This window comes from Carex rostrata, chromosome 9 (genome assembly GCF_964058835.1).
Source record: "Carex rostrata chromosome 9, lpCarRost1.2, whole genome shotgun sequence".
Classification (NCBI taxonomy): Eukaryota; Viridiplantae; Streptophyta; class Magnoliopsida; order Poales; family Cyperaceae; genus Carex; species Carex rostrata.
In genome coordinates, this window is record NC_135926.1 from 9,649,507 (window position 1) to 9,721,595 (window position 72,089).

Genomic DNA, 72,089 nt, shown 5'->3' on the forward strand with positions numbered 1-72,089 from the left:
TGAAAGTAAAGGCACGCGGTGCACAACTTTTCTCCAACTGTAAGATCATGCGGGACCCCCTCCTCGGAGTGAAAAATGTACACCCTGTTCACTACTTCATTGTGACTGCATGGTCACCACTGCGTAGCGCAGTTGGTAAAGACACCCCACTCTCCTTTGAGAGATGTGGATTCGATCTCAGCCAAAGGCTGGAAGATGTGTGAGTGTGTGGGGCCTACGGGCATATCTCAAAAAAAAAAACTTTTGCTGCATGAGGGCTGGACCTAGAAAATTTACTGGAGCTTATTTTTTTGATTCAATATCCCAGAGATGCTATAATTTTTTTTATTCAATATTCCAGAAAATCTACTGTGTACTCTCAAATCCAAGATAGACTATCCCAGAGATGTTATATTTTATTTTATTCAATATCTTTTTTTGTAAGGCTTTTTTATATTCTACGGGAGGAGCAAGCTAACAACTGGGTTATTTGATTTTTAAAAACTCAGTTGCGGGTTCAATTATGAATGTAACCCCACCCGTTCCGGTTTATTTCAGAGATATTATATGTAGTGTCTCAAAAATGACGCCTACGGGCTTCCAATATAAATAAAAAAAAAGTGTCTAAAAAATGGGGTTCACTTATTTACGCAGTAAAATACCTTTAAAAAAATCATTTCATATCAGTGACAAATGTTAGTTTTTCAAAAGTTTCATTTGAGAATGTATATAAAAGTAAAGTTCTTCCTCTATCATCAAATAAATTTAAGATCGGACTATATTTTAGTGCATTTTATTTTTAACTGTTTTTTTCTTAAATAAAATCAATTTAATTTGTAAGTTTTAAAGTTTTTAATAATAAAAAGAATGAACTGTTAACAAGTTGGCTTAGATCGATTCATGATTGACTTGGCTCGTCTTGACTCGTTATCAGGGACGGATCCAGAATTTCTGTCAAGATAGGGCACTAATCGGATTCAAATAGTTAATCAGGTTCAAACTCATTAACTTATCGGGTACACAATTACAACTCAATCTCTATAACTATATTTATTATAAAATATGTTACTATCATAAAATTGATTGACACAACATTGAAATATTTTTAGTAAGCTAATTAAAAATTTATTTGGCACAATTTACAGTGGGACTATTCTTAGCCAATTAACAAATTGAAGTCAAAGTTTAGATAAAAATTTAACCGAAATATAAGTGTTGAATAATAAAAAGCACAAAAAGTTTGGCCAACCCATTTCTTAAAATTGTAATAATAGATTCCACTGTCAGATCTTTCTTATTCTATTATTCTCTTTCATTATATTTACGAAATAGAGTATTGCATATCAAAAAAAATGAAATGCACAGAATCAACTAAAATTCAGAAGAAATTGATTCAAGAATCAAACTAACTCGAACCAGGGATAGGCACTATATCGAATCATGAATAGACACATTGAACAATTAGTACTGGATCAAAATAAAATATTCAAATCCAGGGGTAGGCACTTGCCTACCCTAATTTGTGCATGGATTCTTCCATGCTCGTTATAACATGAGATGTATTTAGCCTTAGCTAAACACGACTCGATTTGGCTCGTTTACGTTTAAGAAGAAATGTGTTATAAAGGAATCAACTAAGAGTAGGGGTGTTCATTGAGTCCGGTTTAGTCGGTTTTGAACCGAATTGAATTAGTTTGGACTAATGGTTCGGTTCGGTTTCCTTTTTAAATCGAATTATAACTTCAGTCTTGTTTGGTTTGAAAATTTTTAAAACCGAAATAACTGAACCGACCAAACTTTTATATATTATGAATTTGGTCCAGACTACCCCAATTTATTTATTAATCAATTGCTTTAAATACTTTGATTTATTTCTTAATATCCTGGTTTATTTCTTAATATATTTCGGTTTATTATAAATCAATTACTTTTAATAAAAAAATTAATATATTTCGGATTGAACCGAACAAACTGAAATAAAACTTTAGTTCGGTTCTATTTTTAAAATCGAACTGAATCGAACCGATGAACGCCCCAAATAAGAGGAATTCACATCTCTCCAATACCTGATAAGGGAATCTTTTACAATTACTAAATCTAGATCGTTCTTTTTAACTTGGCACAAATCTCAAAGCCCAAAAATACTATCCTCTATGATGACCCGAATCTCAAACCGGTTGAGATTTAATCTCAAACAGTAAAGTGAAGGTGATCCTTTGCAATACCTGAGAGGATAAGGATACGGATTCAAATAAGGAACCGAATCTGCTGAAATTCCCTTTAGAATTTCAGGGTCCTGCAATTCCAAACTCTCCCTATCTCTCTCCTCTCTCTCATCAAAGAGTTAATGAGATCACCTAAAATTCAATATATTGATTGAGCTTTTGAACATGATCCATGAAATCAGGAAGAGAGGGAAACTAATTTAATATGGGCTGGATTCAATGTATTGCGAGTTGCCATGTATTTATGGAGAGAAATTCGACATTGCAGGTGCAATAACTTATTAAGAGATTGTTATATTTATCCAAACAAATCAATTTTGGAAAATGTTGATAACAGCAATGTTAAAATTATCATAGTTTCTTAAAAATATATTCTAATGAAATTTTTTTTCTATTATTGCAGCTAAATTTATATTTAATTATCAGTGTCCAAACTTATTCCATATGCCTCGTGCATCCTTCCCTGCATAAATTCGTATCATCTACATTAACTCAAATTTTGAGTTAAAATATGAACCGTCTAATTGAGATCCGCATTGATATTAAGGCTGTGCTCCAGAACGCGGAGGGTAACTCTCATTAAAGGGAAGGGAGGGGAGACGCGCTCAGACCGCTGCTGCCCGCCTCGTTTACTCGCTCCAGAAACAAGGAGATCCGAGAGGAGAGGAGAGGAGAGGAGGGGAGACGGCACTGTGGCAGGGAGAAATCAAGTGTACAAAGCTGCGAAATTCGTACCCCCCGATTTGGGGTGTAGACGGAGTAACACGAGCGCGTTCCCCTTCCTCTCCCGTCCCCTTCCTCTGTGCGACAGGCTTCTGGAGCACAGCCTGAAGGACTTCGTATGTTATAAGTGTGGGCCAGATTAATTCGAATTCTGATCGTGCGGTTCATAAATTAATTCAAACGGTACACTAGATATAATTACCCATTAGATAGAATATCTTTTTAATAAAATAGAATTCAAATCTGGCCCATATTCTCCCTGCATAGGAATATAAATATTCATCCTTCTTCTTTTTTTCCCTTTTTTTCTTTCCCTGCTTGCCGCTTCCACATACAAATTTGCCCCATCATTTGCGTATATTTAATCTGAGAGAACCTGTAAATACAAGTGAATTACGTACAATTTGAAATTTTATTTCACAAGTTTTTTTTGTATTATATTTAGTTCTTACCGCAAGTAGGCCTATATCATTTTACCTTCTCAAATAAAAATAATTCGAAATGAAATAGCATGTGCACACCCCAGTTTTACGAGCTTGGACCAATAAAAGTACCCCAAAAAAAAAAATACACGAAATCCTACATTGGTTCAGTTCAGTGGGAAAACCATAATTAAGTGCATTCACCCGTTGAATGTCATTGAAGAAGCTATTCAATGCTTCAGGGTAAATGCATTGCCAGAAAAGCTACCAAATGCCTGTCTATTTGAAATTTTCAATGCTGCATTTGAGCAGGGTCATTGACTCATTGGTGGCTAGGAAATAACTTGCACTAATTGTTAGTTTGATCTTTGAATCATGGATGAACGATGCCTTTTTCCCTTTTAGATTGGCATTATGGCATAAGATGCTAGTTGCTACAACCAAGTAACCTACTCAGCAAACCTTTGGGAACACAGTGACAAATAAATAGTTCGGGTTCGGTTCAGCGGGATCAAAAATTTGTGATTCGGAAATAATTCGGTACCACAAGGAAGAAGAAAAAAAAACCAAAAAAACCCTCAAAAAATGAATCATGTTTTATTCGCACATAAAACATATTATACGTTTTTTATTTGCGTTTTATTCGGTATTCGGCTCGGAAAAGTCAAAAAAAGAAAAAAGAAAAACGTAAATTTTTCGTGAATTTATCGCGAGTTGTGTCACTATATTAGAGAGTAGGGGGAGCAATTCTCTCAAGCGGTCATCTTAGATTTCTATCCTTGGTAATTATCCTGGACACTAAATACATTTCAATGCTGGTAGTAGTAATTAAGGGAGTCAGTTAAAAATTAGATTTACTTCTTTTGATCAACAATATATTAAATCAGACTGTTTTAGTTTTGTTGCACATAAGCTAATCAATAGAATAGAGGGCTTTTGTAATCAGCCTAAAGGTTACCTATTTATGGACCTGACTGTTGGCCCCATTAAAACGGCCTATTTATTTTTAGATCTATCATTACATCAGGCCTTGACAGTTTTTTTTTTCTTTTGTGTGCACTCCAACAAATTCTTAAAGTCACTAAAATATTAATAAAAAGATAGGGCTTTTACTTGCTTCCGTGATTTTAATCCCATTTTTATTATTTTCTTTACAAGAAAATTTCTTGCTACAATAAAAAAGTATAACCCCTAGACATCGTCATTCTTAAATTTTAACTAGTTATATTAATAATATCTAGCTAAATATTAAGACCGAATATATTTGTCAATAATACAACGTACAAAAGTTTTACAAATTTACGACTAAAAAAATGATCGTTGCATATTGAACAAACCTCACATGAATACTTGGTCATTGTTGCTCATAGGTAATTATGATAAAAAGATAAGTCAAATCTACTACTTGTTAGATCTCTTGGAATTAATTTTATTATGATATTAACAAGTATATATTTTTTTACTAATATATAATTATGTTTGACTAACAAATATATATTACTTTTTACTTTGTTAGCCAAACATAATTATAAGTTAGTAAAAACAAATATTTGTTAATACCATAATTGTGTAATTGTGTATTAGTTGTGTACGATCAGATGTTGTAAACACATTTTTTAATATAACCTGGCAGCCCCTACCAAGTTTTATAAAAAAAGAAACAAATATATATTACTTAAAAAATTATGTTTTATAATAAAATATATAAATAATAAATACATGTCTATTTTCTATATATCTATATTGTGTTAACTACAAAATTTTCTTATTTAATATAATTTTAATGTAAAATTTAAGCTGCTAAACTATTGCTCATGTTTCAGAGGTTTCTCTCTAAAATATTTTAACCTGACATTCACTAAATATCCCCAAATTGAGTATTTATAGCCGCCAACAAGATATTGACAATTGTTTAGAAGTCATTGAAACCGTCCTTATCTCTCTATGTGCCTTTAAGTAATTATAACCGACATACTCCAAAAGTGAATAAAAAATTATATTGCTAGAGATGCATCATTTAACTAAGTTGTGGCTATACATATGGACAGCACTAAAACTCCATGATGACTTGCATGTTTCCATGATTTTATCGGCTTGATTTGGTGGTTAGAGATCCTGTGGTGATAATTATATATATTTTTTTGAAAAATATATTGAGTTTATTTTTCCAGTATTTACTTTAATATTCATTCTTAAATGTCTTCAATGCTTAAGTTTCATTTTAAAATATATGTTTTACATGTAAATACTTAAATTAATTGTCTTAATTTAACAGTACGCTAATTGTTTTAACGTATAATAATAACGAAAAGACCAGATGACTGTGTGTTTTTAACATTAAATTATTTACTTCTAATATTAATATTGTTCTTGTACACAATTAGATACTACATTTCTTGGTTTCATTTAAAATTAATATATTTACAATTCTCAAGCCTTGTTTGATGATGGCACAAAAGTGCAATGATAATTAGGGGTGATTAATGAGCGAGCATGAGCGAGTTAGGGTATGCTCATGCTCGCTCATTAAGTAAATGAGCGAGTTGTTAATGAGCGAGTTGTAAATGAGCGAGCTTTTAATGAGCGAGTTATGAGCGGCTCACGAGTTACGACTTATGACTCATAACAAAATTATATACTATGCCCACGCATAACAAAATTTGTTAAAAGTCATCATAACAAAATCCAACAAATTGTCATAATTCATTTAAATGAGCGAGTTGTTATGACTATTACTTGTTTTGGGCTTTAGGCAGAGGTTTTGTTTCTGCCGATTTACAAAAAAAAATGAATATGAAACTATAAATATTAGTATATTATACATGATTAAATGTTACATTGTGCTCACTATATTACACAGGATTAAATATGAAACTATGCTCACTATCTATCAATCTTAATAAGGCAAGGTTGATATTACACATAATTACATATGATTAGATGTGGCAGAGATTAGATGTGGCAAATTCTTAATGAGCGAGTTATGAGCGAGTTGGGTCATGCTCATGCTCGCTCATTAAGTAAATGAGCGAGTTGTTAATGAGCGAGTTTAAATGAGCGGATAAATGAACGAGTTTAGGCGATCTTTTAATGAGCGAGTTATGAGCGGCTCACGAGTTATGAGCGATTTACTCACCCCTAATGATAATCATCCATGTGCCTTTTGGACAATCAATAATTAAAGGTGCTTTGAGAATTATAACTACAAATTATATGTATGGAAATAGAAAATGTTAAATAACTAACAAAATGTTTACCAAAATAATAGTTTAGTTAAAAGTAATCACTCAATATTAAATATATATATATAGTCACACAGAGGTTGGCTACTCTACTTACATAAGCATATGAGAGTATATGCTTATAAGTCATTTTTTGTTTTCAAAATTCAAAAAGTCGATCTGAACCATTAGATGTGATCTCTATATTGAAATGTGCTTGGAGACCAAATTTTACATTTTTCTGAATTTTTTTACTATTTATTAAGTCACTTTGAAAATCGCTGATCCAACAGTGGCTTAACAAAACAGTAAAATCAGAAGCCACCGTTGGATCAACGATTTTTAAAGTGGCTTAATAAATAGTAAAAAAAATTCAGAAAAATGTAAAATTTGGTCTCCAAGCACATTTCAATATAGAGATCACATTTAACGGTTCAGATCGACTTTTTGGATTTTGAAAATAAAAAAATAACTTATAAACATATACCATCATATGCTTATGTAAGTAGAGTAGCCTGGCCAACTTCTAGTCACACAATCATATTTTTCTTGATTATATATTACAAATAACTAGCTTTGTGTTAAACTAATTACTTAAGTTTTTAAATATACAATATGTTTTTATTTTATATAGAAAGATGGAGAGCTAGTTAGTAAGCCAATTTCTATTTAATGTCCATAAAGGATTTTATCTGAGTTTAAATTCACAACCTCTTATACAGCTGGTGTTGTCTTTTAAATTCACAACCTCTTATACAGCTGGTGTTGTCTTTTAAATTCACAACCTCTTATACAGCTGGTGTTGATTCTTATATGCAACATACTTGTTAAAAAAATTTGAACTAATTAAATACGTTCATAAATAGACATAAGGTACACATTTAAGGTGGATTTCTGACTCATTTTTTTCTATGAAATTCACGGGAGATTTGGAATGGAGATTTTTAGTAGCGAAACATAACAAAATGGCCACATACTTGTTCAATGTCAAACATAACATTTTTTTTTTATTGCACAAGTTCCAATAGACGGAAGATTAATATACTAGAAGTGTATTTTATCTTTTTCTTCTTTTCTTCTTCTACTTCTTTGTAATTTTCTTTTTCTGTGGAAGCATTCTATCGATCAAAATTGAGGCGAAAAAATTAAACAGCCAACATCTAGAGGCGTAATTTGCCATTAATTTATGGGCCTTCATGGTTGATTGAAGCATCTAGTTTGCTTACCTTGAAAGGTATCTTAGTTGGTAGTTGAATTGTGCTTGCTTTCTATTAGTCCTTTTAAGCATGTTTTGATTTTGAAGCCCCTTTCTTTATTCTGGTGCTCTGTTTATGGTCTACCACTCTCTTGCAACATTTTTGAATGATCATTAAAATATATAGTAGTAGCGTTTGTGCATATACTTTTTGATCAGCAAAACTTTAATAATCTACCTCTTTTTGGATATTGAGCCTGAGCTCACAGAAATCTGAGATTAAAAGTGAATGCTCTAGCATGGCGGTGCAACCTCAAGGCGAATCATATTGCATGGAAATTAATTTCCAACCTCAACATTCGAAATGGCTTCAGGGATGTATTTCAGGTAACCTTCTTCCTTGTTTTATTTATTTATTACTAAAAAATATAATATTTCAGTTAATTATTGTAAGGATTCTGCAGAAATGATAAGGCAACTTCAATTCTAGTTAAAATACCAATATATGTGTAATCTTTTTGAACCTTTATCTTATTTGAAACAAAGCCTCATAAAAAAATATTATGAACTTTATATTTTTAGAGAAAAATTGAAAAAAAAATTTATAGTCTTTGTACTTCTGAGATACTGATTATGCTAGTTTTGTGAAAATTCTGGACACAGATGTGAATCTGAAGCTAAAGGCCATATCCAGACTTGTTGAGGAGGATGCAGATTCTTTTGCAAGCCGTGCCGAAATGTATTTTAAAAACCGTCCCCAGCTTATGGAACTGGTAAAGGAGTTGTACCGAGCATACCACACCCTGGCTGAGCGGTACAACCATGCAGCTAGGGCCTTGCATCAGACTCACCGCAGAGTTTCTGAGGCATTTCCAAGCAAAATAGCTACAGCACAGATCCCTGATATGACGGTACCTGACACATCTGACGAATTGCAAAAAGATGCAACCATAATGTTCATTTCAGGTGAATCCTCCTATCAATTTGCATGATTTAGCATCTATCATCTGTGTTGCCTTCAATTTTTCCAGCAAATATATGAATTAAACAAATAATCTGCTGAAATTTGACATGGGCTCTCAAATAAGCTGGAGTAAAATGAACCACACCATGCAATTGGTAGCTGGAGAATGTTGTGATCTTACTAGTATTTTTTTTTTTTTGAAGAAATTGTTATGCTCCATTCCTCAAATTTCCTCATATAAGAACCAAATTTGTTTCTTCTGTTAATCAGATGATATCTTCTGAAAGATAAAGACAAAAAGTACTAAAGGCTTATACTGAACATTTACGGTGATTTTCTAATAGCAGATATGGATGCAAAGCTGAAAGCAACTATCAAACTCCTTGAAGAGGTAGCCGACTCTTTTGCAAAGCGTGCTGAAATGTACTATAAGCATCGACCTAAGCTTATGAAGCTGGTAGAAGAGTTCTACCGAGCTTTCTGTACAGTGGCTCAGCAGTATGACATGGTGGTTGATGTCTTACGTCATGCGCTTCATACAATTTCAGATGCATTTCTGAGAGAAACCCAATCCCCTTTAAGTGAGCTGGATGCACCTGATTCGCCGACCACTTCCGGGTCATATTTTGAACATGAATTGCAAAGTGATGGGAACCACAATTCCCCAAATAAGCACACTGTTAAGCGGAGTGCAACCTTTCCTGAAGAAAAATGGTTGAGAACGCTAGTTGAGTCCTCACATATGGCTAAGGAAATTGACAGCCGGAAGGACCAACTTTCATCAGAGACCAAGCGAGCAAATAAAGCTGAAAGTGAGGTTGCAACACTCAGTGCTTCGATCAGGCGTTTAAGTGTAGCAAGAGATACTGCTGAGGCTGAATGTCGGGCCTATAGTGAGAAACTCGAAAATGTAGAATCTGAGCTTCTTATGGCACAGAATGATATGAAGGAGTTAGCTGATGGGTGGGCAAGGGAAGTGGGGAACCTACAGAGCACAGAGAAGATAAAGCAATCTCAAAAGCAAGAACTCCAAGATTTGAAGGAGAGGTTGAGGGAACTAGAAGCGCGCCAGTTCGAACCAGAGAGAAACAGAAGCAAACAGAAAGAAGAAGAAGATGCGCAAAAGATATCAGAGCTAATGGATGAGGTCGAGCAAACCAAACTAGAGACAGAGACCACAGTTTGGGAATTCAAGAAAGAGATTGAGCGATTGAATGAACAAAACCTTTCTTCAGAGATACTGATAAGTGAACTCGAGAACAAAATAAACATGTTGAGAGATACAAATGAGAGGCTTGAAAGTGAGATTGAAATTCTAAGGGAGAGGTTGTGGATCTATTTTGGAAAACAGGAAAAAATGTTATTTACCACAGCATTGCGCGCAGGTGCTGACATGTGCACCCCCTCTGAGTCTTTTAACTGGCTCAATGTGTTATGTAGCAGACTACTAGACCGTGTGCTACGTCCCCTCAAATCTCATATTGGAGCCTTCTTATTCTCACTGGTTAAAGCGGTTCTGTACATTTACACTAAATTTTTTACAACTCAGAATTCTTCTGAGAAAATTATTAAAGAAGATGATGGATGCAAAAGTCGGCTACTGCTGAAAGTTGAGAAGCCGAAAAATAATGAGATGCAGGAGCAAGAATTGTACGAAATGAGAGGCGAGCTATATGAAGATCAAATGATGTCCGAAGAAGAAGATTGCGAGAACTCCAAACCAATCCTTGAAAGCTACAAGGAAGAAACTTGATCCTGTGACAAATTATTATTTTATAAATTTCCAGTCTAATTATCTGGTTCCTTTAAATTTGTAAATATTTTTTTCTATTTTTTTGTTCTCGTTTCCTTTTGTTTTTACTTGCTAGATAGATAAATGCAAGTGCACATATTTATCAAGAAAAGTAGTTTCAGAACATCTGGGACTAGATGATCTTATAGAGCTGAATTCAGCCTCAAATGGTTTTGAGCCTAGTCATGCTTCATTGTTTTGTTGCCATGTTGTTTAACCTTGACTGAAGAATGTTAGCAGTTGCTCTTGTAAATACCTCCTTGAAATCAAGAAAGATGACAGGTAGCATAGCTAATAATATCTCCTTGTGTTGCTATGCGTCAGATATTTCCTTAGAACATATTAAAATTGATTTGAAGTGATCCAAGTATGACGGCATATTTTGGAAGAATTAATAGAACGAGCCTAAATTGCTTTTGGTAAGCATAAAGCAAGGTTAATTACATAGTATTAGACAATTTAGGTCAGATCTGTACTAGTCTTCACCAAACTTTGATAAACCGATAGAGCCAGCTCGGGCCATAGTATTATAATTTTTGTTATAACACAATTACATCTAACAAATTTTTTTAGCATATGAGTTTTAGAATTCTTGTTATTAGAAAATTCTAAAAACAAAGCCATGATGGAAGCAGAAGAAATAGAGGCATTTCAACAGTCGTCATTAACTTTAATAAAAAAATACAAATGGTATTTTATCAGTCAAAATAAAATAAATCATGCCATTGTCCAATATTTCCTATTTTATCAATATTCCACTTCTTATCGACTTTTCCAAGCCTTCCATCTTATAAGGAAAGAGTTCACAGAAATGGAACTACGGACCAGTGGAAAAAACAATAACAAAATTAAAAAAAGATGGGAAATAAATGAAATAATAAATTTGACAGCTAGAAAAGTCAGAATCTTCGCATAACCTAAAGAATATTAATCTGTTTCAGTAATGAAATGGGCTTTCAGCCTCTTTTAAAAAATAATAATAATAACCTAAAGAACAATACAAAGAGATAATTATCAAAGCCTCTGAAATCAGATAAAATCAGAAAACCTTAATGCAATTCCAGCATATCCTGTCTAAATCAAGTCAATTCAGTTCAAAATTCATCATAATAGTCTGCAGCCTCGCCAATTGCTTCTGCAATCAGTGATAGAAGGAAAATTTGACTCAAATGCAGTATAAAAGATCATATAATACAAACAAAAGAAAATAAGAAAATGAAAACTAGTCAGGTGGCCACTAAGACAAAACAAGACATCATATACTGGTACAGCCGTACAGGTCCTCACTGAAATAGTACTACTTTGATTCATTTTACATGTGTGTGGCAAATTAATATCTTACTTGCCAGGCATCAATTACAATCTTAACAGTGCCAACCAAACTTGCTATGCATCATATTGTGGGTTCGTGGCAAAATAAAAGTTTTGTACTTAGGGATAAGATCAGCAAACTATGTAGCTTGCTGCATTTTTCACATGATCGGGCTCAGGTAAATCTGGGCCAACCATTTCAGATCTGGTAAAACCTGATGGAATAGCCATCCAATTCTAACCTTGCTATCTATCCTGTTTTAATAGAAACTATAGACTCAATCAAGACCGTCCTCGATCAAACAGATGGCCTGGATCAGCTAGGAGGCCAACGCATTCTACATAAAAGAGGGAGCCAAACCCAAGAAGAATACAGTTGTATTCTGTTGTAGAATATGACCCCTCCACAAGCCTATGAGCTAATTAATTAAATTGTTAAATTGTTGTAGTATTGCTGCCACACAGAAACTATGTCATGTGAATAAAATATCATACACATTGTAACACAAAACACTACCATTTGTCGAAACTCTTGAAACTAAACTATTTGGGACTCAATACAAAAAGACTCCGAGAAATAAATAATAGAAATGAGGAGCTAAGTATTTTTGGGATATTGTTTGTGCTGCTTTTCATTTCTGGACTAGGAGCAAAGTGTCTTTTTGGACTGTTGTTTACATCTGACTGTCCGGATCAGTTATCAACTAAAGGCAGCTACTCCAAACGTTAAATTAATTCCAGGCTGCCACTAAAAGGTTCAGAAGAGTGCAGCATTCCAAGGCATGAAAATCAGTAGGTTCCATGAATGGAGCAAAACAAAACCAGTAAATTCAATCAGTTTAGGTCTCTATCAGAAAAGGCTCCTTTACAAACATTAATCAGCATCGTACATATTTCCTGTACCAGTGTACAGAAAAGAAGTGGACAGTTTATGATTTTGCTAGGAACAAAACTGAACTTAAATTACTTACTCCATAGCGAATCATTCTCCATTTGCCTGCTGATGAGAAAAAGAGGCGCATCAAAGTTGGTTCAAGATCAATGAATCCATCGTCAGCAATACAGATAATAAATGAAAAAAAGGCCAAAATTTAAATAATTTACATTACATTTTGCTTTAATCTCGAAATCAAGCTGGGTAGGCGGGGGAAGCACGCAAAGGACAGAGAGGTAGGGGCGCAATCGCTTCACGGCTTCACCAATGGAGGAATTGGAGGTAGAGATGCCAAGATAGAGACGTGACGAAGGAGAAAGAGGAGACTGGTCGAGAGAAGCGAGAGGAGAGAAAAACAATGGAGAGGGGTGCGCCGGCCCGGACGAGACTACCCGTTGCCGTTCATTTCAGAGTAGACGATCCAGATCGAGTCGTTTATTATTGCTTCCCAACTACCTGCGATGTCCGAATCTGATTATATCAGTACAAGGTCAGATTGATCCGAACCGTCTGATCGGAACAAATGGGTCATCCCCTGGATAACTGGAGAGGAGCGGACCCAAGATGTGCGGTTCCGGACGAATTCGCATTCTCTGAGATATCTCATATTTTGCGTGACTTTTTGGAAAATTTCAACCATTGCAATACGTTTTGCGCGAATCTCAAAGCTCAAATAATACCGGCCCCTACGTCACCCCCGAATAGGCACCGGACACGTCGCAAAATATGAGATATCTCAGAGGATACACACTCGTTCCGAAGTCCGGGCGGATTGACGAACATAAGCTGAAATAAGAAGTGGAATGCTACTATGTTAGTTTGAGATCAGACGGCTCATGCCTCGTGTTGTTAACTCTTATGATAATTAAATCTCAACGAAAGAGGAGATAGTACAGTTAACTAGCAGAGAAGTCTTAAAATTGTTAGTTATTTAAAGATTGAGAGTTTGATTTCTTCTCATAACTTCATAGCTTTTGTGAAAATTAAAAAAAAAAAAAAAATTTAATGACCTTTTCTTATTTGAATAACTCCAGTGATGAAATTGAATATTACTTTCGACTTACACTAATCGGAACCAAGACAAATAAGAATTTAATAGAATAAAAAAATAAATAGAATAAATATGATTTTAAATTGAAAATTTAAGGTTAGTAGACATTTTTTTTAGAATAAATTCATTTTAAGAGACTTCATAATTATACTCATTTTTTTTAAATTTACGGATACTGCTATTAAATTCTCATTTCTAGAGTTTCACTTTGGAGGGAGAAAAGTGGAGCAAAATAAATTCGTCTCCTTCGTATAGGATGTCAACGGGTATGATATGGAGATAGAAGTATTTTTATATCTGTACATGTTATGATAACGAAAGAAAATTTTTACTTACTTTTTTTTAATACGATACAGATCAAGTAAATGGATGAAAATTAAAGTACCATTGATATTTTAATTTTGTTTTCGATAAAATATTTTTCAAAACAAAAATAACAATAATAAATACAGCTAATTTATATATATAAATTTAATAAAATACAAAACTTTATTGTATAATGTATTATCTTCATACAAATATATATATATATATAGAGATAGGCTAATATCAAATCGATTGTTCCTGGGGCATGGAGCAATCAAGTTTTAAACCGTTCGATCTGCTATGAAATTCGTGCTTGATCAGATTGATCTGATTTCAAATTGTCGCTGAAAAATTGAAATGGACGGTCCAGTAGCTAATACCCGCGCGACTCTGCCCCGACCTTTCCTCTCCCTCACGCGCAGAACCCTCCGTAACCCTAGATAACACTCAGCGACCCCTCTCTCTCACGCGGCTCAGCTTTCAACCCCTCCGCCTGCCTCAGACACTCTCTCTCCGACCTCCCTCTCAGAACGGAGAAGTCAGAAATCACACCAAAATATGTTTAAAAAACTTGGCGAATGGGCCCCAGCATATTTTCGGGAGTCTTTTTGTGCAGGCATGAGTACTACACAGAGAAGCGAAAGTATGAATGCGGCGACAAAGATTTGGTTGGGATCTAATACTTCCTTGTATGATTTTGCAACAAGATTTCAGAAAATGGTAGAAGGTGTTTACGAGAGAGAGAGTGATGAGGATTTTAGAACAATGAATGAGATCCAACCACTATTGTCGGGTGATGCTGTAGAGGTTGAAGCGCGACAAATTTACACTCGGAGTATTTTCAAACTTTTGAAGGGAAAAATAAAGAAAACTATTGCGCTTCGGGTTCGTGAGATTGAAAGAGAAACACTCTATGAGGTACGTGATCGGCGTAAAGCGCAACACAAGTTTCGGTACGCTTGGGAGCGTACCTTTTAAACCTCGGTTACACCTTCCGATTAGGGTTGCAAGTGCACAACCCTATCGAGGAGTATAATCGGGTATCGATCCACAGGGACGGTTTCTTTATCTAGAATTTTACTTAGCTTAGCTAAAGACTAGAAGTGAGAAAAAGGGGTTTTGGTGTTTAATTTTCCTAAGAAATCAACTCAAGCAATCACACAATGATATAGAATAGTAAATGTGCAAGAAAAGGTATAAACTGTGTTTTGATTTGGGATAAAAGGTGTTTCAAGGGTTTCAGACTTCATCTCTGATTTGCCTCTAGTGGTACGGCCCTTACCAAGTTGGTACGGCCAGGCCGCACCAACCTGGTATGACCAAGCCGTATGGGGCTTGGTACGGGTAGGCCGCACCACTCTTGTAAGGGCCGTACTGGTTTACCAGAACAGAGCTTACAAGTTCGAGTTGATGCATTTCTTGCTGGTACCTCGTATTAAACTCTTGATAAAGGTTCAATTGACCATACCTAAGGTTCCTAAACCTCAACTCTCGTTTGTTGGTTCAAGATCTAAGTTTTGGATTCAATTCTTCACCTTCTAGGGTTTCTAAACCTCAACTCTCGTGTTTTGGTCCAGATCCTCTAGTTGATTGATTGGAGATCTAAGGTAACCTCTAATCTGTCGATTAGAGGAGAATTCAACATTTCGGCTTCAATTCGATCAAGTCTACCTAAAGGGATTGGTTTGGTTGAGAGAAGGCAATGGTCACATGACCTTGTTAGGGTTGATCTACCACTATAGGCACACCACATGCAATCACAGCAACACAAAGCAATCAAGACAAGCAAATTCACAATCAAATCAATCACAAGAGTTCATACAAGATCCAAATCAAGAAAAGCAACACAAATCAAGAAAATCCATCTACAAACCCTAGAAACGAAAGTCTACTACTCACAAGTCATGGATCTGTCCAGATATACAAGAAAAGAGATAGAGAAAGTCATGAAAGAACTAGATTGAAGATCGGGAATGGAGAAGGTGTAGATCCGTCGATTCTCGCCTCTTCCTCTTCCTTGATCTTCTCTTCTTGCTCCTTTGCTCTCTTTCTCTCTTTCACTGAGCTCTCAATCTGGAATGAAGTGGAATCCCCGAAAATGGAGAGATCCCCCGCTATATATAGCCTCTGCCAAGATTTGAATTCTGTCAAGCGGCACCTATGTACGGCCCGTACCAATTTGGTACGGCCAGGCCGTACAAGGTGGGAAGAAGGCTGAAACGGCTAAGTTTGGTACAGGCCGTACCAAGTTTGGTAAGGGCCGTACCAAGGTGTCCAAAAACGCCGTTTCTTCGTGTATTTTGCTCCAATCCTGCAGAAAACAAACAAACTCTCAGCAGTACCAAATTCTAAGGATATATCAATGAAATGCACATGATTTTGACAATTTAGAACGTGAATTTGGTACGAAATCAAGTCAAATATAGGCTAAATATGCGAGGTATCAAATTCCCCCAAGCTAAACTCTTGCTTGTCCTCAAGCAAAGATCTGTTCTTTGTTACCGGGTTGGTCTCTAAATGCAAGTTAAGTTCCTAAATGTGAAAATTTACATGAGTTGCTTAAATCAAGAACCTCGAGAATCTTTATGGTATGATTTGGACTTTCCTTGATCAATTTTGATTCACCCCACAAATTGACTAATCAAACTTCAAGTTCTAGAATGTTTTAATACTTGCAAAGCTGAATACTCGAATTGATCAATCTATCATTCTTTTACTAAAACCAAGCTCTCATTTGTGGAGATTTTCCCTTTTTCTCCCCCAAGCTTGGAACAAGCTTAGGTTAGCAAGTCCCGGACTTCGTGTGTTGATATATGCAAAAGTTATTTTTTCTTTTCTAAATTTGGGAGACGAGCTCAAAGGCGCCCAATAGGACTTATTGCCAGTACTCTTATTTTCTCCATCCTTTCTTTCTTTCTTTTTTTCTTTTCTAAATTTGGGAGACGAGCTCAAAGGCGCCCAATAGGACTTATTGCCAGTACTCTTATTTTCTCCATCTTTTTATTTTATTTTTTTTTCTTTTGCACATACCATGAATACACACATCCATTGGTATTCATTCATACCAATGAATATCCAAATCTATCTTTATTTAAAATCTCCATTTCCCTATTTAAAAGGCACAGTTCAGTTTCAAAAATTGATTTTTGATACAATTCAAGTTTTCATCCTTTCAAGTTCTCAAAACATCCCTTCCTAATCAGTTCTTTGATCAATTATGAGGTTAGTTCTAATTTTTCAAAGTCATCCAAATCACAACCAAAATTGTTCGAACAAGTCCTTAACCCAAGCAATCACACAAATTTATCACCTAAAAATGCAAATTTTGGAAAAATAAACATGACCTAAATGCAGATACAGTTTTCTTCTATTCACCCCCCCAAGCTTGAATAAAGCATTGTCCTCGATGCTTGAATTCACACAAGAAAAAGTAAATAGAAGAAAAATATGGAAACTAACCAGACATGAAGTGAAGGGTGAGGCGGGGGCGCCTCACTGGTTGGTGGGAGGTGGATCGGGTGGTTTTTGGTGGAGCGCCTTGTCGAATGTGTCGGAGGGATACACCATTCTTTCCTCATAAGGGTCGGGTGGTTTTTTCTTTCTAACACACCAAGGAACATAATGCATCGACCAGGTTGGTTGTGCATGGCCCGTATGATGGTCTGCATGGTCCGTGTGTCTGTGATCATCCGCTGGTAAGGTCTTGTGCATGCATGTGGATGGGTTCGTGCCCATCAGCTTTTCGATCAAGTTCGCGATCACATTTCGCTGAGTTTGTAAATCCTCAAAGTTTCCAGCAGTGCAATACGGGGGCAAATCTGAGTGGAGCGTCGTGTTCTCAAACACTTGCAAAAGAAAAATCCACCCCGTATCTTTCAAGTCTTTGATCGAGCACCCGATCGCGCTTATGTGAGCTTTCAATTTCCCCAAGAGTGTGGCAGTCCGATCAGGATTGAGATCTGCATTTACAATCACAGGACAGGCTTTATCTGGGTCGAGGAACTCGTACCTGAAGTTTACTGGAAGAGGCTTGAGTTCAGGGGTCGGACTCTCTGTTTGGATTTTGACGCGGCCCGCGTCTGGTGCAATCGGCTCGCGTGCGGACCCCACGTGGGTTTCATCCGACCCGCTTCCTCTGGTCTCCAAGTCTTCAGGTTGTGGCATGCGACTCGCGTAAGATTCATGCGGCCCGCATCCAGGTTCTCCCAGGTCGACAGTAGTCACATCTGCTCCATACTCTGATTCCAACTCGCTTGTTTCAACCTTTTCAGAGCTTGATGCGAGTCGCATCTCTGGAATGCGGGTCGCGTCAGATGGGGTCTGACCTGTTAGGTTGGCTGGTTCCTTGTATTGGGCCCCACTTCTCAGAGAGATTGCCTTTACCTCTCCTCTTGGGTCTGGTTCTGGTTGAGCAGGTAGCTTTCCAGGTTGAGGTTGGCTCGAGGTGACTATGTGACTCAACTGCTCCAGCAACTTGTTCTGAGCAGCTAGTTGAGTAGACATAGATTGCATTTGATCCCACATGATTTGATTCATTTTCCTTTGCTCGTGTGTGAAGTTACTCACGGCGGGATCAATGTACGGCTCGGGTGGATCGGATTGGAATGAGCAGTTGTTTGAGTTATCGAATGGTGCATTGTTGTAGAAATTGCTACCGTAGTTGCTGAGATAGTTGACATGTTCGGTTTCCTCATCCCAATCCGCCAGTGGGCAATACTCATAAGAGTGCCTCATGTCCTCACACATGACACATGACTGTGGTTGATGGTTACCGACTGCCTTCATGCTCATTTTGATTAGAGCCTCTTGCATGGCCTCCTCCAGCTCGGCAGCTCTAGCATATAGAGCTGTGATCTGATCAACCTTGTATCGACTGCCGCCTCCTCCTGGAGAATTGTCGTGGCCGGACCACTGTTGGTATGTTGCCATAGCGTCTAGAGCTTCTCTGTCTCTTCCACGCGAGTCGCGTCGGTCGTGATGCGGGGCGCGTCGAGAGGTGGTTGTGCAGGAAGAGCTGTGTTCCTGTGGTAAGAGAAAAATAAAAGAAAAAGATACAAATTAAAATCTAGATTAGCTAAGATAAGCAAAAATCCAGAAAATGGTAGCCGTCCCCGGCAACGGCGCCAAAAACTTGATCGGCGTAAAGCGCAACACAAGTTTCGGTACGCTTGGGAGCGTACCTTTTAAACCTCGGTTACACCTTCCGATTAGGGTTGCAAGTGCACAACCCTATCGAGGAGTATAATCGGGTATCGATCCACAGGGACGGTTTCTTTATCTAGAATTTTACTTAGCTTAGCTAAAGACTAGAAGTGAGAAAAAGGGGTTTTGGTGTTTAATTTTCCTAAGGAATCAATTCAAGCAATCACACAATGATATAGAATAGTAAATGTGCAAGAAAAGGTATAAACTGTGTTTTGATTTGGGATAAAAGGTGTTTCAAGGGTTTCAGACTTCATCTCTGATTTGCCTCTAGTGGTACGGCCAGGCCGCACCAACCTGGTATGACCAAGCCGTATGGGGCTTGGTACGGGTAGGCCGCACCACTCTTGTAAGGGCCGTACTGGTTTACCAGAACAGAGCTTACAAGTTCGAGTTGATGCATTTCTTGCTGGTACCTCGTATTAAACTCTTGATAAAGGTTCAATTGACTATACCTAAGGTTCCTAAACCTCAACTCTCGTTTGTTGGTTCAAGATCTAAGTTTTGGATTCAATTCTTCACCTTCTAGGGTTTCTAAACCTCAACTCTCGTGTTTTGGTCCAGATCCTCTAGTTGATTGATTGGAGATCTAAGGTAACCTCTAATCTGTCGATTAGAGGAGAATTCAACATTTCGGCTTCAATTCGATCAAGTCTACCTAAAGGGATTGGTTTGGTTGAGAGAAGGCAATGGTCACATGACCTTGTTAGGGTTGATCTACCACTATAGGCACACCACATGCAATCACAGCAACACAAAGCAATCAAGACATGCAAATTCACAATCAAATCAATCACAAGAGTTCATACAAGATCCAAATCAAGAAAAGCAATACAAATCAAGAAAATCCATCTACAAACCCTAGAAACGAAAGTCTACTACTCACAAGTCATGGATCTGTCCAGATATACAAGAAAAGAGATAGAGAAAGTCATGAAAGAACTAGATTGAAGATCGGGAATGGAGAAGGTGTAGATCCGTCGATTCTCGCCTCTTCCTCTTCCTTGATCTTCTCTTCTTGCTCCTTTGCTCTCTTTCTCTCTTTCACTGAGCTCTCAATCTGGAATGAAGTGGAATCCCCGAAAATGGAGAGATCCCCCGCTATATATAGCCTCTGCCAAGATTTGAATTCTGTCAGGCGGCACCTATGTACGGCCCGTACCAATTTGGTACGGCCAGGCCGTACAAGGTGGGAAGAAGGCTGAAACGGCTAAGTTTGGTACAGGCCGTACCAAGTTTGGTAAGGGCCGTACCAAGTTTGGTAAGGGCCGTACCAAGGTGTCCAAAAACGCCGTTTCTTCGTGTATTTTGCTCCAATCCTGCAGAAAACAAACAAACTCTCAGCAGTACCAAATTCTAAGGATATATCAATGAAATGCACATGATTTTGACAATTTAGAACGTGAATTTGGTACGAAATCAAGTCAAATATAGGCTAAATATGCGAGGTATCAGTACGCCCGGCGATATTGAAATCAAACTACACTTGGTTTAAGCCAAATCGCATGGTACGCATTGATCTAGCCAATGCAAAGGCTGATTGCTCGTGCAAAGGCTGATTGCTCGTGCAAAGGCTTTTTGTATCAAGGAGTTTTATGTTCTCATGCACTTTTGGTGATGCGACATGTGGGGATGGAGCCTTTTTTGCCTAAGCATTACATTCTCAAAAGATGGACTCGTGATGCTAATGCAAGCACAAAGAAAGATTTAAAGGATCGTTGTTTTGATGACAATAATCTAGAATCTGTCAAGCGTACCGCCCTCATTAAGCGAATGGATACAATCATGAGCACTCCTATTGTGCTTACTACAGCATTAGATTGGGCTTGTGGTAAATTGGATAAGATGCTAGTGTCGTTAGCAGATTTAACTGAAGCCTCTGGCGAAGATGAACCTACTAAACCAAATCTGACAAGCATAAAGAGAGAAGATGATGATCTGAAATTCAGTGACCCACCGGTTTCGCAGTGTAAGGGCAGCAGAATCCCTCAGCAATTCAAGGCTCCAGCTGACATACGAGATGCCAAGAAGATGCGCACTTGTAGTTACTGTCACAAGAAAGAGGGTCATAACATGAGGAATTGTCCAAAGGTAATTATTTTTTAATTGTTCAACGTTGTTTGTGATCGATTTACTATTTATTTGTTTGTGAATGTTTAAATGATAATTAGTACCATATGTTATAATTGTAGAAAAAAGAGGATGACAAGGCAAGACAACGAGGAGAGACAATTTCCATACAAAATGACAAGCGTAAAAGAAAAGAACCAATTTCCATAGAAGATGCGAGTGAAAGTGAATCTGAATTTATGACTGAAGATGATGAAGATGGCGAAGATGATGCATATGAATCTGATACGGTTTATGGGGATGAAGAAGACCTCTTTTGAGAGCATAGCATGATTTTTTTTTTTTTTTTAAAAAGGTTTCTTTTGAAATATGCGCAATACATGTGATGTTTTTGTGCAGTTTGTGTAAATCCAAAGCTATAAGGAAAAGTATATTGAAAGCAGTTTATATAAACAGTTTACTTTTGTCTTAGATATGCTAAGATTAGAAACCGGCTGACCTTTATTTTAGAAAATATGAGTAGTTTAATATGTTGACATGCTATTGTTTTATTCCTTGTGTTTTAGTTTTTACTCCAGTATATGTTTGCTTTATGCCACTTGTGTTTTTAATTTTATATTTTATATTTCAAATAGGTGCTGACATGCTTATTTGTTTGTTTTATGTCACTTGTGCTTTATGCTATTGTATTGGAATTTAAATGATCATTGCTTTATGCTACTGTATTTATGTTTAATTAAAATTAATACTAGTACATGAAAGGTACCAAGTGGTACTGACAGGGTGTTGAGGACATAGCATTCAAATTTACATTTGGTTTATCTACTCGCAACCTGGGCTTGCTGGTCAAAAAGCTCACATAGGATTGTTTTCTTTTCATTTCACAAAAAAGCTCACATAGGATTGTTTTATAAGCCATTTATTCATTGTTGTATAAATGGCAATAAAAAATATATCAAGGACCTTCCTACATAATTCTATGAGCCAAAGAGTGACAAGGCAAAAATTTAGCAGCAAAACACAATTAATTGAATATTTCTCATTCTAACTTTACAGAATGGAGAAACAGTGACAGATTTATAAACTAAGTAGATCACATAATTAAGAAACCTTATAAAACATCAAACAAATGAAATTATTTAATCACCAAGTTAAAGTTACACATAGCATCTCAAGTTGCACATAGCCTAGCTAAAGTTACACATAGATTAAAATCATAACCAATTACACACAACCTAACATCATAAGCAATTACGATGTCCATCTGAAAATAGCTAAAGTTGCAGCACCATATGTGAATCTGAAATAGAAAAAGAAAAATGTTTATATGTTAGTATCCAGAGCAAGTTAATTATAGTTCTTTTTATAAACTAATTTAATATTAAAAGAAGGTCAACTTATAAGGTCACCTCAACAGAATGATTTTTTGTTTCGACTTTCGATGTTGAATTCACAGCGATGCCACCTTTTCTTTTCACACATGCTGCAGTTGATCATCTCATGGCGCCAATACAGAGCAATGACTGGACTTTGTGAATCTGTGTTGAAATTAACCTATGAAGCATTTGAAATTATTCACAAACTGGTTTGAAGCTAATAAAAACTGACACCAATCATTTTAACAAGACTAATTACCATTGAACAATGCCGAATGTCTCGACAATCATCACAATTGCAACTATTATCTTACATTTTGCACGATTTTAGAATAAAAATGTCATTTATTTTTTTCACTTCTATTGTACATGATTTAGATTAAAAATACACAAAAGAAGATCACATTTATTTTTCCTGTGCACAATTTGGCACATCTGGAAGAACATGAACGCTATCATTTTAAGAAATCAGAGGTTGGAAGCTAGATCTATAGCTTATAGATTTGTGTAAGATATGGAGCTATGGCTAAAAAATTGCTAAGAGGGTATACTGGTATGAGAGTGACTAGCAACAGAATTGATTGTTAATTGTATTTTCTTTGGCTTTACCTTTTTATTGTAAGGATGTACTGAACCTTTGTTTGCTAATAAATATCAATGGCAGCTTCTGCCATGCTCTAAAAAAATATATATATATATATATATATATATATATATATATATATAGAGTACGGCTAACGCGCTTCCTCTAGCATATGGGCCGAAATGCTTCCGGTGGAAATTTGAAATTTCAAAATCCAAAAAGTCGATCTGAACCGTTCATCTTCTTCTCCATATTAATATCTGCTTGGAGACCAAATTTTACATTTTTCTGAAATTTTTTACTATTTATTAAGCCATTTTGAAAATCGCTGATCCAACGGTGGCTTACCAAACAGTAAAAATCAGAAGCTACCGTTGGATCAGCGATTTTCAAAATGGCTTAATAAATAGTAAAAAATTTCAGAAAAATGTAAAATTTGGTCTCCAAGCATATATTAATATGGAGAAGAAGATGAACGGTTCAGATCGACATTTTGGATTTTGAAATTTCAAATTTCCACCGGAAGCATTTCGGCCCATATGCTAGAGGAAGCGCGTTAGCCGTACTCTATATATATATATATATATATATATATATATATTAAAATTAAAAGTACCAAATACCTTCACAGGAAAAACAAAAGACGGTGGGAAGGAGCAAGAGTAATACGAAAGCAGTTTGATCAAGCAAGCGCCTCACAATCGTGGCTTGTCATTGTTGAGCAGAGAGCTTCGCCGCGAGTTCGACTTCGCCTGGTGCGATTTAGGGTTTCGGCGGGGGTGAGAGAGGGCGAAGTCGCGTGAGAGAGAGGCTTCGCTTGGTGAGAGAGAGGCTTCGCCTGGGCTGAGAGAAGGAAGAAGCGGGAGAGAGAGAGAGAGAGAGAGAGAGAGAGCGAGAGAGACAGAGTGAAAGGTCGGGGTTTGGGTCGGGTATTAGCTACTGGACCGTCCATTTCAATTTTTCAGCGACAATTTGAAATCAGATCAATCTGATCAAGCACGAATTTCATAGCAGATCGGACGGTTTAAAACTTGATTGCTCCATGCCCCAGGAACAATCGATTTGATATTAGCCTATCTCTCCGATTTGCAAAGTCCAAACGACCGATCCGAACCGTTAGATGTTTAATCCATATTGAAATGTGCTTGGAGACCAAATTTTACATTTTTTGGAATTTTTTTGCTATTTATTAAGATGGTTTGAAAATCGCTGTTTTTATTAAAATTCTGCACCACTGGAAAACAGCGATTTCAAACCATCTTAATAAATAGCAAAAAAATTCCAAAAAATGTAAAATTTGGTCTCCAAGCACATTTCAATATGGATTAAACATCTAACGGTTCGGATCGGTCGTTTGGACTTTGCAAATCGGAGAACCACTTGGTTGCACGGGAGGGGTTGGTGCAAACGTTTTGATATTAGCCTATCTATATATATATATATATATATATATAATTTTTTTTTAAATTATCTTATAGAATAACGGATAAGATAACGAAAAAAATTATTACCCTTAATCATATCCGACAAGCTAACGAAAAAAAATCTACTGTTACTTACATGTGTTTTTTAATATCAGATAAACGGATAAAAATGTGTCATTGACATCCCTACCTTCGTCATCTTCACTTCTGATCAGACGTTCTCCTAGAATTCCAATTATTTTTCGGATTTTATGTATAATTTTTCCCTTTTCAATCAGAGTGTTAATCCTCATTTATGTATGATTTTGAGGGCACATTTATTGAATCTGAATAACTTCCCCGGACGACGAACACATTTATTGTTGTATCATTGATCATTATCCTATGCACCGGCTTACTTTTATTGGAGAACAAACGCCTGTCTTATATGGACAGTCCTCTCTGCGCCATTTGCCAATTTCCGTGTGTGTTAATTACATGTCGGCGGTAGTTGTACTGCAAAAATAAGCCCCTTCAAAATGCCCTAGCGTATGGGCAACTCCATATGATCTGATTCCTGATCTATCTCCAGTCTGCTTTGATTCCTTCGTGCTTGTAACATGCTTGTAAAGTTGTAATGTCGTCAAACATTTTCCCAATATAATTTATAACATTCTTTCGCAGGATCAAAAGACAACACGCATTTTTGTTTAAGAAAAGTGTAAACTGCGCTATCTGCCTTTCTCACTTATAATAGTCCTTTTTTTTTTTTGTGGAAGACGATATAGTCTACACACAAAAAAAAATGAATTATGCGAGCTGTTATAATTGTATATTATTTTAATGAATAAAAAAATTATTTTATGAGTTAACTTTTTTTTTTATTTTACAGAAAAAAAATCGGCATTTGTAAAGATATTTTATTAATTAATATTATCACTAACGGCTGTCATCTGACTTCGCCTTAATATCTTAAAGTGCATGCAAAGAATCTAATTCTGTGAATTGACCCCAAATTGTTCCTGCTTTCCATGCACTGGCTGTTTTTAATCAAGTTTTGAGTTTCATGTTCAATGAAGTGCACAACATGCATGAAGTAGTCCAGTTTGATGAATAATATCAATTGTAGGGATGTAATTATTAATCAATTGGTTTATTTATTAAGCGATTGGGTGGAATTTTTTTATCAATATTTATATTATTGATAAAAACAAATATATTTTGTTATCATTTAAAATATTTTATTCAAATGTTGAACGAATCTCATAGATTAAGAAGGTGATTTAAGATTTTTTTTTTTCGAGTGAGAATAGATTGGTTAAGGTTGTTGACATAAGAGAAACTTGGTCTTTCGACACGTGTCAACCTAGAAAAATTGACTAAATTAAAAAATAAACGTGAATCACATATATAGGGTTGCAAACAGATAGATATTATACACATACGGATATTCGCTTTTTATATAGTATATATCTACTATTCATATACGGATAATTAAAATTTAAAACCATAACCGTATTCGTATCTATACAATATTCAGATATCGGATATCTGTATTTAATTTTTAAAATACGGATTCAGATACGATCGGATAATATCCGACCCATTTGCACCCCTACACATATATACTATGATGTGTAATTGTGTATACAGCTGGTGGGTGTGCAGGCGGAGAGCTTGCCTTGCAAAATTTCATTTCTCAACAAATGCTAGTAACATAATTCAATGATTAATTGTAGTTTCTAAAAAAAATATATAATTGAGAGCTCCATATATAATTGTTTCCCTTCATAACAAACCTTCTGAAAGTTTTTAATACAAGGCATTATTTATCCTATATTTGATCAGAAGTTGTTAACATCATCAGCTATATATAGATGATATAAATTAAATTATCACCCTTTCAATAAGGTCAAAACTCAGATCATACCAGCTGGCTTTATGTTGGCCCAAATAATAATACTAGTAACATAGTTTATCTTAGAATTAGTTGTTTTTACTTTTTATTTATTTGACATTTTCTACTTTTCCTTATTTTATATGATAGTTTTATTTTTATTTTCTTTTTTTTGTTGAAAAAAAAATTGCGTTCTTAAAATGATCTTACCACTTCTTTTGGAGCATTGTCTATCTGTCTTTGCGTTCAACCATCTTCATTTTCCTAGAGAGTACCAAAGCAAAGGTAACCTTTGTGCTTGTATTACAAATTTTCTAGTTCCTAGCAGGTTTCGCTTTCATTCTTGCCCTTACTTTTGAGTACTTGGTATATATATATAGAGTAAAACTAGGATGTGATGTGCTCACCAAGAGAGTTTGGTGAGCACAATTCTAAAAGTTCATTGGATCGACTTCAAACGCCGAATCCAAACCGTTGAAATCCATGTGCTTCATGAGTGATGCATATGCATGCAAAATTTTAAAAGTTTCGAGTTCATTTGCTACACGGTCAAGCAGTCAAAGAAATGAAAATTTTATTAAGTTAATTTATAAGTTGTTTTATATATTCAATTTTTATTATTTCTTTGACCGCTTGACTGTGTAGAAAATAAACTCAAAACTTTTAAAATTTTGCATGCACATGCATCACTCATGAAGCATATGGATTTCAACGGTTTGGATTTAGCATTTGAAATCGATCTGATGAACTTTTGGAGTTGTGCTCACCAAACTCTCTTGGTGAGCACATCACACTCTAGCTTTACTCTATATATATATATATACGAGATTTGTGATTTGTCTATTTGGTTTCTGTTGGGATTACCGTTAGTCACTCTTTTGTGTTTTTTTTTTGTTTTGATGGCTTCATAGTTCATACACATGAAATGGTTATCACATGATATATATACACTTTTATAAAAGAGAACTAAACTTTTCACTTTAGGTGTTAAATCTAAAACTGTCCGGCCAAATCAGATCGTAAGATACGCGCTCTGTTTTGTCTCCTCTGCTCATGGGGTTCTTTGGCCGAACTGATTCCAAATGTTGGTGGCGTGATGGCGAATATATCCCGAAGAACTCGAAATGGCTACTTGAAAGTCTTCAAGGTATATCTTAAAACCCTCCTCCTAAATCAGTTTGATTTTGACATTAATTTATTGTGGATTATCATTTTTTACTGTATATATTTGTTGATCTGCAGTAGTTATTTCAATCACGGAAGATAAATAGTTTAAATGATTTAAGATGGTACATTTCATGAATTAGTAACATAGTTGCCAAATATTCAAATAAAATTATAAATATGATGTTTTATCACAAAATAAACTAACAAGATTCCTCAAAATTTGCCTCACAAAATTAAAACTCCATTGATGAACATTTTAATTCTTCTAAAAGTTGCTTAGATAACACCTGACATGTTAACCATGGAGCTTAATTTGGTGTAAAAAGGTGTACACGGGACGGTTGAATCAATTGTCAAGATGATAGAAGAAGGAGAAGAAGACACTGACACCCCTGTCAACCGAACTGTGACACGAGGCCAATTTGTTGAAAATATGAAAGAAATGTTCAAAGCATATTTCGAGTTGGTAGAGCAGCATGACCGCTTAGTCGGGGCCAGCAATACTCTCACCATGGATTCTACCGAGTTACCTAATCAACAAAAATCATCATCTCCCTCTGTTGATCCAGAGATCGAACCCGAAGCCAGAATGCAATTATTGAAGGAGAACGAGATACAAGTTGCCAATACCCAATACAATGGACTGGCTGAGAGATTGCACAATGTCGAATCTGAACTGTCGAAGATAAAAGTTGATTTGGCTAAGAAAGAGGATTTGTTATACATCAGTGAAAAGCTGAATCACCAGCAAAAGTTGAACCTGGAGTCTCTGCGACAGAAAGTGGAGTTGCAGGAGAAAGAACTAAAACAAAAGAGAGAAGAAATTGAAAGAATTAAACCTAGATTGAGTGAATTGGAGATGCACAAGAATAATTGGGATAATAAGATGAGTGTGCTAGAAGAGAAAAATAAATATTTGAATATCCAAAAGGTTTCCCATGAAGAGAAGATAAGAAATCTTCTTAAAGATTTAAGTTTGTTAAAGGAAATCAAAGAAAGCCTTGAGAAAGAAGTGGAGTTGCAGGAGAAAGAACTCGAACAAAAGAGAGAAGAAATTGAAAGAAGTAAACCTAGATTGAGTGAATTGGAGATGCAAAAGAGTAATTGGGATAATAAGATGAGTGTGCTAGAAGAGAAAAATAAATATTTGAATATCCAAAAAGTTTCCCATGAAGAGAAGATAAGCAATCTTCTTAAAGATTTAAGTTTGTTAAAGGAAACCAAAGAAAGCCTTGAGAAAGAAGTGGAGTTGCAGGAGAAAGAACTCGAACAAAAGAGAGAAGAAATTGAAAGAACTAAACCTAGATTGAGTGAATTGGAGATGCAAAAGAGTAATTGGGATAATAAGATGAGTGTGCCAGAAGAGAAAAATAAATATTTGAATATCCAAAAGGTTTCCCATGAAGAGAAGATAAGCAATCTTCTTAAAGATTTAAGTTTGTTAAAGGAAACCAAAGAAAGCCTTGAAAAAGAAGTGGTGCTCCATTTGAGAGATAAAGAGAACCTTCAACAGGATCTATCTTCTCAAATTTCGAAGGTGAGTAAGGTGAATGCCATGCACAAAGGAGAATTAAGGAAGTGTGAAATAGAAAAGGAGATCCTTTCAGAAAAGAATTCTGTGTTAGAGAGTACTCTTTTAAAAGCAAACATTGAGTTTGATGCCTTAATAGAGAAGGTGTTGGCACTGGAAGGCAACATAGAGATCCTCACACGGACAATCAATGCGTACTTAAAGAAGACTAACACTGTAAAGGTTTCTTTATCTAATTTAAACACAGAAGCAAAATTCCTCAAAACAAAATCAAGTGGCAAAGAAGGAATTTTACAGAATCTTATTGCCGAGAAGCAAACAATTTTCGCTCAGGTATAGTTTATGTTAGCAACTAAGCATGCTGTAATTTTAGAATTTCTTTGCATTAACTTTTGTATAAACTACGCAGCAACTTATCGTGCCCCAAAACTGATTTCAATACTGTCTTCTCCTTTTGTTATGGGCTTGTTTGTTATGTTGTGTTGTGTTTAATTTGATATAACATGGAGCCATACACACTACAGGTTCATTTGCTGGAGGAACAAATGAAGAAGCTCAACGAAACAATAGAGGAGGCAGAGTGCGCTAAGCTTGAAGCCGAAAGCACCATTGACACACTCAACATCAACAATGAACAATCCAATGTGCAAAAGTCATATTCTGGATTAATTACATATGATTTCCTGATAAGAACGCAAAGTTGGAAGGAACTCGATGTTTTCCTGAATAAAATGCCAATTTGGAGGAATATGAGAGATCGAATTGAAAGTGGCGTTGGAAGTTTTAAGGAAGGATTAGCATCTACTAAGTGCAGATCTACTAATCGAAGCAGTTGGTTGAATTTGTGTGCTATGCATTTTTTTCGCTTTTTGGGGCCAATAAAATATTATCTGGTAAAATTTATTGGTTCCATAAGAACAGTTCTAAATTTCTACGGTAGCTTCTTTACAGCTCGTATACTTGATTCTTCTCATTCCAAGTCTAAAAATGATCCGAGCAATATCAAAGATGGCAGTGATGTTGAATTGAAAGAAATCAGGCAATCAGAAATGGAGACGCAGGAGGAGCTACAGAGCAAGAGAGAAGGTAGCAAGAAAATCCCAGAACTCCAACAACAAGAGCTCAAAGAACAGGTTGAACCAAATAAATCCTCTCTTTAAAAATTGAAGGGAACATATTGTCTTTTTGGGAATGCAAATTTGGTCTAAATTTTAATGAAGAAAAGTTATGTTTCCAGGATGAAGCAAAAGGCAGGGGTTCAGAAGTTGTGACATCTCAAAAAATCTCTTCTTCTTAGTGGCAATAGTTGCATCTCTAAGATATTTGTCATTTTTGTAATGCAAATGATTTCGTTTAATTTCGGTTTTATGTGACTCATGCATTTTTTTTTTCCTTGTGTGCCTTGTTTAAAGGAGGTGCTTTCATGTAAGTATGTAACTGTATTGTAATTTTTATTGAGTGGGGCTATGTTACTATACATAGCGCTGATTAAATATTCATAATGAAGATGATTTTGAAAAAAAAAGTGTAGAAGATCCAAAAATTACAAATCCTTATGATAAATGAAATTTGGAAAAAAGAAAACAACTTGTGTAAATAAGTTGTGAACCCTCTTTCTTCATGAAGATAATTTTTGGGAGTATCACTATTTAGATTATATATTCTATCACCTCTTCCTTTTTTGGCTATTTTTTTTTGTTGTTTAAAGGAAACCTTGATGTTTAACTTTTTAAAATGAGAGAATTGCGACTAATTTAGTGTTTAAGATATATTGTATGTTCAATGCAAACATTTTTTTCATCTCCTAATAAATAAATTGATGAAAATACCTCTTTCAAATAAAATAAGAAAAATATTATATCTCAATTTCAAATTTAATCCATTAAATATATATTAAGACATGATTTACTTTTTAAGTTTAGAATGCAGATAATAACTAAAATAAGGAACGAAAGAGAAAACCAAATCAAAGCACCATTGGAATTAAGCATTAAAAACAAGAAAAGTAAAAAAATAAAAAATAAAAACAATCCAAGGAGGTAGAAAAAAAAAATTGGTAAACATCACTACAAATTAGGACATAATTGATTAAAGGCAAATGTTGCTTTCAGCTTTCTGCAAGTAGACAAGTAGCATTTGATAAATAAAACAGAAAATACTACCGTGCTGCTTCAAAATGAAATTAAATATATATATATATATATATATATATAGGAATATGCTAGCATGCTATGCATAGCATAGAGCCCCTCATGCAACGTCTTGGATTTCGACTTTTCAAAATCCTAATGGTCGATCCGAACCGTTCATCTTGTTCTCTATAATAATATGTGTTTGGAGACCAAATTTTACATTTTTTGAAATTTTTTTACTATTTCTTTAGATTTATTGAAAATCGTTGTTTTCAGCAAATCTGGACCATAAAAAACCAGCGCCGGACATACTAAAAAACTTTTGCATCCCATCAAAACTTTTTGCATGCCCATCAGAACTTTTGCATCCCCTCGATCAACGCTGGACATACTAAAAAAGTTATGAAACTTATGTTGGGTTGAACCATTTTACTAGTTTCCAACTACTAGGAAAAAAGAGACTTTTCAGAAGTAAAAAAAATAAAAAATAGATGAGCCCGGATATTTATTAAGAACATATTAAAAGCAAAGTCACCGAGGATTTTTTTTTTTTTTTTCATTTCATTTCCTTTGCTAGTTCAGATAAATTGAAACTATTTAGATTTTAGAGGGATCGGTGCCAAAGGAAGGTTCAGGGTTTCCAAAATCGTGTCAATAAATCTGATCCGCTCATCTAAAATATTCTGTACAGCCTAGAAAACTTCGTAGAAAGTGGTGACCATAACCCCACTCATCAATATGTGTGGGGGATCCGAAACGTGACCCATTATGTTCATGTTTTCCAACCCGTCAGGCTAAAAATGTGGCTTGTTTGGGATCTGGTACAACTCAGAAGAACACTCACAGATCTTCCCTGTTATGCTTTTGCAATTCTTATTATAGTCCAATTTGATCCGATTTAGAGCGTATTAATACATTATCTTTTTGCAAGCAACTTCTGAAATTTATATTTTTTTACAATTTTATTTCAATAGAAAGTATTATTAGGGAATCGCCACCGTCTTCCGGAAAAAGAAAAACAAAAAAGAAAGAATTGCTGGTATTGGTATTTTGTAGGGAGTGTTAAACTCCGAAGATGTGCAGCATTGGTTTTTAACGGGTCTCTGTGCTGGACCATATTGAACTCGGTGGGCTATAAAAAGCCCAATTGCAGACTAGCACTAGTCTAACGGCCTGTTCATGAAGCCCTTAATTGAGTATTTGTGTAAAGCCCATTTTTTCAAGGAAATTGTATTTAGTTGTCGATTCAGCCCTTCTTTTCAAATTACAAGCCTGCGTACTTTTTATCTTTATTATTTTTTTATCACAAAACGGCTTCTCCGTTGTACCATGAACACTTTTAGAATTATGGTTGTATCTGTGTTCGATACGGTATCGTACTTTGTATCCAAAACAACATCAATACTTATACTTCAATAATTATAAATAAAAAAATGAGGTGTAATATCAGTCTTCCAGATACATCCACGTCCATGTTACGTAGACGGTGATCTTAACTTACTGAAGTTCTAACAATAGAAAGTAAAGAATGATATGATTGTTTCATGTTGCTGTCACATGACATGTTTTTGTGTCAAATTTCAAACTCTTATCGAATCAAGCATGAGGTTCTTCACCAACTGTAAATTTGACATCTTTACTTTAGTGATATCATCATTTTATTTTTAAATTATAGGTTGAGAGTCAAACCATTTAACACATTTTCAAATCCAGTCTTGTGTATATTACAGAGTATTTTTGCACTTTTTGGGTTTCAAATCCATGACTTTCTATATGGAAATTATGTGGCTTTGTCACTAGACCTTCTATATAATTTATTTATAATTACCCGATCGGGTAACGGGTAAAAAATAAGCTTTACCCGTACCCTTACCAATTTAGATAATGAAAAAAATATTTACCCGTATTAGTACCCGATAAGTTTACGAAAAAGAAATTTGTCTTATTAGATACGGTACGGATCAAATAAACAGATAAAATGGTGCCATTGACACCCCTAATCATCACTAAAAGAATCACCTTTTTATTTATTTATAATTTAGTCAACGAATAATACTTTTTGTTTACTAAAAACTTTTTCTTGGTATAATTTTGTTACAAACATGAAGTGCACAATTATTCTCATAATTTGAGTCTTAACAAACATTAGCAAGTACTCGAATAAAAAAATTGGACAGTTAGTAGGCTCGATGTATTGACAGCTTGTTTCAGCGTCAAATTGAAAATTTATCCCTTTTTTATTATATATAGGTTTGACATATTAAAATTTTGTCACTAATAGCTTGTTTAAAGTATGAATTAAATAATACTTGTGGTTTCATCAAATCCAGGCCTCTCCTCTTAGAATTGTTATCACTTATCAGGCAGAAATTTGGAGAAAAGGTTAAAGACCTCTTCTTTGGCTTGTTCCGGGAAAAATGTGAAGATTAATTACTTAAACTTAGTCAGCGATGGCAATAATTAGTGTTTAATAATAAGCATTAGCAAACTTCAACAAAGGAACCAATTAAACAAATTTGAGCTCGAGAAAGCTCTTCTTCACAAGGAATACTACGTGGATCATCAATTTATTCGTCATGTCAGTGCGTACAGTGTGTAGTGTCCGGTGTGCATTGTGCGAGGTGCGATGGCTACTTGGCTAGTCATGTCATGTGGGGGTAAGGTAGAGGGTGTTGCAAACGAGAAATGTATTAGGGGGTCACGTGTGACGCGAAGAGATTGGGTCTCGTTTCATGTGACCAAAAGGTGCTTCCATTATTTTTGTGGCGGGGATGATGTTTGTACAATATGGACCATCACCGAATTAGGCTATAGAAGGATAAATTTTTATCATGATAATTTTTTTTCCGAAAGTTTTTTTAGTAACCATCTTTACAACAACAACAACAAAAAATTTAAAATTTCATATTTATTAGGTTTGTAGGTTAAATCTGAGAAACTAGTTGGTATGTTCCACAAATTTAGTCAGTAGGACCATTATGACATTTAATGCATGCAGAAATTACTGAGAATAAACCCACAAATTAAACATGTGAAACCAACTAGTTGGTTAAGCAAGTTTAATCTGTGAAACTAATAAATTTGAATTTTTTTTAAAAAAAGGGTTATTTTATTTTTTTTAAAGAGAATACAAAAAAAATTGTTTCTTTTTTTAGTTGTTGCGTGTGTGCAGTATATTATTTAATCATTTTCCATCAAGATGATCAATTGTGTTGAATTATTTGGACAAATATAGAGAATTTTTTAACTAATATGAAACCATAAGAAAATGGGTTATTTAAAAAAATATTGTACTTGTACATGATTTTGAATATAATTTAGAGTAAAATGGATACTTCAAAATTGACCCCCCCCCCCCCCCCCCCCCCCCCCACACACACACACACACTCAAGTGTGTATCCTCTAAGATATCTCATATTTTGCGTGACTAACGTGTCAGATGCTAATTCGGGGATAGTGCAGGGGCCTATTATTAGTGCTAGAGATTCGTGCATAATGTATTTGAACATTTGAGATTTTTCAAGTCACGCGACATATGAGATATCTCACAGGATCCGAATTCTCCATACTCAGCATTAAGTTTTTATAATTGATCTTCATTCACAATTAATACTCATTGTTTGAAAGTCTAGCTCTGTCGCATATGAAACAATACTAAACTTTTATTTTTATTAAAGTAGTCCAAAATATTTAAATTTTAATATAGAATAACGTTAATTGAATTTACAGCTTTATGTTATTTTAATTTGATTGTTAAATAATTTTGCATAATCATTTAAATTTATATGAAACTATGTTAAACTAATTAGTAATATTGTTTAATTTATTTACAATTCGTTCACCTAATTAACTGTAGCATTCGGTAGCATTTATAAATGCATCAAATAATATTGTAAACTAACTTATAATATTGTAGGACTAATCTCTACATCATTTTATTAGTCCACAACAAATTTACAATGATAATTAACTAAAACATATCCAAAATAAAATTTAAGATAAATTATTAAAAATATAAAAGTTAAAAGTATAATTTTATAACTTAAGAAAATTTAGTATCCTATATGACTCGATATCAATAAGATTGTCACTATAACAAAAGTAAAATGTGATTCGGTAGAGAACTCAGAAATGTGACTTGCTATACCCTGTGAAGGTCGATACCGACACAAAGGATCCGGTATAATCTGACTAGACTCGGCTGGAATCTTGTAACCAGCTCAGCCATCTTCATTGTCGCGCTCCACATCATCACGTATCTTGATTTGATTGGTACTCTACAACTTGCATACTAATTATTATATTAAAATATTTATATATTACTAACAAATGAGTCAATTGTAATACCAGCATTTAATCTACTAATAAATGAGTCAGATTGTACCTGATCACGGACCCACCTTCCAGTTGGACCAGTCTGGTTTTGGTTTCACACCACTGCGCATTTTTCCTTTTAGAGAATTTTACAAACATAATACAATATATATTGATTTGTTTATAAATGATACAACGAAAACAAGGTAAATTTTAGAGTTTATTCCGAAGAACTTACTTCAAAAGAAATTTAGGAGATTTTTTTTTATAAACCATAAAAAATTAAATGAATTTTACGGAACAACATGATTTTTTTTTTTTTTGAAAAATCATAAGAACGGACCGTTCAGTCTCACAAAGTCACAATTCCCTTTTCCCCAGACCGAACGGTCCGTTCGGTCTCAACTTTTTTTTTTCAATTTTCACCCTTTTTCACAAAAGATCAAACAAAATCTCAGACCGAACCAACCGTCCGGTCTCATTTTTTTTCCCAAGACCGGACTATTCATCCGGTCTCATTTTTTTTTTATAAACTCATTTTTTTTAATATATATATAGAGTTAGGCTGGGGTGCTATGGATAGCATAGTGGCCTCTATGCTATGGATAGCATAGTGGCCTCTATGCTATGGCTCAATATTCGAGTTTTCAAAATCCAAACGGTCGATCCGAACCGTTCATCTTATTCTCCATATTAATATCTGCTTGGAGACCAAATTTTACATTTTTCTGAATTTTTTTACTATTTATTAAGTATTTTACAAAATTGTTGATCCAACGGTGGCTGCACAAAACAGTAAAACCGTTGGATTAGCGATTTTGAAAGTGGCTTAATAAATAGTAAAAAAATTCAGAAAATTATAAAATTTGGTCTCCAAGCAGATATTAATATGGAGAATAAGATGAACGGTTCGGATCGACCGTTTGGATTTTGAAAACTCGAATATTGAGCCGTAGCATAGAGCTCACTATGCTATCCATAGCACCCCAGCCTAACTCTATATATAATGTGTATATGTGTATATATAAGAGAAGGGATCAAGTTACAACAATTTTTGAGTTACAACAAGCATTTTCTACATTTTCAAAGTCCAAATCGTTGATCCAAACCGTTAGAAGTGATCTCTACAATAAAATGTGCTTGGAGACCAAATTTTACATTTTTTTGAATTTTTTTACTATTTATTAAGATGGGTACAAAAACTAGTTAAATTCAGACCATTGAATTTTGTACCCATCTTAATAAATAGTAAAAAAATTCCAAAAAATATAAAATTTGGTCTCCAAGCACATTTTATTGTAGAGATCACATCTAACGGTTTGGATCGACGATTTGGATTTTGAAAATGTAAAAAATGCTTGTTGTAACTTGTAATTCAAAAATTGTTGTAACTTGATCCCTCCTCTATATATAAATGTATATATAATATAATATATGTATAATATATGTTTATGTATCTATAATATAATATATTTATAATATATGTATAATATAATATACGTATATGTATATATTATATAATTAAGATTTTTGTATAATTATATAATATAATATAATTATAAAAAATCTTAAATTACTTTACATGCAAACTAAAAAATAAACTCTTTTTTTATAAACAAAATACTAATCGCTGTACGTAGAGTAATTTAAAAAATCTTAATTAAGTTTATAAAAAAAATGAGTTTATTTTTTGGTTTGCATGTAGAGTAATTTAATTTTTTTTTATAATTATATTATATTATATAATTATAAAAAAATCTTAATTATATATAATTATACGTATATATAAATATAATATGAGTCCGGCTAAATTGCTGCTGGCAGCAATTCTGCCCAAGTGTTGCCGAGGTTATATTTAGTCGTGTGATGTCCAAACAACAAATCCAAACCGTTAGATGTTTAATCTATATTATAATCTGGTTTGAAAACTGTTGTTTTCAATGCTGCAGAAATTTACTGAAAACAGCGGTTTTCAAACCAGCTTAATAAATAGTAAAAAAATTCCAAAAAATGTAAAATTTGGTCTCCAAGTAGATTATAATATAGATTAAACATCTAACGGTTTGGATTTGTTGTTTGGACATCACACGGCTAAATATAGCCCTGGCAGCACTTGGGCAGAACTGATGCCAACAGCAATTTAGCCGGACTCATATAATATATGCATATACATATATTATATTATACCTATATTATAATTATATTATATTATAGGAGTTAGGCTGGGGTGCTATGGATAGCATAGTGGCCTCTATGCTACGGCTCAATATTCGAGTTTTCAAAATCCAAATGGTCGATCCGAACCGTTCATCTTATTCTCCATATTAATATCTGCTTAGAGACCAAATTTTATAATTTTCTGAATTTTTTTACTATTTATTAAGCCACTTTCAAAATCGCTAATCCAACGGTTTTACTGTTTTGTGCAGCCACCGTTGGATCAACAATTTTGTAAAATACTTAATAAATAGTAAAAAAATTCAGAAAAATGTAAAATTTGGTCTCCAAGCAGATATTAATATGGAGAATAAGATGAACGGTTCGGATCGACCGTTTGGATTTTGAAAACTCGAATATTGAGCCATAGCATAGAGGCCACTATGCTATCCATAGCACCCCAGCCTAACTCTATATTATAGATACATATACATATATTATACATATATTATATTATATATACATTTATATATATACATATTATATTATATTATATATACATTTATATATATACATATTATATATATATATATATAGAGTGGCTAAGCTCAAATCGTTTGTTCCTGGGCTCAGGAACAAACGATTGGGTTCTCCAATTTCCGAAGTTCAAATGGCCGATCCAAACCGTTAGATGTTTAATCTATATTAAAATGTGCTTGGAGACAAAATTTCATATTTTTTGGAATTTTTTTACTATTTATTAAGAGGGTTTGAAAGTTGCTGTTTTTATTAAAATTCTGCACCATAAAAAAACAGCGACTTTCAAACCCTCTTAATAAATAGTAAAAAAATTCCAAAAAATATAAAATTTTATCTCCAAGCACATTTTAATATAGATTAAACATCTAACGGTTTGGATCGGCCGTTTGAACTTCGGAAATTGGAGAACCCAATCGTTTGTTCCTGAGCCCAGGAACAAACGATTTGAGCTTAGCCACTCTCTCTCTATATATATATATATATATAGAGAGAGAGAGATGGGCTATGGTGCATTGCAATGCATAGGCCATGGTGTGCATTGGACCATAAATCACCGATTCAAAGTCCAAATGACCGATCCAAACCGTTCATCTTGTTCTCCATATTAATATGTGCTTGGAGACCAAATTTTATATTTTTTGGAATTTTTTTACTATTTATTAAGCCACTTTGAAAATCGTTGATCCAACGGTGGCTTCTGATTTTACTGTTCCAAACAGTCACCGTTGGATCAGCGATTTTCAAAGTGGCTTAATAAATAGTAAAAAAATTCCAAAAAATATAAAATTTGGTCTCCAAGCACATATTAATATGGAGAACAAGATGAACGGTTTGGATCGGTCATTTGGACTTTGAATCGGTGATTTATGGTCCAATGCACACCATGGCCTATGCATTGCAATGCACCATAGCCCATCTCTCTCTCTCTCTATATATATATATATATTAAAAAAACGAGTTTATAAAAAAAATCATGCATATTTTCTTTCTCTAAAAAAATAAAATAAAATATGAGACCGGATGAATAGTCTGGTCTTGGGGAAAAAAAAATGAGACCGGATGGTTGGTTCGGTCCGAGATTTTGTTTGATCTTTTGTGAAAAAATTTGATCTTCTGCGAAAAAAATGTGAAAAAGGGTGAAAATTGAAAAAAAAAAAAAAAAAAAAAAGTTGAGACCGAACGGACCGTTCGGTCTGGGGAAAAGGGAATTGTGAGACCGAACGGTTCGTTCGATACTTATGGTTTTTAAAAAAAAAATAATCACATTGATTCCGTAAAATTCATTTAATTATTTATGATTTAATTTAGGACTCCTCCATCTCAATCTACTTGTGCCAGTACTTGCCACTTCAATGAAACAGTTGATTTGGTTGGATTCAATGAGACAAATAAGGATCACGGTTTTTTATGATGGGCTGTGGTCGGTTTGGACTCTTCTGTGCAATCAGGAAATCAGCTCGAAATATTTTAATCTCCACCATCAAATTAAAGTTGTGCGGTTCGGCACAGTTGGACGGTAGGGGACCCACTAATCCACTATCAACGTGCTCTTATTTATCTGCATCCAACAATTTTTTCTTTTCTTTTTTTAGGTTGCATCCAAAAATTTAATAAGATAGAGATGGTACTAAATCCTGCGGTAAGTCATGTATGAAGTATGATCTATTCCCTCAGGCCTCAGATGTTCGATTCGCTTGGTTCAGACTTCAGAGTGGTCCATGGACCGGCGCTCGAATCATTTGCTGCGCTTGAATTTTCAATACCTGAACCGTTAATTATGTATCAAGATTCGTGTCGAACGCATATCCGAAATCCGCATGGCACGCTGATGTACCAGACTGAGTATGATTCTTCCGTCCGATTTGAATACAATCATATATGTCTTTACATTCAAATTATATTATGAGATGCAACTGAAAATGGTAAAAGTTTCTAAAATTATAGAACAACATTGTTAATAACTCGATAATATGAAATATTTACTTTCTTAATTTGAACGATTAAGATCAACAAGTCTCAATTCTTACGTCAAACAACAAGGACTGGTGAGCCGGAATCGAAGTTAACAAATCTAGCATAACTATCAACTCTGGCTGCTAGCTACTATCACCTTTACTTTTTGTCAAATTAGCAACTTTTATTATATTAATTTTTTTTTTTTAATATGAAGCATGTCATGATCAGGTGAGTCGACTCATGACCTGTCGTGGTTAGTATAGGCCACGGCAGCCTAGTTTGTCCCTAGTCAGGTCGAATCGGGTCCCATATAAAAATAATAATAAAATAATGGTGAACCCTATTAATGAATAACTTATTTACTTGGGTGCTCATCAGCTATCGAGCCATACGTCCTCATACCTCCCCTGTATTCTGTTTTTTTTTTTTTTTTTTAGAGGAAAAGTGGGGGAAACTCAATCAATTTCATTAGAAATCAAGTGCACAGGAACTGGTACCGAATTGGTACCAAACTACCTGTAGAATTTTACAACTAAAGTAACCAAATAAAAAGCAAGATTAGAGAGTTTTAAAGCATCAAAAACAACTACTAGAGAAAACCAATCACGTCCAAAAAAACAGATTTTAGCATATCAAACTAAACAAGTTTTATAACAATAGCTAATATTATCTAATTTCTCTCGGACTGATCTAGACCAGTGTTGTAAAAAAACGTCTATTTAGGCCGGTTAATTGGCCGATTAGTCATTGGATCAAACCATCACGGATTTTCCCGATTAATTGGTCAATTATTTCTGATTATGACTGATTATTCTCGATTAATTGCTTGACGGTACCATATTTGTCCGATGACCATATACCGTTATTTACAACATTGATCTAGACCAAGTGTAAGGAGAGGGAATGTTTCTGTCTCTTCCTCCTCTTTTCATGTGATCTGAGACTGTAAAACAGTAAAATTATTTGGTAATACTAATGACAAATTTAAAAATGATTTGTTATTACTTATTATTAAATTTGCACCAATAAGTAGTTTAAGCTAATATTTTTGAAACAATAGTTCAAACTGTTTTACCAACATAATTATTAAAACATAGAGAGCTTCTTAAAGGAATGAAAGCATCGATAAATCATAAATCTCTAATGATAGTACAATTAAAATTAAAATAATTAAATCTAGTTATCCATCACCTTATTTGTCCAACAAATGAGCAGGAGAAGAACAAATGGTGACTCCCTCGTCTGATTGTAAACGGAGCCTCTTTTGAGTTAATACAAATTGGCCATCCGATTGTAAGCGAAGCCCATCTGACCTCCGCTTAAAACATAGAGGATTTTTAATATTAGCGCGGATTTAATTTGTACGAATTTTAAAGCTGATCGGACAGTCCATGTGCATTAACTCAAAAGATTCATTTTTTAGTTAATGCAGAGGATACAAATTCGACTTGGGGAGCCCACAAAATGAGGGTCCGGATCCCCTAAAGTAACTCAACTTTTGGGTTTTTAATCTAGACAGTCCGATTCGAATCTGTCATTCGAGATCGCCTCGAAATGTGAATTCATTGCTCGGAATGTGTGCACTCCACTTCGAATGAATTATCACAAGATTCGAATCAAACAGTCTCAATCTAAAACCTAACTTTTGAGTTACTTCACTAGATCTGAGCTCCAAAATGGACAGTCAAGTGAATCTCTCCAACCTCTTTTAGCTAAGTTTACCTTGGTCAAATAATCAAGGCAGACATACAAGGAGTGTGCACTGTAAAAATATCAGATGGCGACCATCTCCAAAATAATTGATCATGATCGGTGGTTAAAATAAAGGAGGAAAATCTTGTCAGTAAATCAGCAAGTTGTCTATTAAAGTGTAAATTTACTTTATTATTTGCAAAGACAGATGCCACATAGATTTTAGGATCTATGGCAATAAAAAAAAAGATGGGGAAATGTGATATGTAGTGCACATTCATCCACTGATCTATCCAACCAAAATATAGTGTTTTTTTGCCATTGTCTGTTGTTTTATTAATTCCCAAGTTAATTAAAGAACTATCTTTAATGGTAAATTTCCAAAAGAGAGAGTAGGAATGCCTTTGTATGATTATTTTGATATTTTGCAAGGAGGATTGATTTCCATCTAAACATCCATTTTGCAAAAGAGCAACATTCATATTTACTAAATCAAGTATACCCAAACTCTCTTGATCTTTACTTCTACAAACTTTTTTCTATGAAATTAAAAATACTTTTTCCGTACTATGTCACCTTCAAACCACAAAAAAAATCCTAAGCTTGTTAATTTTTTTCCTTACTGTAATTGGCATTCTATAAAGCTAGCCAATAGAGGGGATTTACTGAAATTACATAGTTGAGCAAGGTCACCCTTCCCCCTATTGAAAGGAGCTTTCCTTTAAAATATTTCAATCCTCAAAAGATAATATTTTCAATGGAGTGGGGGCACCAAGATAAGTAATAGACGATTTAGAAAGTTTACATCCTAAATTATTAGCAAAACGAAGACTTTTCCTCACAAATTAAACTGAGAAGAATCATCTCACTTTTTAGAGAAGTTTATTTTTAAACTAGATAAATTTTCAAAATCCATCAAAACCCACTTTAAAGCATCTATCATATGATTATTTGTCTCTAAAAATAACAATATATCATCAGCAAAATGTAAATTAATAATGTTATCTACCATGGGCAGCAGCTGTTCCTTCAAAAGTTAAAGATATTTGTACAATCCGCTTTAATATTCGTACAAATTAGTTATAATATTCATACAAGCTTTAGAGTAGAACTAGGGTGCTCTTAAGCTCACCAAAGTTTTGGTGAGCTTAACTCTAAAACTCATTAAATCGATTTCAAATGACGAATCTAAACCGTTGAAACCCGCTTACCTTACGTGTGATGCATCTACATGTGAAATTTTTAAACATTCGAATTAATTTAGTATAAAATCAAGCGGTCAAAAAACGTTCAAAAATGAATGCACTAAAATTAATTTATTAACCTTCTAATTTTGACCGCTTGACTTTATACTAAATTAATTCGAATGTTTAAAAATTTCACATGTAGATGCATCACGGTTTGAATTCGTCATTTGAAATCGATTTAATGAATTTTAGAGTTAACTTCACCAAAATTTTGGTGAGCTTAAGAGCACCCTAGTTCTACTCTTCATACAAATCTAACGAGTACATATTCTAAAATGAATCAAGACAGATGTGAAACTCATCAGGACCCAAATTGTTCCCTCGATTCTATCAACGAGGACTATGTTTCATTCAAACAGTTGTTAATGCATATATGTCGGTGGCCTTTTCACTTCAAATAGTTTCAATTCAAATAATAATAAGAATTGACAATTGAAGACTTTTAAGTTTCAATTCAATTATAAGAATATTAATATTCCTTCACAATCCGAATATTAATATTCCTTCACAATTTCAGTTTCAATTCAAATAATATTAATATTCGGATTAGTGTGTGATAATAATAATAATAATAAGAGAATAGTTTCAATTCAAATAATATGAGAAAAATATAATTTTGTACTATTTGGAATAATGCAAATGTTATTAAAGTTGTGTTTTCAAATCAAAAATCAAAATAATGCTAATCTGTAACGTATTATTTTGTTATTTGTACATAATATTAGTTAGCGGAATAACACTAATCCAACATTATTTCGAGAAGAAAAATATATTTCAAATGAGAATAATAATATTATTTTTGAATTAGTGCCATTATCATATCAATTAATGTTAATCACGTGTGGGTAGATAAATCATATTCTAATTAAAATACACGCAAATCAACCTATCTAGATAGAATCGGTGTGCATGTTTCAACTTATAATTCTATTATGTTAGCAACATATATATAGAAAGAGTAGTTGAAACATTAGTATATAGACCATGATGAATCTCGTTTTCTTTTTCTTTTTCTTTTTCTTTTTTATAAAAAAATACGTGTTCAATTTTCATTAAAAAAATATTTAAAGTAAAATAAACTTAAGAATTCATGAGAATCTTTTACAATATAAATAAATAAATAAACAAATATTACCACAACTACTTCAATATCTTAAGAACTAAGATTGCAGGGAAGTGCAACTAGACAGCCACTGTCTAGTTTTCAAAAAAAAGATTGCAGGGAAGTGAACCTCATGTCATATCCTTTAAATTGCACATGCTTCACGAAACATCAACCGCTGTTCAACTCGTCATGCAGGGAAAGGCACTGTATATTAAATCCAGCCTATCTAGATAATGAGGTCAGACTGTTTTTTTTTCTTTTCTATCTATTAAACGTGTTGATAAATAGAACTTTACTTTGCAAAAAGAAAAGAAAAAGATAAATAGAACTTTTAACCAGTGTTGTAAGTAATGATATGCAATTATCGGACGGACATAGTATCGTTAAGCGATTAATAAGAAATAATCTATCATAATTGGAAATAATCGGCTAATTAATCGGAAATAATCAGCCAATTAATCAGAAAAATATGTAACGGTTTAATTACCACCAACAACTAATCAACCGATTAATCGACCTAAACGGATGTTTTTACAACACTGCTTTTAACCAAGCACAAAGATTGCTTCCCAAGGTCTTTTACCTCCCAATTCCCATAAAATGGGAGTGCACGGTTTAGAGCCCACCTTATTTCTCGGAAAATAGAAATAATAAAATAAAGAGGAGAATTTGATGTCAAAACAAATTGATGCTATTAGTAGTGGCAACTTATATTTTACTATATTTTAAGATAAATACAAAATTATTGTTTTTAGATGGTCTATAGTTTTCAGAAAAATAGTGATGTTGTATTTATCTTAAAAATAGTAAAAAGTTAAAAAAATATATATAATTTAGTCTCCAATTATATTTTAATGTTGATATCATGTTGAGCGGTTTGAATCGTTTGTTTGAACTTTAAAATTGAAAATAAAAATTTTAAAGTACGATTGAAGCATGAAGCAATAGAGTATTTGAGCTCTCGTCATATTATATATACAACTTTTGAACTTTTTTCATACAAGATAAACAATTTCTATAATGAATGAATCAATCAAAGTTAATTGCAATAGATTAAGTTTAGTGTGTTCATTGTTAGAGCTCTTGGCCTTTTATTTTATTTTTTTAATTATGTGGATACATCGTTCGTGAAAATTATAAGAAAATTGGCTAGGATTTATAGTTAGGATTTTGAAAGTTAAAATACTATAGCTAATGAAAAAAAAAAGTTGCAGCATGCTTATCAACTCTTTTTGGTGAGCACATTACACCAATCTCTATTATTTGATTTCGTCATTTGAAACTAATTCGATGGACTTTTGGAGTTGTGCTCATCAATTTATTTTAGTGATCGAGCACATCACATTCTAATTTTGCTCTCTTTATAATACAAAAATATTGTAGTATCATAATGCTCCTCAAAAAAATAGTAATTGTTTTTGCGTGATGTGTTAAATACTTTTCAACTAAATAGTTTAGGATAAATTAATATTATAGATATATTTAAACAGGGGCAGATCCAGGATTTCGTCTGGGGGACAAAAATATATCGAATCGGGTTTAAATAGTTAATCGGATTTAAACCCATTAACTAATTAAGTACTCGATAAAAAAACAATGCTTTAACTTATACTTTCCAATTTTCTGACTTATAATTTTTTATTCTCTAACCTATAAATCTAGTTACCAATCATAATTCAAGAAATTTATTTTCATTTTAATCCTAAATTTAATTCGAATTACAAATTAAACCTCTAGAGGAGGGGGCAAATTTTTTTTCAGAAAGGCAAAGTCGATCGGAACGTCCCGATTATACTATTAAAATTCAAAATCGAAGAGGAATAGCTGCCCCCTCTGGAATACATGGATCCACCCCTGTATTTAAATACGAATCTACAAATTATCAAAATTTATTGTTTTTGCTTCTAATATAGGCCTTAGTGATATGATTCTTTCGTTGATTTACCAATGTTAGCTAGTCTAAAGCTGCTTCAGATCTTGTGTAAATTTGTTATTGAAGATCGAACTTATTTTCAAGATAATAATTTGATTATGATAGGAAAGGAAAATAAGTTTATTAGCTTTTGCTTCACCAAACGTTTATGGCCCGATTTAGTATTAGAATTGACAAGGCCTATCATTAATTTACATTTAAGATGTCTTTTTTTTTCTAATTACATCGGTGCTACAATTATGATTGCGTTATATTGTCTTTATCATTTCTCAACCTTTGAATTAATTTATGTGAGCTTTGATAAAAAAAAAAAAAAAGAGAGACCCTGAATAGTCTGTTTAAATCGATTCATATCAACTTGGTACTTGGATGGTCCAAGTCAATTAGCAACATAATTTTACAATTTCAATAAATAGTTGATAATATTATTTATTTTAGCATTCTATTGTACACCATGAATGTTCCGTAGCAAAATAATTTTTTCTCCATTTATGCATGGGAAGTTTCATCTTCATAAGCGAAATTAGATGAGATAATCAAAAGTGAAAACTAAACATTACAAATTAAAGGAATTCAATATCTGGTCTTAAACTAAATCATACGCTTAAACTCCGATTGAAAAAAAATTAGTGAATATTTAAGTTGAGATAATTTTTATCTTTGCTAAAAAAAAACATTCAATGAAATACACAATAAACATATAATAAACGTAGTGCTTTACTAAGAATATTTAATCAATTTTCGTGATTTGGTACTGCAATTATTGGTCCCCCTAATAATTAATAATATAAAAAACAGAGATATATTTACTTTGATAATTTTTAAATTTTAACTATTTCCGAAATTAAAATTTGAATTCAGGATCCTAAATTCTAGGCAATATATATGGAATGTTACATATATATTTGCATATAAGTATTCTCAATTGGGTTTCTCTTTGAGTTATTAGACCAAAGAGGTTTTAAAAGCCAATTAGGATTGGGAAAGGAGAACTGTTATTAGGACAAAGATGTTTGGAAAATCAATGAGGATTGAGAAAGAAGAATTTGCTTTGTTTTGTTTTGTTTTCTACTCTTTTGTCTTTAGCAATTAAAAACTTGGTTAGAACTCTTGTTGCTGACATGGCCATTCTGTTGCTTAATTGCTGATCTTGACCTTATTCTACATATTGTTACAAATGTTATTGGTCTACAGGACAGGGCACTTTATTAGGTAGTGGCTATTCTAGACTATAGAGTATTTTTTTTTTTCAATTAAAAAATATAGAAGCTAATTTTATAAAATAATTTGGTGTTTGGGTGGGGTGGGAGCACTGAATTCATATCCTCTGCATTAACTTAAAAGAGAATTTTTTTAGTTAATGTATCTCGACCATTCAATTTGTTTTAAGATTCGTGCGGACTAGATTCGCATTAATATTGAAGACCTCTATTTTTATAGACAGAAATTGGTTTGACTCCGTTTAAAATCAAACGGTTGAGATTTACTAACTCAAAAGATTCCCTTTTGAATTAATGCAGTGGATACGCATTCGGGGGGATTCGGATCACCCCAGGTACCTGACTCAAGCAAATTGGAAACAGACGGCTCATGATTATTCTTTTAACTTGGCACAAATCTAAAAGCACAAATAATACTGCACCCCTGCACCATCTCCGAATAGGCCCTTTATTGTCTTTTATAATTCTCAAATTAATAATCTTAATTACCTGTAGAGAAATGAATACACAGTTTAGTCATATTTCTTCTTCTTCTTTTTTCTCTAATCCTTGGCGTGTGCTATTGGGTATCAGTAATAGTTGTAAGGGTCATATACTATAAAAAATTCTATATGAATTTAATTACCGGAAGAAATATATATCGTTTATAATTTGCCTATATTTATTTAGCTGGTAAAGAAGCGTGTCAATTGTTGTTTATGTTACATACACACTAATAATGATAAAAATTGTATGATCATCAATCGTCAATTCACCCTTCAAATTATTTTCTTTTAACAACTTTGATTAGAGCAACAAATACAGTTTTCGTTGATCAACGTGAATTTAGATCTACACTTATCACTCTCCTCCTTTTTTTTTTCTTTTTTTTTTGAATAAAGTTGAAGGTCAAGTCATTCAATTATTTAATAATCTTGTTATTACAACATATAATTTTTTTTATCTGATTTTTGAATTCATAACCTTTCATATAGAAACCATGTCCATGTGTTTTTGTCACTAGACCAAAAACTATTTTTTTTTTCTTCTTCTTCTTTTTATCTTTGAAAAATTTACAATTACTTCCAATATATATAATCTCTTCTCTCCCTCTTAATATCAAGTATATATATTTTTTTAAGAAAAAAACTTTCGCAGAGGCTGCAAAATTATGAGAGGGAATTGAACTCTCTGCTTTTGAATAAATAATAATTTTAAAACTTTTTTTCTAACTAACTGTACTATCTTTCTTTCAATTTATATTAAATATCAAATTGAATTTAATCCAATACCCATCGGAAATCCTTCACGCTCTCTCTGGTAAATAACAGCAAGTTGTCGTCTACTTATATATTTTCTTAATGAGTATGGTACTATGCATATCACGGGTTGTTACCGTGCTACGGCTCTATATTCGAGTTTTCAAATCCTAACGGTCGATCCGAACCGTTCATCTTGTTCTCCATATTAATATGTGTTTGGAGACCAAATTTTACATTTTTCTAAATTTTTTTACTATTTTTTTAGATATTTAGAAAATCACTTGATCTGAAAATTCTGGACCATCCAAAAACAGTGATTTTCAATAAATCTAAAAAAATAGTAAAGAAATTTCAAAAAATATAAAATTTGGTCTCTAAACACATATTAATATGAAGAACAAGATGAACGGTTCGGATCGACCGTTAGGATTTGAAAACTCAAATATAAAGTCGTAGCACGGTAACAAATCGTAATATGCATAGTACCATAGACTCACTCTTTCTTAATTATCAATGTTGATCTTTATTGTGTATTTTTTAATCTCGTTTAAGTTTATGCAGATGGCTTTTGAATGGATTGCACGTTTCTCACATGCTAAAATAGGTTAAATTAAATTGAATTAGTTGTCGTGGTGCATTAGATTTAACATTAATTATTTTAACTTCTTAAAAAATACATGGACGTGGATTTCCTGGAGGAAAAAAAAGGTCAATGCAGTAGCAACCAAGGGCAAAACACGATCTGCTTATTCCACAAAACTAATTCCAGAAAATCAACTAATTCTTAAACCACCTTCACAGGTTTTTTTTTTCTTTGTATTTTGGTTTGAGTCTGCTAGAAAGCTTCCCTGCCGGCTTAGTTTTTTTTTTTAGTAATTATCATTTGATAAAAAAAAAATTTGACGGAGTTGATATTGATTTGAAAAAAAAGATCAATATTATTATGTACGCATATATTATGTGCGTACCTCATGTGCGTGTCCTCGAGAGATGGCACGTAGACATGGGTAGATTTACGAAGGAATTGGAGTAGTCAAGTGTTTATTTTTTGGATTTGATTTTTTTTTTCTTTTGATCTAGTACTAATTATTCAATGTATTTATCTCTGATCTGAATTAGATCGATTCTTAAACTAATTCCTTTCGAGCTTTGATCGATTTTGCATATATATATATAGGAACCTGCTACGGTGCTACGCATAACATAGAGGCCCTCCGTGTAATGGCTCAATATTCGACTTTTTAAAATCTTAACGGTCGATCCGAACCGTTCATCTTGTTCTCCATATTAATATGTGTTTGGAGACCAAATTTTACATTTTTTGGAATTTTTTTACTATATTTTTAGATTTATTGAAAATCGCTGTTTTTTTATGGTCCAGATTTGCTGAAAACAGCGATTTTCAATAAATCTAAAAAAATAGTAAAAAAATTTCAAAAAATGTAAAATTTGGTCTCCAAACACATATTAATATGGAGAACAAGATGAGCGGTTCGGATCGACCGCTGGGATTTTGAAAAGTCAAATATTGAGCCGTTGCACGGAGGACCTCTATGCTACGCGTAGCATGCTAGCATATTCCTATATATATATATATATATATATATTGGATCTGCAATGCTTTATTTCGTAAATATAATGAATGAGAAAACGAGAACAAGAACGGTTTTACGTGGGACCTATAATTACAATTTTAAGGAAGGCCGGCCAAACTTGTTGGACCTTTTAATATTCAATACATATATTTCATTAATATTTTATCTAAGTTTAAGTTGTGATTTTGATTTGCTAATTTGTAAACAACAGTTACATTTTGAATTTTGTCAAACGAATTTTTAATTAGCTTTGAAAAAATATTTTAATATTGTATCAATTGATTTTATGATTATAATATTATTTTAATAAACATAGTTATAAGGATTGAATTGCAATTGTATATCTCATAAGTTAATGGATTTGAACCTGATTAGCTAGCTAATTAGTAACCTATCCTCACAAAAATCATAAATCCGCCCCTATATGATATTATATGTCCACCACCAAACTGTATCATATATAACTAACTTTTACCAAAAATAGTTGCACGTATAACATCTGCATGCCACCCCATAAAAGTGTACAAATAATATATTTGCGTACCTAATTAATAAGAATGATTTTTTTTTTCAAATGCATATCAATTCCGTCTATTTTTTCTTCGAAATGGTTACTAAAAAAATGGAACATTGTCATTAGTATAAGCATCAACATTGTTTCTGTCAAAAATTGATTACGAAGAAATTTGAATTTGCGCTCTACATTTTTGCGAGCGTTTGCAAGACGACATGACGCGCGGGCTCTTATTTTTAGACGAGTTACTGGTGAATAGAGGTTGAATAAAACCCGTTAAGGGTATACCCGCCCGTACCCGCCCGTACCCGCCAGCTAGGGTACCCGTGCCCGAGCCCGGGTATGGGTCGGGTACTCGGGTACGCGGGTACGGGCAAAAACCGGACCGGACCCGTTATTTTAGACCAATACCCGAGTTTACCCTACCCGAGTTAACCCGTACCCGACTACCCGAGTACCCATACCCGTATACCCGAGTACTGTTCATCACAGTTCAAAATTCAAAAAATTTGATTTTTCCCCCCAAAAAAATCAGAAAAAATCAGAAAAAACCAGAAAAAAAACAGCAAAAAAAAAAGAAAAAAAATACCCGTACCCGCCTTACCCGTCAAGGGTACACGGGTAAGGGTATAGGACGGGTAGGGTATGGGTTTTGAAAATTATACCCGCCATACCCGTACCCGAATACCCTTGTACCCGAGTATACCCGTACCCGAGACGGGTATACCCGGGGTACCCGTACCCGCCCAAGTTGCAAACCACTCTACTGGTGAAGATCTCTACCTCCGAATTTTTTATTAATATCCAAATTTTATATTAAATTTAAAAAAATATCCGAATCGGTTGGTTTTGTCGAAATCTACCCATTCCGGAATTAAACTCTATTTCCGGAAACTCGGTTCTAACTCCGGAAAATTTTTTTCCGGATTTAGAATTTCTTTTTTTTTTTTTTTTTGCTAAATCCGGAATAATTTTTTCCGGATTTAGAATTTTTTTTTTTTTTAGGGAATTTTTTTTTCCGGAAATTTTTTTTTTCAGTTTTTATTTATAATTTATTTATTTTTTGTATTGAAGTATTACAAATATTTAATATATTTTTAAAAAAATAGATGGAATACTATATAATTTGATTTATTCGAAAGACTGCTACAAATAATCCGGATCAACATTTTTCATGCCGGATTTTTTACGGCCGTAAAAAAAATAATATAATATAATATATGTATATGTAGGATTTGGCTAATATGCTATGGGTAGCTAAGAGGCCTCCCGTGCTACGGCTCAATATTTGACTTTTGAAAATCCTAACGGTCGATCCGAACCGTTCATCTTGTTCTCCATATTAATATGTGTTTGGAGACCAAATTTTATATTTTTTGGAAATTGTTTACTATTTTTTTAGATTTATTGAATATCGCTGTTTTTTATGGTCCAGATTTGTCTGAAAAACAGCGATTTTCAATAAATCTAAAAAAATAGTAAAAAATTTTCAAAAAATGTAAAATTTGGTCTCCAAGCACATATTAATATGGAGAACAAGATGAACGGTTCGGATCGACCGTTAGAATTTTGAAAAGTCGAATATTGAGCCGTAGCACGGGAGGCCTCTTAGCTACCCATAGCACCGTAGCCAAGTCCTGTATATGTATATGTATATGTATATGTAATATAATATATGTATATGTATATATAATATTATATATGTATATATAATATTATATATGTATATATATGTATATATATGTATATATAATATAATATAATATATGTATATGTATATATAATATAATATAATATATATGTATATGTATATATAATATAATATATGTATATATATGTATAAATAGTAAAAAAATTTCAAAAAAATGTAAAATTTGGTCTCCAAGCACATTTCAATATGGATTAAACATCTAACGGTTCGGATCGGTCGTTTGGACTTTCAAAATAAAAATACGGCGTGAAGTAGAAACGCGTTTTACTTCGCAACTCACCGTAGCCCACCTCATATATATGAAAATGAAGATATAAAATATGAGGTATGATGAGGTATAAAAAATATTAGGTATTGGAACCCTCATTTAGTGCCTCAAAAATTCAGTTTAAGTTTTCGTTCAACTGTAGGCATTCAACGATCGGTATTTTCAAAGTTTTCAAAGTCCAAACAGATGGTTGAATGCCTACCGTTGAACGAAAACTTAAAAATATATAAATTTTAGAAAATTAAACATAATCAAACAAGGGTATTCAACGATCTGTTTGGACTTTGAAAACTTTGAAAATACGGATCGTTGAATGCCTACCGTTGAACGAAAACTTAAACTGAATTTTTGAGGCACTAAACGAGAGTTCCAATACCTCATATTTTTTATACCTCATCATACCTCATATTTTATATCTTCATTTTCATATATATTATATTATATATACATATATATACATATATTATATTATATATACATATACATATATTATATTACATATACATATATTATATTAGAGTACGGCTAACGCGCTTCCTCTAGCATATGGGCCGAAATGCTTCCGGTGGAAATTTGAAATTTCAAAATCCAAAAAGTCGATCTGAACCGTTCATCTTCTTCTCCATATTAATATCTGCTTGGAGACCAAATTTTACATTTTTCTGAAATTTTTTACTATTTATTAAGCCACTTTGAAAATCGCTGATCCAACGGTAGCTTCTGATTTTTACTGTTTGGTAAGCCACCGTTGGATCAGCAATTTTCAAAATGGCTTAATAAATAGTAAAAAATTTCAGAAAAATGTAAAATTTGGTCTCCAAGCAGATATTAATATGGAGAAGAAGATGAACGGTTCAGATCGACTTTTTGGATTTTAAAATTTCAAATTTTCACCGGAAGCATTTCGGCCCATATGCTAGAGGAAGCGCGTTAGCCGTACTCTATTATATTATATATACATATACATATACATATACATATACATATACATATATTATATTATATTATTTTTTTTACGGCCGTAAAAAATCCGGCATGAAAAATGTTGATCCGGATTATTTGTAGCAGTCTTTCGAATAAATCACATTATATAGTATTCCATTTATTTTTTAAAAAATATATTAAATATTTGTAATACTTCAATACAAAAAAAAATTATAAATAAAAACTGAAAAAAAAAATTCCTAAAAAAATAAAAATAAAAATAAAATTCTAAATCCGGAAAAAATTATTCCGGATTTAGCAAAAAAAAAAAAGAAATCTTAAATCCGGAAAAAAAATTTCCGGAGTTAGAACCGAGTTTCCGGAATGGGTAGATTTTGACAAAACCAACCGATTCGGATATTTTTTTAAATTTAATATAAAATTTGGATATTAATAAAAAAATTCGGTCTCTACCTTGTTAAAATTTTAAATTTTTTATAAAAGGGAGTGTAGAAGATCCAAAAAATTACTAATTCTTAGAAAAATGAAATTTGAAAAAAATAAACAACTTAGGTAATAAGGATTTGACCTCAATAAAAATATTTTTGGGACCATCGTTCTTTAGGTTAAATATTCTACCATCTCTATCTTATTGTTATTTTTTCAAAAAACATATAAAAATTCTGATGATTGACTTTTTAAAATGACAAAATAAAGTCTAGTAAAGCGTTTAAGATAATATAATATGTTCAATGTAGATATTTTTCATCTCCTAATAAATAAATTGCTGAAAATGTCTCTTTGAATGAAAAAAGAAAAAATATTTTTGCTCAATTTATATTTTAGCCATTAATATATTGACATGATTTATCTTAAAACTTAGATGCAAGTTAAATAATTTATAAAAAGGAACGAAAGAAAAGAAACAAAATCAAAGCACCGTTGCGGAAATGCTTGAAAAACAAGAAATGTAAAAAATAAATCTAAGGGGTAGAAAATAATATTAGATACAAACCACAACATTGACTAATTAGAACATAATTGATTAAAATAAAGAGTGAGGCTATTCCGAATCCATCTGTACCATAGATTTATATTTATATTTTTAAAATTTAAACAGTTAATCTGTCCGTTAAATATAAGCTCGATATGAAAATGCATATGTAGGCAATTTTTATTTTTTATTTTTAGAATTGCTTAATTATTTTTTCAGATAGGTAGAAATCATATTAAAAAAAATCTTTTTTAGAATTGCTTTCTGCAAGTAGCATTTGATAATAAAAACAGGAAATACTAACGTACTGCTTCAAAAAGACAAAAACACCATGAAATAAAAAAAATATATATGTTAACGACTACCATGATATAAAAAATATATTAATGGTATTCACATTATCATGGAATTTAATTCTTCCACATACAGCTGGAAAATGTCGGTAATGGTAAGCTCCCTCAAGCAAGTGAATCTACATCGTTAGTTCGCATCAATATTTGTGTTCGCCTTCAGATCCAAATCCAACAGCATGGCTCGGTTGCCTTTACCTTTTCCAAGTTTTGCGAGACAAAATCTGTGCAACTTTCAGTGTAGCTGTAACTGTAAGCAGTAAGCCTGTAAATCTGTAACGAACAAACCAAAGCTGTAGATTGGTGTTACACAGTGGAGTGATGCAGCAAATCCCGCGGAGAAACTACAGATGTGCATGTGCGGGACCACAGTCGCTACAGTGGCCAATTGTTCAGTGACACATGACTTGGCACTAGAGAATATAATCCACCGTGTTAGCTGTTGGATTCAGAATTTTTTTTATTTTTTTTATAAATCATAATTAGAAAAAAGATTTTTGTGAAACAACATGATTATTTTCTTTTTTATAAAAATCATAAGAATCGAAATACTATTTTGGTCTCTTTTTATTTTTGGACTGAAATAACATTTCGGTTCCAATCGTTTTCATAGATTTTAAGAAAAAAAATATGTTGAAAAATTGTAAAAATATTTGAGACCGAATTGCAATTTCGGTCCAAAAAAAATAAAAATTTCAGGACTAAAATAACATTTCGGTTTTTATGATTTTTGTAAAAAAAAATTATTATGTTGGTTTAAAAAAAATCTTTTTTCTAATTATGGTTTATAAAAGAATTCTTGGATTCAGGTTAATATATATATTTTTTTCAAATCAGATGTAAATTTGGAACTAAGATGGCATGCGAAAAATCTATGTAGCTATATGTATTGCCGGTATATGTTTTAGCTACGCTTCATCGGATGGTGCACGGTGTTATTTTTTATTAAAATTATCCTTTTCATTACTTTTCGTTCTGAAAAATTGTTAATTTTTTTCTTTTGGTTTTTTTTATTAAACATAAATTATTTCTGTCTATTTAAAAAAAATTTAAAGAAATCGTGCAAACATTATTAAGTTTAGTATTGTGCGGCAAATAAAAAAACCGTGTTTTAAATTATTTTGTCATAGGATTTCAAATATTTATATAAACATGACTTTTTTTAGATAAATTTAATCAGTAAGGTTAATAACAATATTTTATTAAAGTTGGTGTAAAAAATATCCAATTTTATAATTTTATTTATTAATCTTGTAAGCTTAAAGCCATTGGAGTAGTTTTAATTGTATTGCAACAAATTCACTCTCATGATGTCAGTGCAATTTTCAGAAAACATCATCGCAATGCCGATTTTTACAAACGATGGACAAAATTGCTCGTTTTTCTTTTTCTTACCATTTAAAAAAAAAAAAAAAATCAAAATTGACATACTTTTCGTGAAAATGCTATTTTAACCAGATAAAACATGCGCTCCTTAAAAGACAACGAAGTTTCTGGTAAATTTTTTTTTTTTGCAAAAAATCAAGTCAATTATGTTTTTTTTTTTTTTGGAAATATATATTTGAAAAAAAATTCAAAGGAAAATAATTTTAAAGAAATATTTTATGAAATTTCGTACGAATACAAAAGGAGTTGGGTATAAAAAATAATAAAACAAAGACTATAATAAAAAAAACATCCATTCATATCACGAGAAAAAAAAAACACTGGATCTTGGGAAACAAATGGTCGGAGGTCACTTATGTAAATTTGCATCATCTCATGGTCATAGTCTGAGGCCCATCGGATCACTTTTGTGTTCAATGAGTTCTCTTCACCGTCGGATCTGCTTTAGGATTCGTGCCCGCAATTTCTTATCTGTTTTAAAATCCGTACACACGAATCTTAAAGCAGATCTGACGGTGAGAAAACCCATCGAACACAAAAGTGGTCCGATAGCCATTGGACAGCCCCCTCTTCCCATAGTCTGAAGCCTTCTGAATTCTGATTCCACCACCCGAGATATGAAAATCAATTAAAAATTGAGACGGAAAGCAAAAAAAAATAAAAAAATAAAAATTAAAAATTGAGACAAAATGACAAGGCAACACCTAGAAACGGATAACAGTGAAAATCTTAATTAAATTAATGTTGATCCAGACAATCAAGAAAACATGTATTTCTTGATTACCTTAAATATAAAATTATGATATCGTGATGTTCGCGTTATTGCTACTTGGACCCGTTCATTTTCAAAGCTGACTACGACATTTGTTTATAGAATTTTGTTTATGCCCTTAGGGTTTGTAAAATTGCAGAACAATCTTTTTTTTTTCGTGTTATTTTTGTCCAAATTTTGTTGGTAAAAAAAATATGAATATATCTTATTCTGGATTCTTGGAAGATTGGAAACTTTATAATGGAAATCATATACGATAAAATATATATGATTTATCATGAAAATGATATCTTATATATTTCTCTACTAAAATATTATTTCAACGGTCACTTACCATTTTTTCAAAAAATAAATAAATAGAATAGATATGTTTACTGTGAAAATTCTATTTTTACCGGAAACACATATAAGATCAATGCTCCTAAAAGGGCAACAATATTTCAGGCTATTTCTTCCTAAAAGGCGGTGTAGATCTTATTTATATCTCTACCTTGGATGAGGCACAAATACAATTTGCATCCCTGACACAAATAGTATTTTCACCAAAATAATATCAATTTTGTTTGTCATTTTTTAAAAGATGGTAAGAAAAAAGTTCGGAAAAAAAATTACCGATTCTTATTCAAAAAGTTTTGTATGTAAACTAATATATTACTTTATCTAACATAAGTAAGGAATTATATTCGAAAGAAAAGGACCATCTAACGATTAAAGTGAAAGATTCAGAAACCAAGTCTGTGAAAAAGTATTTAAAAATGAAGTATAAATGCTAAAAAATAATTAAAAGGACGTTCAACTTGAATTCATATTTCAATAACACAACATATCTATTTGATTTGATTCTGCCAAAAGTTGCTATCACCGATACCAAAATACCAATCAAAATACCAATTAGCTAAAAAAATAATTTTAAGTTGTACAAGGCGACTTGCTACGGTCCCTTTTTATTATAGAAGTAAAATTTTAATTTCACGGAGGACATGGATGCAAATGTCGGTAGACTGTATCTTCAAGAGCTACGAAGAAATGGAAAAGCACAAACTAGAAGATGCACTCTATTAATTCCAAAACCAGCGACTAATATAATAAAAAAAACATGGAGCAGCTTCGACATTTGCCTTGTTACCATATTTCTTGCTAGACCTGCCACGATGTATAATCCTAACCCAACGCATATTCTATGCATTAATCCAAAATTAATACGAAAAAAGTAGATCTTAACAGCATTTTTAATTTGTATAAACCATATTTTTGTCTCCTCTCTCCTGCCCATCTCTTCTTTTTCCTGTGTGCAGCCTTTTGTTTCCACTATTACCAGTACAGAACAAAAGCTTTGGTGGCGAGGAGAGAGAAACGTAAATGAGAAATGAGAAATGAGAAGCATTGAGAAATTAGGTTGAGACTTATGAGAAAAGCAGCTGGTGGGATCTACAATCACTGCTGCTTGTCAGTATCCACTTCAGAAATTGAAAAATCGGTATGTTTCTAGTCCCTAAAGCTTGGATCTTTTTTACTTCCGATTTACTCAAAAAAAATAATCATTTAGTTTCAGAAAGCTAGAATAAAATGGGGCTTCCTTCTTGATTTTCAATGTCACAGTTGATTGCGAAAACGATTTTTTGGCTTCTTAAACCACTGTATTTTACAACTCTTTAGTTTTCTCTAAGTGTTTTTTCCCATTGAGTTCAAATATTTTCGAGATTGGCTATTTGCTAGATACTGATCGATGAAGAGAAAGTGTGGTTAATAACACTTTTGTCATTATTATTTGGGGGTGGTTGGATCAATGCTGGTTTATATTTGGTAGATCATAGTTGAAATTTGTGTTGTTGGGGTGTCTCTATGTGTTTATATTCTGATCATATTATTCCACCCCCCTCAAACTCTGCTATTGGCTACAAGAAAAATGTTTCTACTATTGAACTTAGAAAGTTAGTAGCATCAGCAGCCTAATGCTGTTTTGTACATATTATGTAAACAGTAAATTCCCTTTGCTGTTAAATAGAGTTTCTTTTTTTGCAATTTCTTATACTTTGTAAATTAGATACTCCTTTGTTCTAATCTCCAACACTGTTTCCTCCAATGAAAATAGCTTGGAATATTGATGCTTTGGGAAGAAGAGAGTTTCTCTTCTGGATCAAATACAGCACCTGATACGCAGACACTATCGATCTCGGGTCCGAGCTAAAGCAAGAGTGGTGATTGCTCCTGTGCTCTCCCCCGTGGTCATGGCTGCTATTTCTCACGCAGAGTCCAAAACCTGGTGGGACAGCAAATTTACCCCCAAGAACTCAAAATGGCTTCAAGGCAACATTTCAGGTCCGTTAAAATTTCCCAATATCTATTGTTTATTGCATGTCAGGTAACCCTGGGGGAAAATCTCAACAAACTGTCTAAACTGAAATTTAAATTTATCTTCTTTGTGAAAACAGAAACAGAGAAAAAGGTGAAGGCCATGGTAAAGATTCTAGATGAAGATGCCGACTCCTTTGCTAAGCGTGCAGACATGTACTACAAGAGGCGACCTGAGCTTATGAACCTTGCAAAGGAGTTCTATGGCGCATACCGTTCCTTGGCTGAACGGTATGATGTGGCAGCTGGGGCCCTTCGTGTGGCCACACGCAGTTTAGCTGAGGTATACCCTAACCAAACACCTCCATCCTTATCCTTACCCGATGAGCTGCCCTCCACCCCTCTCTCAGAGCCAAAAACCCCTGACAAGCTGCTACATGCCCGGTCCCTGTTTGATTCAGATGAATTGCACAAGGATACAATAGGACATTCACCAAACATACATAAAAAGAACTCAGACGGGTTTAAACAGGTGAACGATTTGTTTCAAGGAGAGCCTAGGGCTAGAAAGGGTTTGAGCTTTGAAGCAGCAGAGAAGGCACAAAAGGTGAAGGACGAAGCAGGTGCGGGCTTGGAGATAGTGGCTTTGCAAAGAGATATATTTCGTTTGTCTGACGAGACAAAGCGGTTGAAGGACCAGGTCTTTTCAGAAGCTGAGCGTGCCAACAAAGCTGAAGGTGAACTTTTGACGCTGAAAGGAAATATCTTGCACTTGAATTTTGAGAAAGATGCTGCTTGCATCGAGTGTGAGAGTCATAGTGAGAGATTGATGAAGGTTGAATCTGAGCTTGCTCAAGCTCACTCGGACCTGATAAGGTTGGGTGAGGTCGAAAAACTGAGTCAGGAGCAAAAGCTGGAAGTGGAGCTGCTGGAAAAAAAAGTTGAGTTACAGGTGATGGAGCTTGAACAGTTAACTGAGAAGTTGCAGGAGGTTGAGAAAACTAAATTGGAATCAGTAAGAGAGGTTGAAAAATTGACTGAACAAAACCTCTCGTCAGAGATGACAATTAGGAAACTGCAGGTTAAAATAGGTGTAATGGAGGGGACAATGGAGAATCTTAAGAGAGAAATTCAGGGTCTCCAAATGAAATTGCACGAAATGGAATCGGACCTTTCTGAGTCTGAAGAGGAGAACAAGGGTTTGAAAGAGAAATTACTAGAAGCTGAGGCCACTGTAACTGACCTCCATATTGAAATTGAGTTGCTAAGGAATGAGAGGAAAAAGCTTGAAGGAGAAGTCGAAACCTTAAAAGGCTCTGTCTCAAAATTGAAATCTGAGAAAGAAGGCGTGCAGAGGGATTTGAATCAGCTCAAACTTGATATGGCGATTGAAACTGACATGCTTCGCAATGCTGAGAAGCTGAACCTTGCACAACAATCAGAATTGGAGTTAGTGCAAGTGAGGTTGAAGTCACAAGAGCAGCTCCACCGTGAACTTGTTAGAGAAATAGGAGAGTTAAATGAACAAAAATTAATATCAGAAGAAACCATAATGGAACTCTCGAGAGAGATGACCCTTTTAAAACAAACAAAAGGGTGGTTGGAAAAGGAGGTAGATGTGCATTTGAGAGAGAAAGAGACTCTTCAAAGGGATCTCTCTCGTCAAATTCAAGATACTTGTGACTTGGCGAACAATGTTCAGATGCTGACGGCTCAGACTGAAGCCGCAATAAAGGTGAATGCTGTGCTAAAAGAGGCCTTTACAAAGTATGGGATAGAAAGGGCTATTCTTTCTGAAAAAAATATTGTTTTGGAGAAAGAGTTGTCTGATGCTGTTGTTGAGCTAGAGCTGTTGAGGGAAAGAATTAATGAGTTAGAAATTTCTGAGGCGACCCTGACGAACCAGATTTCAGTGCACGTCTCAGAGAAGGCTGATATTGCTTCCTATTATAGTGAGATTTGTTTGAAGAACAGTGCCTTGGAGAGTTCTTTGTTTGATATGAGTGAGAAGCTCAAGGCGTCAGAGGCATCCTGCCAGTCTCTGATTACCCAGAAGTCTGGGTTAGTAGCGGAAAAAAATGATCTTTTATCTCTGGTAAGTGTTGATTTTAATGGACATACGCAATCTTTAGTTAAATTACCTTTATTTCTTAAGTTCTCAAATTTCCAATCTTTAGTTAAATTACCTTTATTTCTTAAGTTCTCAAATTTCCTGACTTTCAACGATGGTGTGAAATTTTAGACTTTGGGGTAGAAATACAAAAAGGAAATATGCTTGGGAAGTTTTTTTTTTCCTTTTCCTTTTTATTATTATGTGCAAATAACACCCAAAACTTTATTTGAACCCTTTATTTCTTATATTTTGCATACCTGTCTAAACATTTAATGGTACTTCTAATAATTGCACTAACTTGTTTTTGCTTAGTCTGATGGGAACGAACAACAGTTTCATATAATGGAATACAATTTGCAACCACATTTCTGTTCCTTTACAGGACGTTTTATATATGGTTATATTAAGTATGAAGAACTGAAGGAAAATTTAGTAAATTTCAGTCGACTTAACTTTTCTATTAATAATTTCGTTAACAACTCAAAAATTAAGTTGACAATTTGACATGGATGCATATGCCACAAGATATTAACTAGAAATATAATGTAGGGTATGATTTGCAAGGAACATTGTTCAAAATGTCCCTTTGTCAATATAACACAACATATTGGTTTGTATTTGATCAACTCTTTAGTTACATCTGACATGAATCTTGTTTCAGGTACAAAATTGCAAAGATACTATAAAGAACTTGGAGGAAAAGCATTCAAACTTATCCAAGGAGAGAGGGCTCATGCAGAACCACTTGCAAGAGCTGGAACAGCTTTTGAGTTCTAGAAATGAAGAACATGAAAGAGCTCTCAGTTCACATGAAAACAAAATTTCTATTCATCTTTCTGAGATAGCTGACTTGTCATCTAAGGAAGAGTGCCTTTCTCAGACCATTGATGAGATTTCAAGGAAGAATTCTGAACTGGAGAGCTCCTTGTTTCAAGTCAATTCTGACATAGAGAAGCTGAGAGGAAAACTGAATGAATCTGAGGAGTCATGCAAGTCTCTAGTTGTTGAGAAGGCAACTTTGGTTGCTGAAAAGGGTGATCTTCTCTCTCAGGTACAACATATTAGATACCAAGTGTGATTTTTTTTTTCATGTGTACCCCCCAGAAAATTGAATATATCATGACCAACCTATAAAACCTTGTGTATCATTACATGCCCCTTGTATCATAATAAATCTGCCCTTAAAACTATTCTTAAAATGTAGTGCCCTTAAAACTATTCTTAAAATGTAGTGCATAAACCTCTCTTCTTTTCTTGAGCATTTTATTAGAAATAAACAATGAGGAAGAAGGATACTTTTGGCACCTTCTGAAGTAAGTGGGCGAGAAGTATATTTAGGGCACTTATTTCATTTTTCATAAATGCATGTGTTGCTTCCTCTATTTACAAACAATTACTACTACCTTTGCATTTTTTGACAAAGAATCCGAACAAAAAGGGAGCTCGCACTGAAGTTTCTATATTATCAATTTTCAAACTGAAATTTAATATAATTTTTAGGTTGAGAGCATGACAGCTGTTATACAGAGCTTAGAGGAAAAGCACAGAGGTTTAGATGAAAAGCACTCAGCTTTATCTAAGGAGAGAGATTTTAAACAGAATCAGGTGGATAAATTGCAGGAGCTACTTAGTTGTAAAATTGTAGAGCATGAGTTGCATGTAACCTCGTTCCAGGACCAGATAGAGTACCTTTCTGAGAAGAATTCTGGTCAGCTTTCTGAAATTGAGCATCTCTTAAAGGAATTAAATGATTCTGAGGCAGGCCATCAGTTACTTACTGATCAGAAACAAGATTTACTTTCTGATAAGCATGAACTTTTCTCTCAGGTACTCTCTATTTCTCCAAGTGCTTGACATATCTTTAGAAAAAAGACACATAATTTAGTTATATACAAGTGAAGTTCCATTTTTTAAATAAGTTAATGATAAATTACCAACTTGTGCCTTTTTCATCTTGACTCAAGCAGATGCCTACCAGATTGTACATAAAAGCTTGGCACCTGACACATGGGTTCCCTTAGTCTGATTTTTTTTTAGATGTAGAAAAAACTGTCATATAATCTGAAGCTGTGGATGTTGCGAAATGTTGGGTTCAATTTACAATTTTTCGCTTATCATTTGTAGTACCTTTGTAGGTTATTTGCTAAAGATAGGGAACTTGTAATTTTCAGGTAGAGAAAATTACAGTGGCTATGAAGAATTTAGAAGAAGATCACCTGGCTCTAAGTGACGAGAGGGATCTTCTACAAAATAATTTGAATGAATTAGAACTGCTTTTGAGTTCTAAGACTGAAGAGTATGAGAATGCAGTTAGGTCAAGTAAGATGCATGTGAACACGCTTGAAGACCAAATCTTGGTTCATGTTTCTGAAAATGCTTCTCTTGCTACTCAGATCGAGACACTAAACCATACTATCGATGAAATTAAAAGTAGAAATAATGAACTGGAAAGTTCCTTATCTGCTGCCAATGCTCAAATTGAAGGTTTAGTCGATCATAAATCAACTTTAGATGCTGAAATTGAAGATTTGAAAGATATGTTAAAGGAATCTGAGGATTCATGCTGGTCTGTTATTGAGCAAAAATCAGTTGTAATTGCTGAAAGGGATGAACTATCCTCTCAGGTATGAATTAGAATATGTGTTTTATCTTTTGTTTTTCATTTTTCTCCCCTTTGGTTTTGAATCCTGTGCCTCTTGGGTTTATGGTTAAATACTTAAATTAGAGCTTCACTGAGGTGCCATATTGAGTTTGAGCAAAAACTCTATTTTGTTATTCTAGTTAGTTGCTTACCAGTGCATGTCAGGTTCATACTCTCAGAGGCAGTTTTCTAATTTTAACTAAATTTCATAATTAACTTTCAGGTTAAAAGCATCAAACTCGCTATGAAAAATTTAGAAGAAGCACACTCAAAATTAGAAAGGAACCACTCATCTTTGTTCAAAGAAAGGGACCTCATGGAAAATCATTTACAGGAGCTGGAATTGCTCCTGAATTCTAAAACTAAAGAACATGATACTGCCATCAAGTCACATGAGATGCACACCATCAATCTCGAAAACCAGATTTCAGAGCATATTTCTGAAAAGATAGCTCTTGTTTCTCAAATCGGAACACTGAATCATACAATTGAAGATATTTCAACAAAAAATTTTGAGCTTGAGAGCTCTTTATCAGATGTCAATGCTGAAGTTGAAGATATGAAAAAGAAACTAAAAGAGTGTGAAGAATCTCTTCAGTCCTTGATCAATCAGAAATCTGCCTTGATTTCTGAAAAGAATAATCTTCTTTCACAGGTACCCATTCAATTCGAATTTACTTCATTTAGTTTTTATTGTGTTTCTCTCAATTTTGTTGTTGTTGTATATTTTTTTCAATATATATATACAGAGAGATTGGCCAAGGTCATAGTGATATGACCAAGGCCGTGGTTCTACCAATTCGTTTTGCGATTTCAAAGTTCAAATAGCCGATCTGAAGTTCTCAATATGCTCTCCATATTAAAATGTGCTTGTTGACAAATTTTACATTTTTTGGGTTTTTTTTTACTAATTTTTAAGGATTTTTGAAAATCACTGTTTTTCATAATAAAAAATAAATAAAGAAATCGGAAAAACAGTGATTTTTAAGAATCCATAAAAATACAAAAAGTTTCTAAAAAAATGTTAAATTTGGACCCCAATCACATTTTAATACGAAGAATATGTTGAGCACTTCAAATTGACTATTTGAACTTCAAAAAAAAAAAAAATTGAATTGGTAGTACCAAGGCCTTGGTCATACCACTGTAACCTTAGCCAATCTCTCTCTCTCTCTCTATATATATAGAGAGAGAGAGAGGTTGGCTAAGCTCAAAACGTTTTTTCCTAGCTCTCGAAACAAACGATTTGGTTTTCCAATTTTCAAAGTCCAAACAGTCGATCCAAACCGTTAGATGTTCAATCTATATTAAAATGTGCTTGGAGACCAAATTTTACATTTTTTGAAACATTTTTACTATTTATTAAAATGGTTTGAAAATCGCTGTTTTTCAATGGTGCAGAAGTTTAATAAAAACAACGATTTTTAAACCATCTTAATAAATAGTAAAAAAATTTCAAAAAATGTAAAATTTGGTCTATTAGCCCATTTTAATATAGATTGAACATCTAACAATTTGGACTTTGAAAATCGGAAAACATAATCGTTTGTTCCGGGGACTAGGAAAAAACGCTCTCTCTCTCTCTCTATATATATATATAGAGAGAGAGAGAGGTTGGCTGCTCTACTTCCATAAGCATATGAGGGCATATGCTTATAAGTCATTTTTGCATTTTTAATGTCCAAATGATCGATATGAAGAACTTAACATGTTCTCCATACTAGAATGTGCTTGGAGACCAAATTTTATATTTTTGGAAATTTTTACTATTTTTTCAGAATTTTTCAAAACAGTCATAAAAAATATTAAAAAAAATAAGAAACTCAGGTCCTATTGTTGCTTGTAGAATAGTAGGGATCTGTAAACACTTCTCTTTGATTAGATTTGTTACAAGTTGGAATGCTCTTACTAATTGCAAATTGATCTCTGGTGTTGATTAATTTTTCAGGTCGACAGCTTGACAGCAGTTATAAAGAATTTTGAGGATAAACATGCTGTTTTAGAACAAACACATTTATCTTTATCAAAAGATAGAGACACCACAGAAAGCCAACTAAAAGACTTACAAGAGCTGCTCAATTTCAAGAATAAAGAACATATGAGTGCTCTTGAATTGCATGAGGTGCATGCTACTGCACTTCAGAATCAGATTATCACTCATGCTTCTCAAATAGAGACCCTTCAAAATACAATAAAGGAGATCTCTAGGAAAAATTCTTCCTTGGAGAGCTCATTATCTGATTTGAATGCTGAAATAGAGGGTCTGAACGTGGGATTGAAGGAGTCTCAGGAATTGTGCCAATCTTTACATGCGCAGAGATCTGCATTGATTTGTCAAAAAGATGATCTTTCTGCACAGGTGGCTTAAATTTTGCATTTTATGGCTCAATTGCATGCATACTTTTCTGATAATTATTTGCTCATCCACTCCTCTTTTAACCTTCTCAAGTGAATAGTTGTTAGCACCAGTGTAATTTGATGGAAGCTGTGTTTTGTTTAACCAAAATGCACCTAAATTTATATAATTGATGATACAGCAAAATTAGGAGATTATGTAAAAGCATGTGTGCATAATTATAATTGTGGAAGTAAACATATAACCTCATGCATATTTTGAATATGAAAAAAATACAATGAAGGAAAAAAAAAATATTCTTTTGTATTATTTTTTTTGGGGTGGGGGTGGGGTGGGGACGTGGTATGTCCAATTAAGCATTACCAGTTAAGCAATATTGAAGTCACTAAGGAAGTGGGCAAATTTCAGGTACATAGCATGAAGGGACTTGTGAAGCAATTAGAGGCTAAGCATGAAGACTTAGAAGATAACTTCTCAATAATTTCTGACGAAAGAAATCTTGTGCTCAACCGATTAAATGAGCTATGCAATTTGATGTTCATCAAGCAGCAAGAACATGCGATGGTTCTCGAGTCTCATGAGTTGCATGTGGCTGATCTCCAAGATCAGATCTCAGAGCATGTGTCTGAGAAGGCCTCTCTTTCATTTCAGATCACAGTTCTTCGGAGTACAGTTTATGAGATCTCAGAGAAAAACACCATCTTAGCAAATTTATTATCTGATGTTGGCGCTGAGAAGGACAATCTTTTCTCTCAGGTATGCTCATTAGAAAGTTCTAAATTGAAGGGCTCTTTTTCAAGGAGCACCCACTATTTTTCGTTTGCAAAGAATCAACTTTCGGCTTTTGCTAACACTTCGAATGAAACTCTTGACAGATATTATTAATGTTGCGAAAGTCATATGTTCCTGGTGCTAACCCACACCTTAACATTGAACAAAACAACTGTTTAGTTCACTCTTCCTCTTATTAAGTAGTTAACTTTTGTCTAAAAAGATTATAAGGGAATGAATTCCTCTTCTGTTTCTTTTCCTTTTCTTTGGAAAATTATAGTTTTTTCTTGAACATACTAACAATTTTGTGGATTTCTGCTGCAAAATTAGTTTTTAATGTTTGTTCTTTGAAAATTGATAGGTAGAGAGCCTTACTCATATCATGAAACAACTCGATGCAAAACTCTCGACTCTCTTAGAGGAGAGAGATGTCATGCAAAACCAGTTACAGGAGTCGTGTAACTTGCTGGATTATAAAACCCAGGAATATGAAAATCACATCCATGAATTGCAAGAGAGAAACCAAATGAGTGAAGAAAACCTTGTAACAGAGCAGTTGAAAAGCTCTAGTGTTTCTAATCATTTGTTCATCTTAGAGAGGAGCTTATCTGATATGGTGGACCAGCACTTACAGGTATCTCAACTAACCGAGCAAGTGATTTCGCGGCTCGAAGAAGAAGAGAGAGAAAACATGGCTCTCAAAGATCAGAATAAGAAGCTGAGAGAAGGGATTTGTGAGTTCACTAATGCCCTGGGAATTGGAAATGAAGATGATATGATTGAAGAAGTGCTATTGCCGACAATTTCATGTGGAATTAAAAATGTGCTCAAATTGAAAGAAGAGGGCGAGGATTTGAACATTTGCATGGATCTTGAGTTGTCAGTTCTGACTACTATTCTCTGCCAGATGGGGTTAGATTTGACCGGTTTGAAATTGGTTAAAGGCGTACTCAAGAGGGAGATGGAAATAAAAGAAAATGAATTGCGGGATCTTCACAGAAATCTGATGCATGAGGTGCAGACAAGTAAGCAGAGGGAGGAGACTTTTAAGAGGGATATCAAGGACCTAAATGCAAGTTTAACCCTTTCAAAGAATGAAATCTCTACTTTAAGGGAAAAGAATGAGGCAATTGCGAAGGAATTACAGCTGTCAGTTTCAGAGTGTTTGATGCTCCAGCATTTGTATTTGTTTTTTGATAGCCTTAGCACTGAAAGAGGTTCCCTTTTGAAATCTTTCAGCGAAGAAATCATGTCTCTCAATTTAGATATTATCAACCTGAATAAGAAGTCGGGCGTACTTGAAGGAGAAAATAAGAGCCTAAAGGGGTTCCTCTCCTGCCTGGAAGATGAGTTCAGGGCTAATTTGTTCATTTCAGAGTTCGATCTAAACCATACCAAGAAAATTTGTGAAGAGATAAGCCTTGAGAAAAGTGGTTTAGAAAATGATATTTCATTTTTAACCAAAGAAAAGAAGAAAATGCAGAACGAAGTCAGTGGATTACTATCCGAGCTTGAGAAGTGCCAAAGGTACATTGCTTCACTGGTAAGTGAGGTAATTTCACTTACTGTAGGTGATGCGGTTTACAAGGAGGAGGTGGCAGAGCTCATGATGGAAAATGAGGGGCTCGAGATAAGGGCTTTGGCTCAAAGAGAGGCTCTAATTGATGGTATTTACCAGAGGGATACATTTATTGAGGGGTTAAATACAAAGTTGGTCGGAATGGAGGGTGAAAAGAAAAAATTGAAGGCTGGGCTCGATGCGTATCTACCGCTTGTGGAGTCGTTGAGAGACTGCGTTTCTTCTCTAGAGCTACACACTCTTTCTCTTTCTAGGAGGCTTCAAGCCTCACAATTGAAAGAAGTATATTTCTTTTGCTAATCAGACAATTTATTTACAGTGTCTGCAAAAGTACCCATTATTACTTGTGTTTGCAACTGACCCACCTTTTATGGGTAAATGAGACCTAAGTAGTAAAAGTAGAATCCTGTCATGCAAAAATCCAGAAGTAACCCCACTATTTTGGGATACCACAGAACCAAATGTAGTAATAAATAGTTCATCTAAAACTCATCCATTTATATTAGCTTTGCATCATCTTAGTTGTATGTGCTTAGTGACTGAAAAGATAAGCAGAATGGGTTCCATAGTGGGAAAACATATACCATCAAACGATATAATATGGGTTTTAGTTGGAGTGATGTTCAAGTATTGGTTTTATTGGCAGAAAAGAAAATTCCTATCTACATATATCATATATGTGAATACTGATAGACTATATTCACATGACTTATTTTTTGTTTGCCATGTAGATTTTACAATTGAGTATACTGAATTCTGTGATTCTTAATTATCTTTCTCTCTCAACAGGATAAAGCAATGCTCTTGGATAGTACCTCAACTGAGCTTCCTTCAGGTGTCTGTGAATTGCAAAACCTTATATCCAAAATTGAATCCGTAGATGAATCTTTAATAAGTACAACAAACCAAATGAAACCCAAACCAGTGACCTCAATCAAAGAGTCCAACGGATCTGCACATGCAACTGAATACGATCGTATGCAAATGAACCAACCTGAGAGCTCAAAATCTAAGAACAGGGAGGTAGGCATGAAAGATATCGAGCTTGACCAGGTCTCAAGTTCTTCCCTATATGGTACAAGTCGAGGTGAAATTACAGAAGTGGATGATCACATGCTCAAACTTTGGGCAACTGATGACGGGAAACCCCGCAAGTCGAGCTCTGTAAATGAGCATGATATCCAAGCGGTTGAAGAGATAAGGAGTGGGCCGTACTCGTCAGATCTGACGTCTGAAAAAGAACTTGGGGTAGACAGACAAATCCTAGGTGACATGCAGAAAGTTCTTGAAAAACTTTCTGCCGATGAGCAAAGGCTCTCGGCCCTTAAAACTGGCATCAAAGAGCTAAAACAAAAGCTGGACGGGTCTCCAAAGGGCAAATTCCCAAGCAGCGTGGAATACGATGCGCTTAAGGTTCAATTGTCTGATGCAGAGGAGGCATTGACAAAACAAATAGAGATTAACAAAAAAGCAACCAAGAATGCTGAGTACTATTCTGAAGCACTAGACGGCGTGGCTGAGGAGCAATCAGAGCAAAGGCATGTCAGCAGGAGGAAGATAGCCGAGGTCACTCATAAGGCATCAGAGAAGATCGGGAGGTTAGAGCTGGAGCTCCAAAAGATACAGTATGTGTTGCTCAAGGTAGAGGAGGCACATGAGAGGAGGGGAAAAACAGCTGAGAAGCGTGCCCGGGTTCTCTTGAGGGATTATATATATGGTAGGAGGAAGAGGCTGCCCCTCTGTGGGTGTATTAGAGCTAAGAATGCATGAGGGGAGAGGGATTAGGGTATCATTAATTAACTTGTTTAGTCATGTTAATCTGTATGCTAGAACAAGGCATTAAATTTTTTTAGTGAGCATAAATTTTGACCATTTTTGGTCTTTAGTTTCGTCTGATTTTGATTTAAAGGATGATTTCCTGCGTGGATCGAGCCTCAGCCCTCATTGCAAGATAATATAGGCATTGCTCTGGTAATGCTGCTACATATCAAAATTTTCTGAAACTTGGACTGCCTATTGATAAGCTGGTTTATGTACTTTAAAAGTAACTTTACTGGTTTGGTGGTGAATGTAAATATTCAATCAGAAGCCGTTAGATCTAGGTCACAATCATATGTTCAAACAGATTTTTTCATGATTTAGGAGCATATGCTTTATTTTTGGTGAGGTACCAAAATTCTGATAGTTGTTTGTCAGTGTGAAGTAATGGAACACATGACAGTACAACATCCATGTTCTATTATGATTTATTTTTTATGAGGTTGAGTTTAAGAACACTAAATCCATTAGATAGAATTTTTATCGCCACAAAAAAAGGATGGTGATTTTCTTTAACTTAATTAACTATATTACATAGAATTTTCCAAGCAGACAACTAAATCCATTCTTGATCTCGCTCAGCTTCGAAATATTTGTTGGAAACTCAAGAAGAAAAGGAAAATAAATGTGCGCAGAGGTCTCGATCCGCATGCTTTGATTACACTAAATCTCGTACTAATTTCCTTCATACCAGGTTATCGCGAGTGCCGTTACTGTCTGTCTGCTTCTCTGTGTGTAGCATGAAATTACATGCAGACACTGCCTCAGCAACTGTCAGAAAAATCCATTCATGGCCAATTCCTTCAAGCACCTTTGAATTATCCAATTTCTTCATGATTTCACTTCCGGGGTTTGCTAAAACAAGCTGTGCATTGAAGAACAAGTGGAAAAAAAAAAATTAGATCTAACTTGTGACATTGTCTGACGAGTAAAAAAATTATATAATATATGTTGGGTTAGGTATAAACCTGAAGGCTCCTTCTATCTAAAGACTTCTTGAGATCCTCTAGCATGCTAATTCCGCTTGTGTCGATACTCCCCACAGCTGCAACAAGTCGAAAAATAGAATCATATTAAACACACAAGAAAGATCTAGGAAAAGTATGATTAATACT

General features: G+C 33.9%; 5 protein-coding genes and 1 long non-coding RNA gene across 8 annotated transcripts in view; 4 read left to right on the top strand and 2 right to left on the bottom strand.

The window, feature by feature from the left end:
• Positions 1–7,803: 7,803 nt before the first annotated feature.
• Positions 7,804–10,792, top strand: LOC144559698 (uncharacterized). Of its 2 annotated transcripts, none has more exons than XM_078308802.1 (3): positions 7,804–8,152; positions 8,429–8,731; positions 9,074–10,792. In XM_078308802.1, exons 1-3 carry the CDS (start codon positions 8,065–8,067, stop codon positions 10,480–10,482), a joined length of 1,800 nt encoding a protein of 599 aa, XP_078164928.1. In that variant the 5' UTR covers positions 7,804–8,064; the 3' UTR covers positions 10,483–10,792. The 2 variants fall into 2 exon arrangements, with proteins under 2 accessions (XP_078164928.1, XP_078164929.1); XM_078308803.1 differs by having other exon boundaries at positions 9,077–10,792.
• Positions 10,793–11,387: 595 nt separating this feature from the next.
• Positions 11,388–13,170, bottom strand: LOC144559701 (uncharacterized). The gene is made up of 2 exons (XR_013513209.1): positions 12,942–13,170; positions 11,388–12,829 (listed from the first exon to the last, which is right to left on the bottom strand). It is a non-coding gene; the product is annotated as an uncharacterized LOC144559701 (long non-coding RNA).
• Positions 13,171–20,878: 7,708 nt separating this feature from the next.
• LOC144559700 (uncharacterized) lies at positions 20,879–21,851 on the top strand. The gene is made up of 2 exons (XM_078308805.1): positions 20,879–21,416; positions 21,518–21,851. Exons 1-2 carry the CDS (start codon positions 20,943–20,945, stop codon positions 21,713–21,715), a joined length of 672 nt encoding a protein of 223 aa, XP_078164931.1. The 5' UTR covers positions 20,879–20,942; the 3' UTR covers positions 21,716–21,851.
• A 7,244-nt stretch (positions 21,852–29,095) lies between these two features.
• On the top strand, positions 29,096–30,666 carry LOC144559699 (uncharacterized). Its single transcript, XM_078308804.1, has 3 exons — positions 29,096–29,685; positions 29,877–30,485; positions 30,590–30,666. Exons 1-3 carry the CDS (start codon positions 29,143–29,145, stop codon positions 30,647–30,649), a joined length of 1,212 nt encoding a protein of 403 aa, XP_078164930.1. The 5' UTR covers positions 29,096–29,142; the 3' UTR covers positions 30,650–30,666.
• Positions 30,667–58,475: 27,809 nt separating this feature from the next.
• On the top strand, positions 58,476–71,044 carry LOC144559696 (uncharacterized). Its single transcript, XM_078308798.1, has 12 exons — positions 58,476–58,557; positions 58,700–58,881; positions 59,497–59,723; positions 59,837–61,791; positions 62,471–62,860; positions 63,310–63,636; positions 63,981–64,433; positions 64,674–65,105; positions 66,399–66,809; positions 67,215–67,562; positions 67,939–69,438; positions 69,946–71,044. The coding sequence occupies exons 3-12, from the start codon at positions 59,633–59,635 to the stop codon at positions 70,924–70,926; spliced, it is 6,888 nt and encodes a 2,295-aa protein (XP_078164924.1). The 5' UTR covers positions 58,476–58,557; positions 58,700–58,881; positions 59,497–59,632; the 3' UTR covers positions 70,927–71,044.
• Positions 71,045–71,451: 407 nt separating this feature from the next.
• LOC144559697 (sulfate transporter 3.1-like) overlaps positions 71,452–72,089 on the bottom strand; it is a 7,626-nt gene continuing 6,988 nt past the window's right edge. For both annotated transcript variants that reach the window (XM_078308801.1, XM_078308800.1), the window contains 2 exons: positions 71,943–72,019; positions 71,452–71,839 (listed from right to left, as the gene is read on the bottom strand). In XM_078308801.1, the coding sequence (XP_078164927.1) occupies positions 71,660–71,839; positions 71,943–72,019 (257 nt within the window). In that variant the 3' untranslated portion in view covers positions 71,452–71,659. The remainder of the gene's footprint in view (positions 71,840–71,942; positions 72,020–72,089) is intronic.

What these genes read in the sequence shown, in the direction of transcription:
- LOC144559696 (XM_078308798.1), top strand. Translation starts at nt 59,633, where the DNA reads ATGGCTGCTATTTCTCACGCAGAGTCCAAAACCTGGTGGGACAGCAAA. An exon ending in GGGATGAACTATCCTCTCAG is followed by an intron (nt 64,434 to 64,673) that starts GTATGAATTAGA and finishes ATTAACTTTCAG; the next exon opens with GTTAAAAGCATCAAACTCGC. An exon ending in AAGCCTCACAATTGAAAGAA is followed by an intron (nt 69,439 to 69,945) that starts GTATATTTCTTT and finishes CTCTCTCAACAG; the next exon opens with GATAAAGCAATGCTCTTGGA.
- LOC144559699 (XM_078308804.1), top strand. Translation starts at nt 29,143, where the DNA reads ATGCAAAAGAGTAATTGGGATAATAAGATGAGTGTGCCAGAAGAGAAA. An exon ending in AGCAAACAATTTTCGCTCAG is followed by an intron (nt 29,686 to 29,876) that starts GTATAGTTTATG and finishes TACACACTACAG; the next exon opens with GTTCATTTGCTGGAGGAACA. An exon ending in AACAAGAGCTCAAAGAACAG is followed by an intron (nt 30,486 to 30,589) that starts GTTGAACCAAAT and finishes TTATGTTTCCAG; the next exon opens with GATGAAGCAAAAGGCAGGGG.
- LOC144559698 (XM_078308802.1), top strand. Translation starts at nt 8,065, where the DNA reads ATGGCGGTGCAACCTCAAGGCGAATCATATTGCATGGAAATTAATTTC. An exon ending in GCTTCAGGGATGTATTTCAG is followed by an intron (nt 8,153 to 8,428) that starts GTAACCTTCTTC and finishes TTCTGGACACAG; the next exon opens with ATGTGAATCTGAAGCTAAAG. An exon ending in AACCATAATGTTCATTTCAG is followed by an intron (nt 8,732 to 9,073) that starts GTGAATCCTCCT and finishes ATTTTCTAATAG; the next exon opens with CAGATATGGATGCAAAGCTG.
- LOC144559700 (XM_078308805.1), top strand. Translation starts at nt 20,943, where the DNA reads ATGCGACATGTGGGGATGGAGCCTTTTTTGCCTAAGCATTACATTCTC. An exon ending in ACATGAGGAATTGTCCAAAG is followed by an intron (nt 21,417 to 21,517) that starts GTAATTATTTTT and finishes TTATAATTGTAG; the next exon opens with AAAAAAGAGGATGACAAGGC.